The sequence below is a fragment of the Equus przewalskii genome, chromosome 9, assembly GCF_037783145.1.
Source record: "Equus przewalskii isolate Varuska chromosome 9, EquPr2, whole genome shotgun sequence".
NCBI lineage: Eukaryota > Metazoa > Chordata > Mammalia > Perissodactyla > Equidae > Equus > Equus przewalskii.
The window spans coordinates 50,244,920-50,317,008 of NC_091839.1; the positions used below are offsets into that span (position 1 = coordinate 50,244,920).

Below are 72,089 nucleotides of genomic sequence, written 5' to 3' on the forward strand. Positions count from 1 at the left end.
ACACAGGCTTGCTGACACCTTAATTCTAGCCAAGTGAGACTTCTGACCTACAGAACTGTACATAATAAACTTGTACTGTTTTAAACCACTAAATTTGTGGTAATTTGTTACAGTAGCAATTGGAATCCAACATATTTTATAAAATAGTTGGACCTAACCCTGACAAAGCTATCATCGTATACACAAATATCAAGTTGAGGAGAAAAGATGAAAGCACGAGATTATCTTAATGCTGACATCAACTGAACCAGCTACTGAAGTTAAGAGCAAGTCAGAAAAACGTCCATGTAGTTTGCCTTAATCCAATCTGAGAATCCTCTTATAAAGTAAATTAGAGAAATGTATTTACTTTAAATCTTTAAATATTGTATTTGGTATATATTCTACTTTCCACTTTTAAACTTTGTCTCTCCATGAAAAAATAATAAAACCAAAAAGGCAAGCCCAGCCCTTAGTTTCTTTCCAAATGATTTTGCTATGAAGCAGGGCTCCTTTTGGTCAGCGATTCCGCCTTGTGGCACTACCCGGTCCGGCCGGCGCCTGGCTGGAGGGCGCTCAAGAGCCCGGCGCGGCTGGCCCGGCGGCCGGAGGAGGAGGAAGACGGGCCGGAGGAGGAAGTGGTCAGTGGCCGACGGGCGCGAGCTAGCTGGCGATGGTGCCGCTGCGGCTGCTGCTGTGGAGTGCGCGCTGGGCGATCCTCGGGTCCGCCGACTCTGCGCTCTGGGGTGAGCTCGGTGGTCCCTGGGGAAAGGAAGAGCACCTAACCTGGAACACCGGGGAAGGGATGGCATTGGGGTTGCTCGATTCTTTAGGCTTCCACTTAAGAGTCAGATCCATTACTCTTGGTACGTGGGGTTGTAACACCTATTTGCAGTTCTTGTTCCTGCAGATCCCAAACTACTGGGGTCTGGGGCTGCCCTCGGGGACGCAGGGAGAGAGGTAAACATTGCTCATGGGAGCTCGCGTGGGAAGGCTTGTATAAGGGTATTGATGCTTGACTGAGCCATGAAGGTCAATTCGGGACTCGGAAAAACGAGCCAGATGGCCAGTTCCGGCCTGGGAGAGCCACAATGAGTAGCCCAGGCTTGTGAGTTACACATGTCACCGACGAGAGAGCATGGCTCATAGCTTGACGGAGCAGTCACGTAGAATTACAACGTTAGAGCCAGAAAAGTACCGCCCCTGACTTTACAGACGGAAGCAGAAGCCAGAGAAGTGAAGGTGGTTAGTGGAAGCATTAGATCTAGAACTCAGAGCAGGTCTCAGTCCCTTCTCTTTGCTTTACGTGCTGCCTCTCCTTTAGCAACAACTTTTATTTTTGGGTGCGTGGACATGGGCCCGGGCGTAACACTCTGCACCACTTCTTCCAGTTTTTATTCCGTTTTAACTGTTGGTACATACTCTGTAGTTTAAGATGTGCTTTTCTATGCACATCTTAACCAATGCAAATTGGTTTTTCCTTTATACTACAGTCATTTCTTGAGCATCTAATCTGCCAGGCCTCTTGTGGGGATACAGCCGCTGCAGTTCGCTCAACCATTTTGGGGGGAGACAGACACAAAGGAAATAATCACCACAGACAGCCCAGTCGAGTGAGACTGCAGTGGAAAGAACTGGCTCTACCTGAGTTGCAGAAAATGTTAGAGAAAAGGTGCCTTTTTCATTTAAAAAGGTCTACCAGTAATACATGATTATATTCTCATTACATTAAAACAAACAATGAAGCACAGTGTAAGTCCCTCTTTATACACCCTCCCCATGCCGCTCTCCTCCCTGGATGTGGTTTGGTACACATCCTTCTAAACAATTTTCCATGAGTATACAGAAAGAAATGTAGACATAAAAATACTACATATATAATCTGTATGTTATATATATAATATAAATTTATATTATAAATCATATGTATATAATGTGACCTACTGTGCACACTTTACTGTAATTTTTTCTCCCTTAGGTATTCAGAGGCTTTCCATGGCAGCATTTTTAACGCTTTTAACCACTGCATACATTCCATAATATGGGTGTCTACAGTTTATTTAGACAGTCCCCTATTGATGGATATTTTGGTTTCCGATTTTTTGCTCCTATAAAAAAAGTTCTTCCATAATTATCATGGTACATGCCTCTTTGTGTGTTTGTACAAGTATTTTACTAGAATAGATACCTGGAAGTGGAATTGTTGAATCAAAGGGGTGACAAGTGACATTTAACTGGGTCTTAAAGGAGAGTAAGAATGTGCCAGGTAGAAAGGAGAGAGAAAGATATTCCTTCTAGAAGGAATGGTGTGCATAAATCATGACGGAAAGGCAGAAATAAATATTTATTCATTGTACTGTATGGATTATTTAAACCTCACAGCAACTTTAAAGGTTAAATAACATTATTCCCATTTTACAAATAAGAAACTTAAGTCCCAGAGAGTTCGAGTGATCTGCCCAGGGTTGCAGCACTAAGTGGGCAGCCAGGATTTGAACCTGGTTTATCTGACTCTGAAATTTCTGCTGTTTCAACCATAAAAATGTAGTTTGAGCACATGCATACTTTTGATCAGGCTGGAGGGTAGAGTAATTGGGGCAGCGGAGGAATGTGACGGAGGAGAAGGTTTGGTAAGTTACCGGGTAAGGTGGAATGAAGGGCATTATTTACATACTAAGGAGCTTGGACTCTACCCTGTAATGTAGGCTGAAGGGAGTACCCAGGTGAGGCTAGATTCACCAGTTGGAAAGAGCAAAATTGGAGTTTGTTCAAAGATTAGGTTCAAAAAGCCGAAAATCAGGCATAGTCTGCATGACTCATGAAAATTGCCCCAGAGAACCACACATCATCTCTCAATAAAAACAGCCAGTTTTTCTTCAGTGTGGGAACAGATCAGAGTTTCTTTGATTGAGAAGTGGCTGATTTACAAGTGCATGGAGGCCATGTTGTACAAAAAAATGCACTATTGCTTTAAATGAAAAATGAGCGAGGAGTAGAGGCTCATACACTAAGAGGCTTGGGAGAGCTGACTCATTAAGGGAACATACTTGCTTCAGGTTTTTGCTCAGGGGAAAGGCTGGAAATCTAGTCTTCACTGATGGATCACACACCGTGTTCTCTCCCTACCCCAAGAGGAGTATAACTGAATTAGAGAAGGTTAAAAGTCAGTTTGATATGAGTCCACTATGCAAGAAAACCTTAGCTATCTTTGATTCAGTTACACAGCTTACATGCTGTGATTGTGTTTCCCAATGGCTAAGTGCCACAGTCTTGAGTTTAACCTAATTTTTCAAGTTACCGTAGTGTCCCTATTGCTAACAATGTGGAACAGCAACAAGTGTGAAATTCAGCTGCTGGCCCTTTATTTTCTGGGAATTCACAAAACAGCTAGTTGAATGAGAAATAATTTGATTCCAGGTGTTTTAAGATCTAATGTTGTAGACAAAAATGCACCAACTTTCAAAATCTGAAGAGGAAGAGGAAGCCTGTATTATTTTTTAAATTTATTTATTGTGGTAAAATATGTATAACATAAAATTCACCATTTTAACCAGTTTTGAGTGTATAATTCACTGGCATTAATTATATTCACAATGTTGTGCAACCATCACCACTATCTATTTCAAAAATTCTCATCACCCCAACAGAAGCTCCGTACTCATTAAGCAATAACTCCCCATCCCGCCTCCCTCCAACCACTGGTAACCTCTACCCTACTTTCTGTTTCTGTGAATGTATCTATTCTAGACATTTCACATAAGTGGAATCATAATATATTTGTCCATTTGTGTCTGGATTATTTCACTTAGCATAATGTTTTCAGTGTTGTAATTTCATGTTGTAGTATGTGTCTGAACTTCATCCCTTTGTATGACTGAATAATATCCCATTGTATGTATATGCCACATTTTGTGTATCCATTCCTCTCTTGATGAACACTCAGGTTGTTACCACCTTTTGGCTATTGTGAATAATGCTGCTATGAGCATCGGTGTACAAGAATCTGGTTGAGTCCCTGTTTTCAATTTTTTGGGGGTACATACCATAGAGTGGAATGCCTGGGAAACCTGTATTTTTAAACTATTATAGGTACATGTTCATTTTTGCTTTCAGTGAGAAAGACAAATGAAAATATTAAAGTGTATGGTTTTTACAAGAAGATATGTTTTTTCGAACTTACTTTTGGCTTTTCTTAACTGCTTAATAAATGGAACCGCTAGGCATTTATTTTGGCCTATGGGCACTGCAAAAAATTTACTAAGACATTAAAGGCATCGTGAACCAAGAAAGTTTGGGAATGTCTGGCTTATACACAGTGTTCTCCAATAATTTTTTTAAATTTAATACTATATTTTGGACAACTTACATTAAATAATATTCCATTGTATAAATGTACCACTTGTAATATAACCATTCCCTTACTGATAAGCTTCCAGCTAATTTCCATTTTTCAATATTACAGAGACTGCTGCCAAATAATGTATTTATACATGTATACATTTGTATGTATTCATGCTAATACTCCTGTAGGATAATTCCTAAAATTGTGAGGTAAAAAAGATATACATACTTAAAAAGTTACTACTGCTAAATTTCCCTTTCAAAAGGTTTTAACATTACGCACTCCTAATAATGTGTGAGTACCAATGTTCTCATATCCTCACCAATATTATCAATCCTTTTAATATTTACAAATCTGACAAAATTCTAAAGTTTTGTTTAAATCTTGCATTTCCTTAATAAGTGGTGAGATTGGGCATTGGACGTCTTTTCACATTTTATTGGCCATTTGTATTTCTAATGTCGATTCCCTGTTCTTGTTTTGACCATTATTCTATTGAGATTTTTGTCCTTTTCCTATTTATTTGTATGAGCTCTATTTTATTGATACTCATCTTTTGTTGTTTCTATTTTACAAATATCTTCTTCCTGCCTGCCACTTGTTTTCTGATTGTTCACTGTGGTTTTCCCATATATAAATTTAGTATTTTTAATGAGGTCAAATCTTTATGACTTCTGAGTTTTTGTATTGTGTTTAGAATGGCCTTCTCATCCCCAAATTTAAATAATCTGCTCTTGTTTTCTATTATTTTAAGTTATTAACTTTTAGGTTTAAATTTAAATTTATTTACATGTAAGGAATGAGGTAATAATCTGCTTAAAGTTTCTTCCTGATGGCAAGCTGTTGCCCTACATATTTATTGAATAAAATATAATTTCCCCATTAATCTGAAATATCACTGTTACCACATACTGAATTCTCATGGATGGTATATTGTGGTCCCATAAATCTTTTCCTATACCAGTTTTACACGGTTTAAACCAATTTCACTTTATAATATATTTAATATTTTAAACAAATTTTGAAGCATTATCATAGTGGTCATTTTGTTGTGAAATACGAACATTAATAACTTGGTTTTGCTTTTATTTTTAAAATCTTTTCAGGTTTTTTTCAATTTTTAAAATATAATTTTAGACCTACAGGAAAGTTGCAAAAGCAAATGTTGTTCCCTTTATTCTTACTTACCCAACTTCCCCTAATGTCAACATCTTACATGGTATAATTATTGAAACCAGGAAATTAATATTGATATAACACTAGTAACTAATCCACAGACCTTATTTAAATTTCACCAGTTTTCCCACTGATGGCTTTTATAGTCCTACATCCAATCCAGGATCCTACATTGTATTCACTTGTCGTGTCTCTTTAGTCTGCTTCAATCTGTGACAGTTCCACAGTCTTTGTCTTTCATGACCTTGACACTTTTAAGAGTGCTGGTTATTTTAGAGATTGAGTGAGCATATCTTCTGATTAGATTCAGGGTATGCTTTTTGGCAAGAATGCTAGGGAAGTACTGTTGTGCTCAGTGCATCATATTAGAGGGTACATGTTGTCAACATATCTTATTGCTACTGAAGTGATCTTAAATGATTGGTTATTTTTTTATTTTTTGGATTCACAACAGGTAGAACTTTAATGGATGTTTAGTAAAGGCTTCTCATCTAAAGTCAGTTTTCCATCTTTTTCCAAGTGGTTCAAGCTGGCAGCACTTGCCACTCCATTGGATAGTTAGTAATTAGTAAGTATCTGGTGGGGAGATACTATTCCGTGTCTCATCATATTTTCACCCCCTAAATCTAGCAGCTACCAATAGTCCTTGCCTGCAACAGTTATTACTGGGGTGTTTCCTTAATGATAATTTTGTTTCCATCATTTCTTCTACATTTATCAATTGAAATAATGCCTTCTTCCCACTTATTTATTTACTCGATTATATCCTTACATCAGTATGGACTCGTGGATTTATTTTATTTTATGAGTTATTATCCAGTACCATATTATGTTTTCAATTATTTAATAGAGATAGAAACAGTGCCATTAAGGACTTATAAGGGCGGGGGCCAGCCTGGTGGCTCAGCGGTTAAGTGCGGCCGTTCCACTTGGGTGGCCCTGGGTCCGCCGGTTCGGATCCCAGGTGCGCACATGTGCCTGTACGCACCGCTTGTCAAGCCGTGCTGTGGTGGGCATTCCACATATAAAGCAGAGGAAGATGGGCACGGATGTTAGCTTAGGGCCTGTCTTCCTCAGCAAAAAGAGGAGGATTGGTGGCAGATGTTAGCTCAGGGCTCATCTTCCTCAAAAGAAAAAAGACTTACAAGGGTAGTTTCAGATGTAAGGTCCTTACATCTAACATGGCTTATTATCTTCTCTTGCAAGGGGAAATGAAATTAAAATTTTCTTTATATTGTAACTCGGAGTAGGGTAAGATTTACAAATTATTTGCACAATTCTGTTACCAAATGCTGAATGTATACTTACAAGCTTCCTCCAATTAAGGGGCTTGGAGAGAGTAGAATATGACACTGGCACAAAGTCAAAAAAAAAGGTCAATTATAGTTAGCTGGCTGGAACCAGGGGAAAATTTCCTTTGACCCACCTTTTCCAGATATTGATAGCGATGTCATTTTGAAGTGTTCTGGTGCCAGTAAGGAGAACGATGTTATGAGAACACGGACACACAGCAAGGGGTGAGAACACCTCTGACTAGCAAATGAGGTGGAAAAGATGGGTAGAGGAAAAAAAGCACGGAGCAGACTGAACTGGGCATCTGCAACTTAGATTTTATATAAATTTGGTGCTGCATTCCTTGCCCGGTGCTGCCGGCCTGCCCATTTGGCATTTTGAAGATGCCTAAATTATTTTATTCTTTCCAGGTGTCAAGTCAATAAAAGGAAGCTGCCACAATTTTTGTACTGCTGTTTCTGAAGATGTCACTTACGAGGAACTTAAAAACCGGTTGAATTCCAAAAGCATTATGTTAATTGATGTTAGAGAGAAATGGGAAATTCTTGAGTATGGAAAAATCCCCGGGTCTGTCAATATACCATGTAAGTGACACATGTCTTAAACTGATTCATTAAAAAAAATCTATTCAATAAAATTTACTGTATAAAGTTTAATTGAAATTCTTAACATTTCTTTCAGTGGCTGAGGTAAGTGAAGCTCTCCAGATGAACCCAAAAGCCTTCCACGAGAAGTACAACGAAGCAAAGCCGTCCAGATCGGACAGGCTAGTGTTTTCGTGTGTAGCTGGAGTGAGAAGCAAGAAGGCTCTGGACACAGCAATATCTCTGGGCTTTAGCAGGTGCGTAGATGAAGGATAAAAATGGCTTCAAGAATGTGTATCGCAATGTTTCATAGGTACTGCAGTCCCCCCTTATCCGCAGGGGATATGTTCCGAGACCCCCAGTGTATGTCTAAAACTGGATGGTACTGAGCCCTATATATACTGTTTATTTCCTATGCATACATACCTATGATAAAATTTAATTTATAAATTAGGTACAGTAAGTGATTAACAATAACTAATAGGAAAATTGAACAGTTATAACAATATACTGTAATAAAAGATATGTGAATGTGGCATCTTTCAGTGCAAAACTATTCCTGAATCTGTGTATCCATCCCTTACTTGCAATAAGCAGCTTGGTGTGGACTCGTTTCAGGGGACCCCTTGCTGAAGTCTTTGTATGGGCTCAGTGCTTCCTGGCACAACACATTACTGTCAGTTGGAACCCATCTTCTGTTCCTGTCTTCCACGCACAAATTTAGTGCCTTTTCCATCTCAACTAAGCACTTATCACACACTGTGGCCATTAACTTTTGTAGTTTGAGGTGCAACAGCAAAACTAGCATGAATTTCTCTTTCCTTCTTCACAGTTTCACAGATAGAAGATTCATTCTTACTGCAGATCTTAGCAGCCTCAGCATATGACTTTTTATTTCTCTATTAAGTCAAGAACTTTCACCTTTTCACTTAAAGGAAGTACTTTATGGCTTCTCTTTGGCCTATCCGAATTGCCAGCATCACTACTCTTGTGCTTGGGGCCATTATTAAAATAAAGGGTTACATTATTATATTAAAATTTAAAAAAGGGTTACTTGAACACAAGCACTGTGATATCATGACAGTCGATTTGATAACCTAGACGGCTACTAAGTTTCTAACAGGCAGGTAGCGTTTACAGCGTGGACACGCTGGACAAAGGGATCACTGATGACCTGGGTGGGACAGCGCAAGATTTCATCACCCTATTCAGAATGGCTCACAGTTTAAAACTTATGAATTATTTCTGCAATTTTCCATTTAATATTTTTGGATCACAGTTGACTACAGGTAGCTGAAACCACAGAAAGCAAAACTGTGGATCAGGGGGGACTATTGTATTACATTTTTATTAGTCTACTGAAAAATTTCTTCTAATTACCATGTTAGTAATGGCAGGATAGCGAGACTAAGAGCCTCTACCTTTTCATCCTACTCAAATGTAACACAATCTTTTAAATAGGCTTAAAGTCTAAATAGTATGGTGAGTAGCCATTGCATCTCTAAACCTCTACAGTTCTTATCTCTGAAGTTCCTATCAACCTTGTGTTATAAAGCAGGAGAAAATATCTATAGTACTAACTATTTGATTTATGTTTTCAGTGCTCAACACTATGCTGGAGGATGGAAGGAATGGGCAACCTATGAATGTTCAGAGAAGAAAGAAAGAAATTGAATTTTGGAATACAAGCTGGCTCCTTCCTTGTGTACATGCAGCCTATTATAGTGGAATGAGCAAAAGAATAAAAATCTAGCCCTGGCACCTAGCATTGGCTACTGGGAAGGGGATTGTGTATAAGTCGATTAATTGTTGAATCTTTTTCTCAACTGTAGATTTCTCCCTGCCTACTTCCAAAGGCTATTGAGGATTGAAATAATGTATGTGACTTGCCATGGAAATATAAGGGCTGATATTCTAATTTTTAAATAGTTTAGTATAGTTCAATAGTATTCCAAAAGACCAGGTTGCTTGTATTACCTAATCATAACGTGTGACCATTTGTATTAGGACAGCTTCTATTCATCGAAGAGCTACCAGTAGATTAACAGACTTGACCTTAAAACACCAAGAATCTGGGATCCAGAAAAGTAGGTGAAATATGAACAATGAAAATACATTAACAGCATCCAAAGACTTATGGTAGTGTTGTGACCAGAAGGGGAGTGATATAATTTGCAATTTTAAAAACTAATATGATGTATGGGGGTAGAAATCAGAACAGTGGTTGCTTCTGTGGAGGGAAGGAAATTAACTGGAAAAGGCAAGAAGTAAATTTCTAGGGTGATGGAAATGCTCTATATGTTGACTGAGGTATTAGTACATAGGTATATACATTTATCAAAATTCATTGAACACAAAAATATACATTTTTCTATAATTTATCTCAATTAAAGAACAATTAAAATAGAAAAAAAGTTAAATGTAAATGACTCCCACTAGCATGAATATATTTCCTTGTAATGTTAAGTCCTACACTTGTTAGTGCACTGATGGTAAAACAAATCTGTGCTTTCTTCCGTCTGCCTCTTCAGACCCATCTGATTTTAGTGTCACTTAACGTTAGTTGTTCGGATCATATAAGGCCTAGCAAGTAACTACAAGGACTTGATTTGTCCTAAGTGATATATTAAGCCACTGGAGAATTTGGCATAGGGACGTGATGGGATCATCTTGAACTCCCATTTCTGATAATGTCAGTCTAGTTTCTAGCAGAGCAAACTCCCTACAAGAACTAGAAAAGCTGGAAAATATACACACATATTACACACACACACACTTTTCAATGTTGGTTCATCCTCTGAGGCTTTCCTCCTCCCTGAGACCATGGCTCTTCAAATCCTTGCTGCCTGAGTAATTCTGTCATGCCTTTAAGCAGATTTTGTTTATATATTTATATAAACAAGGATTACCAGGGCAAATATACTAAGGCAGTGAGGATTTGAGGAGCTACAATCTCACAGAGATGGAAACTGTAGAGAGTGGGCCCACACCGAAGTACTAGGCCCATCAAGGAACAGCAGCCTGGGTAAGGAGCCTGGGTAAACACACCAGGCTTTTAGTTGGACCCCCTGAAAAGCTATACTCTGAGTAGAGGTGAACCAGAAATTGACCAACCCTTATAAACATATAAGACCAGCTTTGAATCAACTAAACGTCTGAATGAATTAAGGTGATCTTTCTCACACTCTGAGGGCCTACCAGAAGTACATCATTTCTTGGAGAAAGATCCCATTATCTAGCTAGAGCAGGGGTTGGCAATAGTAAATACTTGAGGTTTGTGGGCCATAAGGTCTCTGTTGCAACTACTCAACTCTACTACTGTTGCACAAACGCAGCCAGAGACAACATGTGAACAAATGAATGGTGGCTGCGTTCCAATAAAACCATTTATGGCCACTTAGGTTTAAATTTTATGTAAGTTTCATGTGTTGCAAAATATCCTTTTATTTTTCAACCATTTAAAAATATAGCAAACATTCATAGCTGAAAGGCCAGGCAAAAACAGTGGTAGGCAGGATTTGGCCCATGGGGCATGGTTTGCAGAACTCTGAGCCACAGCCACAAATTATCCCTACAGTTTTTCATATATAATGTTCAGAATTCTATAAAAAATCACTAGAAATAGCAGTAAATGGGACCTCATTACTGAAAAATAAGAGAATAAAGAAAACACAATAGAAGCAGATCCACAGATCTACATATTGGAGTTTTCAGACATAGTTTAAAATAATTTTGATTTATATATTCAATAACTTAGATGACAAAGTGGAAAAATTTATTAGAGGAATAGAAACTACCAAAACGTATCAAATAGAATTTCTAAAATTTAAAAATACAATAACCAGAGGCTGGCCTGGTGGCATGGTGGTTGGGTGTGCACGCTCTGCTTCATTGGCCCAGGGTTCACAGGTTTGGATCCCAGGCACAGACCTATACACTGCTCATCAGGCCATGCTGTGGCAGCGTCCCACAAAGACTGGCACAGATTTAGCTCAGGGCCAATCTTCCTCACCAAAACCAAAAAACAAACAAACAAAAACAATAACTGAAATTAACCTAGTAGACGGTAGATGGGTTTAAGAGCAGATTAGACACAGCTGATGAGAAGGATTAATAAAAACAAAAAAACTGAGGTGCACATATTAACATGGATAACTCACAATGTCTAGAGAAAAAAATTACAGAAACATATATGGTACGACATGCAAAATAATTCAGTTTATTTATATATGTACATATATAGTATAAGAGTACATATTTATGTACATTACACTATAAATAAATTATGAGAATAATAAATACCAAATTCAGAATGGTTTCCTTTGTGGGGCGAGAATACTGGAGGCTTTACAATAATATTAACATTTTATTTAGCATGTTTGGTGGATAAACAAACACTTATTATTTTTACCTTTTGCATATATGGGATAAGAACTTAATATCCCCACTTGCAGACACTTAAACCAGATTCTACAATTATAATACCTTTGGATTCCTGATACTTTTTTAAAGAAACAACCTTATGATAAATAATGTATCCTATTTACCCAAATATAACTTCATTTACATCTTTTTGAAGCAGCAAAGGGTTAGTAAATTAATTAGAATATTTTCTATATTAGATCAAACTTATAAAGATGATTTTGTTATTCTAAAATTTAACAAATTATCTATCTTAAATTGCATTGACTTTTACAATAAAACTCTTAAGAGTAAAACCATTACTAAGGTCTGTAACAGATGCCTCAAAATGTAAAAATATAGCATACGATTTACTACATCACTTAACAAGTGGCTGCTTTATTTCAATCATGGGAGAGTATCACTTTTACTCTGATAATTCAAGGGTAGATCAAGTTTTAGAAATGTAGAATAGCCAGATTACATTTCTAAATACTGTATGTACTATAGATTATTTTCATAATGGAATAGAAGATGTCCTAGAAAAAGTGGCAACAGAGGAGAGCCTGAATTCTGGATTAATCCGAGTGTCCCAGGTTTCGTTATTTACATGGTCCTTCTTACCTGCCTTATGATCTCAGTGAGATCCCTTGGACTCTGTGATAATGTACCCTTTTGCTAGCCAGTAAGTATATTCCATAAAAAATACTGGACAGAGGTAGGATCAGCAGCTAACCTGTGAGAAACTCGTATTATTAAAAATAAATGGAAATTGAATGTTTCTCCCACCATCCAGTAAAAATTATTTTTCAGTGTCTAAAAGGACAGCAATTTATTAATGCAAAAATGTAATGTTGTCACCACCTCTTTTCAATGCTACAAGTTTCTCCAGGAGCAAGGCTAAGGAGGGAAAAGGAAAAAGGAGAGAAATTTTAATAAATTATTATTACGGTAGAATCTAGCTGAAGAGCATCCACCTGGGGATAATAATAGTTCTGCCTCATAGTACGGTTTTGAAGATTAAATCCGATAATGCATGTCAAACATTTATATTATGCTGTTTTTATTACTGTGTGAATCAGTACCATATAATTACTTGCCTATAGGCAGTTGATATTTTGGTTGCTATTTGCACTCATTTAACATTAATGGGTAAAGAAGGCAAGTGAAACTTCCAGCTAAACTATCTGGGGGCAGGAATGGCAGTGAGATCTCTTACTTAAAACAGAAAGATAAAGTGAAACTCTGAACAACAAGATACCCGCCCCCTGACCTCACTTGTCTCCAAGAACTCTGACAGCCCAGTTCACACCACCTTAGACAGAAAGCTGGAAGATTTCTCTCTAGAAAAACTGACCTATCCCAAAGAAAAAGCTTCAGAATAGGATTGGGGGTAGGAGGGATGCCTAATGAAGTTTTGTTGCTTACTTCCCCTAATGAAGTCCACCACTGAAGAGTCCTACCCAAGCACAGAGACCTTCCAATTAGCTTTCTCTGTGCCTCTCAAATATGAAGGATCCTGAAGCAATTAAAGCAAGATTCTAACTTGAAAGACTATAACCAAACCAAACAGAAAAAAGGAACACCAAGGAGATAGTGTTAATGCAGGAAGCAAAGAAAACTTTAAAACAACCAAAAAACCTAAATTAATATCCTTAGAATGATGAAAACACATTGCACTCTCAAACAAGAACAAGGTGCTACTTAAAAGAAAAAGGAACCTCCAATACACCTTTTCACAAGAAGCTACTAGAGGATATACTCCATTAAAACAAAGGCATAAATAAGCAAAGAAAAAGAAGTATATCCTCCATATCCTGATGCCTAAACAAAAAGATGATGGACTCAAGGAATAATGTCTCCCTGTGAGTGATTTGTGGAATAAATGAATAAATACAAATGATTCTGGTGATAGATTAATAAAAACTCAAAGTAAATTGAGCAAATTACAACCAAGGCAATTACTACGTTCTGAAAGACAAAAATATTCAGAAAGGAAATGTAACCATAGTATTCTACAGAACACAACACTATCTATGCATACTTAATATATATTGAATATGAATTCAACAAAAGTTATACAATCATGAGGATGATAAGAGTAGTAGTCCAACCAGGTTGGGAGGTCATGGGAGAATAGGGGTAGATTTGTGAGAAAGTGAAATCTCCATCTTCCATAGTAGGAAGTTTGTTAGTGTCACTGAGTGGATTCTGACTCCTAGCCACCCTGTGTACAACAAAGAGAGCGGAACCCTGCCTGGTCTTTTTTTCACCATCCCATCATCTTCTGGCAAATGCTAGATCAGACGAATGCTCCATTGCTTTCATGGGTTTTCATGGGCAGTTTTTTCAGAAGTGGGTGGCCAGGTTCTTCTTCCTTGTCTGTCTTAGTCTGGAAGCTCTGTGCAAACCTGTCCACCATGGGTGACCCTGCTGGTATTTGAAATACTGGCAACATAGCTTTCATGTCACAGCAACACAGAGTATGGCAAATGACAGATGAGTAGTGTGGTTCCCTGACTGGGAACTCAGGCTTCAGCGGTGAGAGTACCAAATCTTAACCACAAAACTATCATAGTAGGAGGTTGATAGATAATATTTACAATTGAAAAAAGTTCAAAAGAAACAGTAAAGAAAAAACAAACTGGAGGGTAAGCAGAGGAGGTAGATTGGTGAAATGTTTAAGAGAATGAGCCCAGCTGCCAAGGTTTTAAGAATTAGAATCGAATCGAAGCTCTTGCTAATTACTTGACCTATGATTGCATAAGTTACTTAACTTTCTGTTCTTGGGTTTCCTCATCTCTAAAATGATTGTTCTGAGAATTAAATGCCTTCATAATGTGGAGAGCCTAGAACTTACATGTCACATAGTAAGTGCTCCATAAAAGCTAGAATTATAAGCTTGTTACTTGGAAATGTGGAAGTAACACAAAGCAGAGAAATGACTAAAAGTTGCTCTAAGGAGCAGAAATGAGAGGTAGGGAGAACAGAACACGGGTCTCACATTTTCCTTATGCCTTACAACAGCACTGTCCAATGGAATTATAATGCAAGCCATTATACAGTTTTTAATTTTCTTACATTTAAAAAGGCAAAAGAGGTGAAATTAACTTTAATAGTTTTTTAATTCTTATGTATCTAAAAAATCATTTAAAAAATGTAATTATAAACGAATTAGATATTTTACATTCTTTTGTTTTGTAAGAAGTATCTGAAATCCAACGTGTATTTGTACATTTATAGCATATCTAAATTCAGACTAGCCACATTTGGAGTGTTCAATAGCTACATGTGGCTAGTGGCTATCACTGGACAGTATGCCTATGGTAATATTTGATTTTTAAAAATAATACATATCATCAATGGCTGCTAAATCACAGAAAGAGACAATCAGCCATTATATGCCTCCTGATGGAAGACACTGTTTATAGTAGTCTATAAAAAAAAATTGAACATGAACCTGACAAAGCCTTTAGATTGAATGACCATTTATAGAAAATACAGAGGAGAAAGGAACATGTTAAATGGCATCTCAAGTAAACAGTCAGCAAAATCCATATGAGAAACTCTTAACTGGACAAGCAAACCCAAAAGAGGAATTTAAAAATGAAATAAAGGAGGAATCCATGATTAAAGGATTTATCAATGAATTACAATGTGTGGTCCTTATTTAGATCCTGACTACAATTATTTAACAATTTTTTATGCTATTTATGACATAAAATTTGAATGCTGAATATTTGATATTATGAAATTATTTTAATTCTTTTTATGTAAATAATATTTTTACAGTTTTTTTTAAAAAAGCAATTATCTTTTAGGAATACATACTGAAATAATTATGGATGAAATGATGTACCTTGAATTTCCTTCAAAATAATATGCATGTTGGGGAAAGTAGATGGGAGTTTAAATGAAATTGGCCATGAATGCTAAAGCTGAGTGACAGTACGTGGGGTTCTTTACCCTTTATTATCTATCCTTGTATATGCTGCTTTACATTTTTTACAATAAGAGGTTGAAAACAAAACTACAAGGTATATGGATTAATTTTTAAAATAGAATTTAAAAAAAATAAGCTTAAAGGAAAAATGAGCGTTAAGTTAATGACTGATACATAATCATTCCACCCTTCCGAAGCAAGCCCGACCTTAATTCCTTCAGACCTGAGGAGAGTTTTTTTCTCACTTCTTCTCCTGCCCACCTATATTTGTCATTGGTGCTGACTTTATAATCACCCTTTCCAGCTTATCTGATACTCTCCACAGGGAACAGAACTCTAAAGTCTGTTCATAAACCATGTGAAATTACCCATGTGACAAACTGTAGGAGGCTTTAATACTTATCTAAAGGAAGGAGGACTCTCAGAAAACAAGATAAGGCGGATTCAAAAAGATAAATTCAAGACACTAGTCAATAGAGCTGGAGAACTTACTTTTATTCTTGCAATTTTATACTAGGAAGTCAACATTTAATTTAATAATCCATTGTTCACAATTGATTTATAAAAAGTCTTAATCCTTAAATTGTACATCAATATCCTATGACTCCAAATTTTATTTATCACTCTCCTTCGAGTCTGAAGAAAATGATTATTAAGTTCCACAGACAGCACAGTCCCACTGACATAACATTTAGTCTTAAGTCCTACACTCATATGAGAATTAAGAATAGCCAGTATCAAACTGGCCTGAAACCTGATTGTGTTCCTGGCTCAGGATACCTGTAGTAAATTTGTAAATGCACACTAAGACACAAAAATAAACTAGGGTGTGTATGTCATATAAAAAACTTTTCACAGTAGAGTAAAAACATTAAAATGTTACCAGATTTCAACCATATTATGGTGTTTTATCCAATTTGCTTTCAAAATGTCTGATTAACTGTGAACTAAATGCAAATAACTTCATGTAAGATTTTTTCTTAAAAGTTTGCCCAGCACATCAAAATGTTATGGAATTAATATAATTTTTAAAATGTCAAAGTATGCTATACATATTGCACTTTTCTGCTAGGCTGGGCTAGTATCTTCCATGGCAAGATACCAAAGCTATTGAATAAAATACATTTTTAAATCAACAGGTACTTGATTAATTTCCCTGAAATTATCAACATCATTACCAAAATCTTCCAGGATTTTGTAAGATTTGATTCCTTAAATACAGCTTTAAAGTTTAACTTAAGGAGGGAAAAAAAAAAACCCTCATATATTTGATTTTTTATGCCCTTTTTTGGTCCTTGATTGACCAAAGAGAATTTTAAACAAATTATGCTTTATGTTTCCTGGCTTAATAAAAAGCTACAATTTCTGTTATCCAAATTAAGAAAAATCATACTAATCAAAAGCTATTAATTTTCAAATGTTTATGTACGTCTGTCCATAGGTCCCTTTAGAACCTTTCCAAACTTTTATAAACAGAATTTAATCAATTATGTATTAGAATCAAATTAGGTAAAGAAAAACTTCTTTTGCAAAAATAAAATCACTTCCCAATATGCTTGACAGAAACAAGCTATTCACTTTCATTTGTGTTCCATTGAAGGCATTACTGAAATCTGTCCAATGGTTTATTTCCAACTGGTCCACTATGGAATTCTTCGGAATGTTTTAAGATTGGCTGTAGCTAGAGTTCTGACTTCCATTTGGACCCTGCTCTCCTTCACTGTTCAAGTGGGGAAGAAAGAGATTTTACACTAATTAAAAGACTCATTTTCACACCCTGATAAGCCTACTAATCTTTAAAGTTAGTTATTCTGTGGTACAACTGTATAAAACAAAGACATTCCTGATTCTAAGACACAGATGTGGAAAAATTAAAATCCAGAAGACTAACATTTGTTTTTATGTTTTTATTCTCGTGTAACTTAATGCCCTCACACATGACAAGCATTCTGGAAGTTAGTGTTCATATACACTCAAAAAATTTAAATTGGGGTATGGGATTTCATTGTCATTACAGGTATCACTCAACATAGAGATTAGAGCTTCTTCTGAGCAAATTTCCTATGAAATTAAATCTTACATATAAAACCTTATTGCTTCTAATTATGAAAGTCAAGAAGTGTTCTTCCAAAAAAAAATTACTGTTCAAATGCATAATAAAATCATATGTAAATACAGCAAACCTTTATAAGCCAGAAAGAAATATGGTAATTTTCTGGAAAATGCTGAATATTTAAAATAACTAAAACTGAAAATACCAGTAACTGTGGCAACAGGATTATTGCCTTATCTTGTCCATCATCATCTTGCAGCTTCAGGCCCTGCCACTAGTGAAGAATCACTCAGGGAATTTCTGCAAAAAATGCATCCAAAGGCAGCTGTTTGAATGACTGCCTTAAACAGCTCCTTGAATAAGTATTAATTTTTTCCAAACGGTAACATTAACTTATCAGATCTACAAATCTATCTTAATACTATATAACAATTATTTTTCTTGATAAATGATTAAGATGGGTAGCATTTATTTCCCTTCTGACTTTTTCTCCTTACCCCAAAAGATCTGATGTACAGTGAGAACCGAGAACCACTGAACTAAATAGATCTTATTAAAAAAAGAAAAACAAAAAACATAACAACAAAAAACACCCGTTTAGCACAAATGATTCCTATTTAGCAAAATTAGGTTACTGTATGCCATGGATCTTCAGGTCACTCAAAAGTCAAAATTCTTTATTTATTTTTATAATATCAGATCAATCATCTTCTAAGTTTTTAAAAACTGCTACTGAAATTTATAAAACAGGATAATAGCCATAATGAAAAAAGATAAACTGACATGGCACTACTCCAGAACTCTTTATCCCTGAATTTCAGATGAACTCGCCTAGTTCTGTTGTTTAAGTTTATGTACAGGATATAGCCATATGTTGAGGGATACCTGTAATGGACCTGCTGTTGCATTAGAAAGAGTTACTAAATAGGTGACCAGATTAATGTATTTTTTTAAATGAGATATTCTCAATCTTTCAAGTTACAAATTAAAAAAAATTAACATGTCATGAAGTTTTAGAAGAAACTTTAAGAAACATAATCTACAGAAAAATATGGTAACGGGTATGAAATATATAATTAAATGAAATCAATCAATTAAAGTCTACAAAGTACCTGTTTGGAGGAGGTTTTGGTTTCGGCATCTTACTAAGAATAGTTGCCATCTCTTTTCTCTCATCAAAATTCTTCCACTGCTCATATAGTTTTAAAATAACCCTGATTATTTCCAAAATCTAGAAGAAAATATTTGAAAAGTTCTCAGTGGCAATGTCAAACAACATATAGAATATAAAGAACACACATCATGTACTAGGCATCCCTCAGCAAACAGTGAAAAGACAGTCTCTGTCCTTCAGGTTAGATTAGACAATCCTGATGAACGTGAGAGCAGTATTTTTACCATCCTGCTATGTTGGCTTTTCCTCCAAGCCTCTCAACCTTTAATGTGTATAGCCTGTCAGTCCTTATCCATCTCTACAGTTGGTTTCCTTCTGTTCGCCTATATTGTAACCAATACTACTAAAATAGGGAGGTACTAGGAACAGAGATCTAAATTACAAAGGAGTATGCCACTATAAAGCCAATTCCTCTGATAGCAATTGTTTCAAACAATTTAATGAGAGGTAGTGCACAAAAGACATTGTTTTGATTCTCTGTTAACTTCTCTACACGAGTTAAGGTGCTCAAACACTGGCAGCTACAAATCTGTCATATCCAGTTTCCAAATTAGCCCTTTCTTCCTCATCTGAGTAGACTTAACCTTGGACTGATTCTAATGCTATCAACATTTCAGCAGAAAAGGTAGAAAAAAGGGCAAAAACCACTTTGCCAGGATAGGCTGTGTTACAGAAGTTTACAGTAGTATTACAGTAGTCACTAGGGAGCTTTTAAAATAATCCTGGGAAGTAGGGGCTGCTTTACAACCAATCAAGCCAAAAATTTACCATTCTGTTTAAGCCTAACCCCAAAAGAGAAAATAACCTAAATAGTCAACATCAACTCTTCTCACCAAACATGTTCCTCAATTTTTTTTTTTAACAAAAATCTTCTAAGCCTGATGGACATAGTAAGATTTTAGGCTCATGATAAGTAAATATGACATTAACTTTAAAATGTTCAACTAACATTCAACTAACAGAATTTTAAAGAATACCTTCTCCATATCCACAGAAAGCTCAGCAAACCACTGTCTGGCATCTTTCTGCTGTACAACACAGGCTACATGTAGGCAAGCTGGAAAGAAAATGAGACAAAGGCCCATGTTTAACTGAAAACATAGAATGTACAAACTCAGAAATAAAGATACGATCATCAATTAAAATTTTCATGGTATTTTCCAATATTTTTTAAAAAATTATATGGATGCATATCATAGTTCCATTGACCATCCCATCAATTTAATCTGATATAGACAGAAAAAATTACTGGACTTATTAATAGGTTCTTGACATCTCCTGCTCCTCACTGTGTGCTAGTCATGGTGCAGTTGCCTTGAGAGTCAGGGTGTGTTAGAGAGGAAAAAATCCAATGAGGAAATTAGAGCAGAGAAATGACCCTGAACAGCAGTACACAGTAGAGATCAAAATGTACCCAGAAGTCAGTGTGACCAAAAAACCCCCCAAAACCCAAAAAAACACACAAAAACAACAACAGCCAATCAATACACGGATAAATTTCAATACTATGTTTTCATATTTCAGTTAAAAGCAGTGATACCTCTGCTTTTTAAAATTATTAGCACATGATCAAGTTAGGTGAGAATTGGGCAGCCTAGTACAGAGTTCAGTGTTGTAATGAAACAGTTTCGTAAAAAAAGTAATGCACTGTATATACTATAATTATATACATTATAAACTAACAAAGATAATAAAAGAGCCCAAAGACAACAATCTATGTTATAATTTTGCCTAATATAATTCCTACTGAGCAGCCTGGCTCCCCTGATCCCATGCCAGCTTGTTAAATTATATTCCCTGATCTGGTTACCCATATGACTTTGCTAAGGATGACATTCTAGGCAAACAGCGACTCAAATGTGAACTGACACACTGGTTGCCCCTGGTCAAACAAAGCTATAGAGTAGGGTGTAGGTCCAGGAGGGATTGAGAGGCCAAAGAACTGAAATTATAACAGCTTAATTAAAACACAGTGGAAGATGCCATGACAGGGGCATACATAAAGTAAACTGGAAACAAAGGAGACATCCTAAACCCAGATCGAGGTGATGTAGGGAGTTTGGGGGTGAGGAGGGTGTCACTAAAGAGGTGATATCTGAGCCAAGTCTTAAAAAAGGTGAGAGTGGGAGCAGAGAATGGTGTGTATTTAAATGGTAAAAAGCAGCTGTGGATTTTATCCAGAAATTGGGAGGAACACTGAAAGACTTTATTTGGGGGACAAATTCTGCTTTTTAAAAAGTTCTTTCTAGCTCAGGGTTTCTCAACCTTGGTACTACTGACATTGTGGGCTGGATAATTCTTAGAGACTGCCTGGTACACTGTAGGATGCTTAGCAGTACCCCTGGCTTCTACCCACTAGGTGCCAGTGGCACCCCACTCCGGTTGTGACAAGACATTGCCAAACATCTCCCGGGGAGCAAAATTATCCCTGGTTGAGAACCACCAGCCTAGCTCAAGTGTGGAGGAAAGACTGGCTCTCTGAAAAGAGGGATGCTGGAGGCCAATTAGCCAGAAAGAAGACTGCTACAGTAACCTGGATGGAAATGAGAAGATGGCTATGAGACTACTAAAGGGACAACTGAGAGGAAGGGAAGATAGGTATTGGTTACCAACTAGATGTAGGTATTGAGGGAGATAAAGAGCCTAACTGCTGGGTTTCCAAAAAAGGTAATTAATTAATGCTATTCACCAAGCTAGCAAAGACATTAAAAGGAGCATATTTTGGGGCAAAGTTCAGTCCGGCTCATGAGTCTAAGGAGCCAGAGAGATGCCAAGTGGAGCTATCTAAAAGGCAGATGGGTATAAAGAACTGCTCTGGAGCAAGATGTTGGTTAAAGAAAGAAATTTAAATGCTTCAGTACCGAAGAGATAGCAGAAGCCACAGGCCTCAGTGAGACTACCCAGGAAGAACAAAGATAGCAGGGACAGCAAAGATGTGGCACACGGCCTGCTATTCCCTCCTTCCTACCTATGCAGAGCCCAACATTCTTTCTCACTGAACCCAGATGCCACTTCAGAATCCTTCCAAATACAGTGCTTTTAGGGAGCCTCCAGTACTACAAAAGTACAGGTATAACCTATTTACCACCCTGATGTAAGAAGGCTGAGAAACATTAACATTGAAGCAATAACTGAAAAAAAAAAGAGAAACCAATGAAAATAACTGTGGACTGGTAAAAGAATTTGTGGAAAAATTAAGAGGACACAGTCATAGAAATCAATAGAAGAAAGAAAGGGAACAAACTAACAAGTGCCTAACATACGACAGGCATTATTTGGTGCTCTACAAGATATTTAATTCTTGTAACAACTCTGTATGGAGTTATTAGTAACCCCCGAATTTCACAATTAAGGAAACAAACTCAGAAGGTTAAATAATTTTCCCACAATTGTAAAGGAAGCAAAGGTTAAACCCAGGACTGACTGCAAAGACTGTGTTCTAAGCCATTACAGTACTGCATTCCACAGATAGCAGAATGGTAGCTAACTTGTTCCACAAGACATTAAGGACCACAGAGGCTCCTTTATCCAACCTCTGGGGACCTAACTGGGCTCAGGAAATGAAAGACAGGCCCAGTTAAGTTACAACTAACATTAGCAGGCTTACTTCTGAACTTTTCCCCCTAAACGAACAAAAATGTTCTATTCAGACATTGGTTAAAATTATTTTAAACAATTTAAAAAAAAAAACTTACCAAAAAAGGGGGTTGGGGGGACAATAATCCTGATTTGTGACAGTTGCAGTTCATATTATTGAAAGTTCACATGCAAGGATTAGTCTATTACTTCATGAAACATAAAAACATAAAGTACAATAGGGTGAAATTTCTTTTAGGATGACCTAAATAGGTTCATAACAAATTAACTAATAAAGGTACACCACGCTTACATACCTAAAGCTATCATGAAAGGAGGATACAGTAGGCAAAGATCCGTTCTGTAGGTATCATTCACTATCCTCCTATAGAAATGTAAATCATATTATTACTGAAAGCAGAACTATCTCATAGGGTTGTACACTTCCCCCCAGAGAGGGCCAGATTTCCCATCTTTGTACACATTTCTTTTTTATATTACTGAAGCACAGACATAAAGGAGAAAACATCAAGGGAAAAAGATGGATACATGAACGTGACAATGAATAAGCATATTTTAACGAATAAAATTACAGCTAAATATATGTTGTTTTAAAACCTCAATAAATTATAAAACAAACGTTTTTCTAACTTTTCAAAAACTAGAAAATCAGATAGGAAATTATACAATGACTATTAATATGTATGTTGAATATCACCAAAAAGTATTCTGAAGAGTTTACAGATAACATCTTAATTTTTATGTAAACAGCCTATTTTTAATAAGAATCAAATTTTAATGGAAATAGTCATCAAATAGATAATTTAAAGATCCTTATCATTTTAGCATTTATACCAATATAGTTATTAAAATTCAACAAGCAGATATTTTGCTCAACATAAAATATCTTGGGGCACTAGTTTTATTACTTTAAAAATACTAAACTTCATATTTAGTTGTCAACCTTCCTAGCTAATAACATGTTACACTATGAATAACTTCTGTTCTAATTACCATGCAAGGGGAAGCAACATGTCTTCTTGGCCCATGTCCTGCACATACTGGAGCAAAGGTCTATAAGGATGATACACTATCAAGCAACAATCCTAGAAACAGTTTAAAAAATGTGTATGTATAAAAACAGATTTATTACAACACAAAAACCTTATCATTACCCAACTGATTTATAATTGTGTATTTCAAAATGTATTTCTCTAACTCATGCTTGCTTCCCTCTTATTCTCTTAAGCAAGCAGCATGGCAGCCCTAACTCTGCTATAATAGTGAAGGCAGTGCTCTCTCTGGAATATACCTTGATAAATCGGTTGGCAGTCAGTCAGCATCCATTCCCTTAGAGACTCAAAGTGTCACATCTGCAACACACTGAAACCTCTTATTAGCCTACAAATCCGTATTTCCCAATGGAGGAGCAGAATTCTGCCAAAGACATAATCTATCTTTAAATAACACCACACACATACACAAATTGTGCAAATAATTTACAGTGGTTTAATGGCCTGACTGGTTTGCTTGTAATCCTTTTATTATAGATACTATAGAACAGAAAAATGTTCCCATCCTACGTAGGACATACAAACTATTTTACAGGTTCTGGGAGGATACAAGTGATGATGCGACTAGGTAATAGGACTTCACCATCATGTATCACTGGACGGCTCTAAGATGCACCTCCCTACAAATAATTTCTTTAATTCCTAACTTCACTAAATTTGAAAATAAGTTGTACTCTATTAATCACAAAGAAGAAATATACTTACCATTAGTTCTAAAAGATAGAATTCACATTCTAATATCTGTTAAAAAAAGATTATAAATGTCAACACGAAACCAAATTAAATGAATCTATGTAGTCCAATATATTTATAGACATTATCAAAAATTTTTACTAAAATGCTTTTAAAATCAAGAAAATAAACATAGTAGCTTATATTAGAATGAACATATGCAATAAAAAATTACTTTTTAGTATTACACAACACATGCAATTATGATTATAAAGCATTTTAATCCTTAGAAGGAAAAGCCAGCCTCATATAAGCATTCTTATTATTTTATTTAAAATATCCTGTATAAACTTCAGATTTTCCAGCATATTTTCCACTCAACTAATGCAAAAAAGCAATTATCTCCATTTAAAATGTTATTTTTGTTATCAGTAAATCAGTAAAAGGAAAGAATACTGAAAATTAAATAAAAAATTACAATTTAAGTTTCAAACATGGTTTTCACACTATTCCATTATAGTAGTTCTCAATCCCAGCTATACATTAGCATTATCTGGCAGCTTTTAGGAACCACCAATGCCTGAGCCTCAAGGCTGAAAATTCTGATTTAGCTGGTCTGGAGAGGCCCTGACATCAGTATTATTAAAAAGTTCCCAAGGTGATTTAACGGTCACACAGTGGTGATAACCACTGCTATGAAGTATTTTTTTTAAATGGTAGAAGCAAGTTCGCTTTAATTTAGAACTAAAGTCTATATTCTTGTACTATTTGAAAGTGCCATTTCTAGGAGAGTATTCAGTCTATTCTAACATAAAATGGAGCTAGTTCACAGACGGCTTTGACAAGCAGTTTTATTTTATACAATATACTTACATGGTTCATCCTATAAGGAAATTCCTTTGGAAAGGCATATGAAAATCTAGTTTTTACTGCAGAAAACAAAAAACACCTTAAACTGAGAAAACGGGAAGTAAATTAACCCAAAATTTCTTTAACACAGTATGGAATATTAGAGGTAGGGCTAAATCATTTTTAGTACAAACTTGGGAGATGCTTAGGGACCCAGCTTTTTTCGTTTTCAGGCGAGGGGAAAGAATGAGAGGCAGGAAGCCCCAGGCTCCCATCTATATTACAATTAGAGAGCTTCAATTATAGATTTAACATATTAAGAAAGGATTCTGCTACTTAAAAAATAAATAAGAAGATTGGAGAAAAATCACTGGCTTTTATCATCTCTAAAATTTTTCTAGCTCTAAAATGGCATTGTTCCATTCTTCAGTAATTTAGCTCAGAAGGCATACAGGTTGGATATGTGTTCACAAACATATATATAAATATCGGAAGGCTAATACAACCAAAAAATGTTAACAGTGGTTATCTCCGAGATTTAAGGATTTTTACTAATCTGTGCTTTCTAAACTTTTTTAATAAATACGTAATTTTGGGGGCCAGCCCCTGGCGTAGTGGCTAAGTTCACTGTGCTCCGCTTTGGCAGCCTGGGTTAGTGGGTTTGGAGCCCAAGCACAGACCTACACCATTAGTCAGCCATGCTGTGGTGGCGAGCCACCTACAAAATAGAGGAAGACTGGTAGAGACCTTAGCTCAGGGTGAATCTTCCTCAGCAACAAAAAAAAAATAGCTATTTCTTTATCAAAAGATGTTTTAATAAAAGCATGAATATACATGCACAGGTCTCTACAACTTTTTTCATCCCACACACAAACACATACATACAGTTACTACTCTTCTTAGTCACTAAAAAAGTACAAATGAAGAAACTTAAATATCAATCCTCCATCTCCTAAAAATAGTATGATTGTATACATTTAAGCACTATTTGAGAAAACTGTATTCAGGTCATATGATTCAACATTTCATTCAAGCAAATGGCTACTGACAGGTTCTAGAGGATCAGTTCTGCAATCCCTTCCAATTGTACAAAGCCCAAGTGACCTCACCAAGATTAAAAAGAATTTCATTTATTCTATGTACTGTATTTTCAAGAAGTTTTCTTTTGTAAATTGAGTATCCTAACAGCTAATTTAGATAGGTAACATCTGCCAAGATTTGAAACGTAAACCATTTAAACTTGATATTAGGAAATTTCTGCTTAATCTTTCCTTTCCTCTCTCCTTTAGTGAATTTGAAAATGTTACCTATTAAGATTTCTGAGTTTTACAAATCTTTTTGATGTACACAAGATGTAAAGTGTACAAGTAAAACAGCTACTGATTTAATGGTAACCAATCAACAAGGAACAGTTATCTGTACATAAAACAAACCTATACCCCTAACCCCTGGACCTTGCCACCTAACCTACTGAAATTAGATTTACCTGATGCTGTCAACTTCCTTCCTACTCCATGATAAAATCACTCTGTATTTTGATTTTCTATCTTCTAATTATTTTCTTCTGACTTGGAGGAAAATGCATCCTTCTCTATTGCTACCCCTACCACTGGGCATTTGCTTTCATCTATTCAATTGATAGTTCCTGTCTTTTTCTTTTTCGCACCATTAACCATTCCTCCTCCAATAAATCTGTTCCATCACTTACTAATATGCTCAAATGTCCCTTAAAAACAAAAACAAAGCCCCTACCAAGTTATATTCCTCTGCCTTTTTTAAGTAGACTTTATTTTTTAGAACAGTTTTAAATTTACAAAAAACTGAGAAGATAACACAGAGTTCCCATATACTCCTTGTTATGGATTGAATGTTGTGTCCTCCAAAATTTGTCAGTTGAACCCCATGTGATGGTGTTTGGAAGTGGGGTCTTTGGGAGTTAATTAGGTTTATATGAGGTCATGAAGGTGGAGCCCCCATGATGGGATTAGTGTCCACATAAGAGGAAGAGAAACCAGAGATCTCTCTCTCTCTCTGCCATGGGAGAACTCAATGTGAGGAGGTGGCTGTCTGCAAGCCGGGAAACAAATCATGGCCGATCAAAGCAGGCACTTTCATCTTGGACTTCCCAACCTCCAGAACTGTGAGAAATAAATGTCTGTTGCTTAAGATACCCAGTCTACGGTATTTTGTTATAGGAACTCAAGCAGACTAAGATACCCACTTACCCAGTTTCCCCTGTTATTAACATCTTATGTGAGTATGGTGCATTTGCTATAATTAATGAACCAATACAGATACATTATTATTAACTAAAGTCTATAGTTTATTTAGATCTCCTTAGCTTTTAATCTAATGTCCTCTTTCTGTTTCAGGCTCTTCCAGGATACCACATTACATTTACTTGTCATATCTCCTTAGATTCCACTTAGCTGTGACAGTTTTCCGGACATTCCTTGTTTTTAATGACTTTGATCATTTTTAGCAGTACTGGGTCAAGTATTTTATAGGTTAACCTTCTACTGGAATTTGTCTGATATTTATCTAATGATGAGACTGGGGTTTTGGGTTTTTGGAAGAAAGACCACAGAGGTAAAGCGTGACTTCATTATATCACATCAAAGATACATACTATTTTTTTTTATTGAGTTAATGATAGGTTACAATCTTGTGAAATTTCAGTTGTACATTAATGTTTGTCATTCGTGTTGTAGGTGCACCACTTCACCCTTTGTGCCCACCCCCCACCCCACCTTTCCCCTGGTATCCACTAAACTGTTCTTAGTCCATGTTTTTAAATTCCTCCTACGAGTGGAGTCATACACAGATTATCCTTCTCTAGCTGGCTTATTTCACTTAACATAATTCCCTCAAGGTCCATCCATGTTATTGCAAATGGAATGATTTTGTTCTGTTTTGCAGCTGAGTAGTATTCCATTGTATATATGTACCACATCTTCTTTATCCATTCGTCTGTTGATGGGCACTTAGGTTGCTTCCATGTCTTGGCTATTGTAAATAATGCTGCAATGAACATTGGGGTGCATAGGACTTTTGGGATTGCTGACTTCAAGCTCTTTGGATAAATACCCAGTAGTGGGATGGCTGGATCGTATGGTAGTTCTATTTTTAATTTTTTGAGGAATCTCCATACTGTTTTCCATAGTGGCTGCACCAGTTTGCATTCCCACCAGCAGTGTATGAGGGTTCCTTTTTCTCCACAACCTCTCCAACATTTGCTACTATTAGTTTTAGATATTTTTGTCATTCTAATGGGTGTAAAGTGATATCTTAGTGTAGTTTTGATTTGCATTTCCCTGATGATCAGCGATGATGAGCAAAAGACACATACTATTAACATGACTTATCACTGTTGATATTGACCTCAATTACCTGGCTGAGGTAGTGTTCGTCAGGTTTCTGCACTGTAAAGCTATTCCCGCCCCCCTTTCATAATGTACACATTAAAAGGAAGTCACTATGCACAGCTTACACCTAAGGGCAACTTATGCTTCCCCTACTTAAGGGTGAAGTTAGCTACATAAATTATTTTAAATTCTTCTGCATGGAGATTTGTGTCTTCTCTCTCACTTTTTTATTCCATCATTTATTTACATCAGTATGGACTCATGGATATTTATTTTATCCTTTGGGTTATAATCCAATACTTTTTTAACTTCGTTGCTAAAACTCTTCCAACTTTGGCCATTGAGAGCTCTTTCAGTTGGCTCCCATGTCCGTCTGACATATCCCCATCACCACGTGAGCACTTCCTTCCTTATTGGCTCCAGGTCCACCTTGTATATTTCCTGCCTCAGTCCTAGCATCAGCCATTTCTCCAAGAAACTCTAGTTCCTTTGACTACAGAATGCTATTAGAAACAAAGATTAAATTTAATTCTTCTCAGAACCCACTTATTCTCCTCTTCTGGTACTACCTTCACCCCCTCAATGCCCAGGCATGAAACTTCAAAAATCATTTGTGACTCTTCTTAAATCCTTTCTTTTCAAAGGTCCTGTTGATCCTATCATTCAAATGTAGCTTATTTGTTCTCCCTGCAGGCTGCCAAAACATTACTTTAAGCCTTCATTAGTGCTCACCTGGATTAAGTCAAGAACTTCAAAAGAACTCAGCTTTTATTTCTCACAGCACCCTGTGGTGACAGCACTCACTACAGTTTGTAGTTTACATAAAACCATTTCCGAGGGTGTTTTTTTTGGTTGTTTTTAAATCGTGGTAAAAATACACATTACATAAAATTTGCCATCTTTAACCATTTTTAAGTATACAGTTCAGTAGTCTGAAGTACATTCACACTGTTGTGCAACCATCACCACAGTCCATCTCCAGAACTCTTCTCATCTGGCAAAACTGAAACTCTATACCCATTAAACAGTAACTCCCCATTTCCCCCTCCCTCTAGCCCCTAGCAGCCACCATTCTGCTTTCTATCTCTATTAATTTGATTACACTAGGTACCTCATATAAGTGGCTCATACAGTATTTATCTTTTCATGACTGGCTTATTTCATTTACCGTAACATCCTCAAGGTTCATCCATGTTGTAACACGTGAAAAATGTCAGAATTTCTCTGTCTACTTCAACTCACTCTCCTCCAATTCATCTTCCATAATTCTGCCAGATTCACCTTCCTAATGCACAATTCTGGCATCGTGCTAATGCTGAAAAATAAAGCTTTCAAAGGTACCACCACTGTCAACAGAACGAATGGCAGATTCCTCACTGAAGGCCCTCTATTATCCAGCTTCAGCCAGGGAGGGCTTCTTCCCACTGTTTCCTTACCCACCATTCACTGAGTGTAAATCCTTCGCTTTCCCTATTTTTAACCAAACTATTCAATGTTCCTAGACTGTCTTTCCTCTGCACTTCCCCAGGTTCAAATTCTATCTTTCTTCACCAAATTCTATTTAAGCCTTTCTAGACTCACCTGACAAATAATCTTTTCCCACTCAAAATATTCACTGCATTCTCTGTAACTCTCTGATACAACTTATTTTCTTCTGTGTTCATATTTGCATATGCATGTCTTATTTTCTTGTCTTTAAATTCCTGTGTTTATCTTTGTACCCACCACTGCACCCAGTAGGGTGTTCTCCAGTGATAATGATGCTGTTGTTGATGATGATGATAGCTGCCACTAAAATTTAGAATATTATGGACTGAAACGTGTGTGTGTCCCCCAACCCCCAACCCCCCCCCCCCTCGGCTAATTCATATGCTAAAGCCCTAACCCACAATGTTACTGTATTTAGAACCAGGGCCTTTAAAGAAGTAATTAAGATTAAACGAGGTCATAAGGGTAGGGCCCTAATTCTATAGGACAGGTGTCCTTATAAGGGGAAGAGACACTAGGGGTATCCACGTATAGGGAAGGGGCCATGTGAGGATACAGCATGAAGGCAACCATCTGCAAGCCAGGGAGAGAGGATTCAGGAGAAACTAATTTGCTGACACCTTGATCTTGGACTTTCAGCTTCCAAAACTGAGAAAATTAATTTCTGTTGTTTAAACGACCCAGTCTCTGGCATTTTGTCACAGCAGCCCTAGCAAACTAACACACTGAGCAAACACTGTTGTAAGAGCTTTATCAATTTTAACTCATTTGATCCTCACAACTGCCTTATGACATATATTATTAATAGCCTCATCTTGCAGATGAGGAAACTGAGTCATAGAGGTTATATTTTGCTCAACATAGGAAGCACTGGAGCTGAAATCTGAAACCTAAGCTGTCTGGGCCTATATAATACACTATACAATTTATGAAATAACTTTAAACCTCTGCATGAAAGATATAAATAAACAAACCTTAGTAATAGGTTATTTTACATTTTTTTTTTAAAGATTGGTACCTGAGCTAACAACTGTTGCCAATACTTTTTTTTTCTGCTTTTTTCTCCCCAAATCCCCCCAATATATAGTTGTATATTTTTTTAGTTGTGGGTCCTTCTAGTTGTGGGATGTGGGATGCCACCTCAACACGGCCTGATGAGCGGTGCCCTGTCTGCGACCAGGATCCGAACTGGTGAAACCCTGGGCCTCCAAAGCAAAGCGTGCGAACTTAACCACTTGGCCACAGAGCCGGCCCCCTATTTTACATTTAAAAATACACACCTTCTAAAAAATTTGGAAAACAGACTAACGTAAGAAGAAAACAGGGCACCTACAACCTACTACTCAGAGATGAGCACTGCTAAAGTTCTGGTAGATTTCCTTCCAGTCTTTTTTCAATTTTTTAAGAATTCGATTTTTCAGAGGGCAATTCAATACTTTACTAATGTGATACATTTGGTATACTAAAGTCCATGGCAAAACTGATTACTAATCTTCTATCCTTAAAAGAGTAAGATATGACATGGAAAAGATTGAATTAGATTATTACACTCTTCTCAGAAAGGGAAATGATCCCAAAATATGAAAATCAGTCATGCTTACAGACTTAAAACGTCTCTTCTGTGTAAAATCACAGAAGTAAAAAAATTAATCTGAATTATCTTCTGTTAGCTGATGGCTTTTTGCTTAACCTATGAAGATGGAGCACAGCATAATGTTAATACCTGTGTACAGTATTTTATAACTGTTACTTTACAATGTTATTTCCTTTAATGTCATGACTCACAGGCAGCTAAACTCCATTTTTCAGATAAAGAACTAAGGCCAAAAGGTAAAGCAACTTGCTCAAGGTTATGAAAGTGCTGCTTAAAGATAGAACTGGGGCTAAGAATCAGCCCTACTAACTAGTCAGCATTTTTTTCTACACCGTGTTTTTCAGTATTGAGGGAAAATACATAATTCCCATCAGACATACATTACAGTTGCTAAAGAAACAGCTTACTCCACCCTCAAGAATTACACAATGTCTAGCCATTGGGAAGCAATAAATTCTAATAAAATACGGAAATGAATTTTTTTCTTTACCCTTATTATAAAATTAAGAGTCTCTGAGTTGTTTTTGGATCAACAGTTACTATCCATTTTCAACATTAAAAACCATGCCTTAGAGAGAATACTTTCAGTGGTTTAAACAAATTTTTTATTTTAACTTTATTTTTCACCATAATACACTAGCCATAAAGGTGTCCTCAGGAGATTTAATAAACCCAGCTAATCTCTCAGAGGTCTCAAAAACTGAAAAACATCTATGTCCTATGGAGCTTTCTTTAGAAGTACAACCTTAAAGCAGGATATACTTTTTTGCACTTACATACAGAAGTAGCAGCAGAAATCAATCTTGTATTTGAGACTACTCCAAATTCCTAGAGAAAGAAAAGTAGATGCGATCAGGTACGTATTAGCCCAACGAACCTAAGGGGATCTGAGGTCTATTCAAAATAGAGTATTTCCTATGTTCCCCCCATGTTTATAGTCTGTCCATCTCCACCTACTTGAGGTATGAAGTACTGAAATCTCTAAATACATTACCTGTCCCTAAAATTACTACAATTTAAGACAAATGTCTAAATAATTTTATAATTTAATATCAAAAGATACCAAATTAGAAACCAAGCCCTAAAGGAACAGTGCCAGTTTTCTGTACTCAAATTAGTTTCCAAGAAGATTTTTAGATTCTATACTTACTTGCAAGAATAAATATTAAGTATGCTTCCTATTCAGTTGAATCTGGACTGACAAACAGGTACGCCATGCCATTTAGTAATAAAACAATTGACTCATTGAAGAAGATAAACTTTAATATCACCAAAAGAACTCAAAAGACCATTTAAACAATTAGTATTCTTTTCAGAACAGAGAGACAAAATGATACAGTATAAGACTTCCAATGTCTGTTCCCATTTCCTCTTCGAACTTAATATACCATCATTATAAAGACAACTAAAATTTATCAGGTGATGTGCATGTACTGTCTCATTTAATTTGATTAACCTCATACAATTCCTAAAACCTTCATGCCATTTTAAAACAGAAAAATCAAGAATTGGTTCCTTATCCAACAAAAGAAACTAAAGTAAATCTAGTATATTCAAATACCTTCAACCTACATCCCTATCCCGTTTGTGGGGGGCAAGTATATGTGTATATATATTTATATTTAAACCTCAAACCATAATAACTGAAACTAAAAATTAAACGCCTGAGACATCTTAAATGCCATTTCTATACAATTCCCACACAACTGGACAAACACAGAAAGAGTTGGTCATAGTTAGAGATAAAAATAAATAAGGCTATAACTAAATATGAAAGAATACACTTTTTTCCCAGGAATAATTCTTTATCCAAAATTCTTTTTTTTTGAGAAAGATTAGCCCTGAGCTAACATCTGCTGCTAATCCTCCTCTTTTTGCTGAGGAAGACTGGCCCTGAGCTAACATCCGTGCCCATCTTCCTCTACTTTATATGTGGGACGCCTACCACAACATGGCTTGCTGAGTGGTGCCATGTCCACACCAGGGATCCGAACCAGTGAACCCTGGGTCACCAAAGCAGAACATGCGAACTTAACCGATGCGCGACCAGGTCGGCCCCTATCCAAAATTCTTAAAGTGAAAACTTTCACTCAGTAAATTACAAAACAGGGTTCTACTCAGTAAATCATATAACAAAAGACATTTAACAAACAAGACAAATTAAAAGCCCAAGTTAATATCAAGAGTAGAAGACTACAAAGATTTTGTTTTGGTTTCCCATACTGGTTGTGCTTAAGATACATAAAATTACATGATAATATTTGGGAAAACCCACTCCAATATATAGGCCTTTTATAAACACTTTCTCTTCCATTAAAGAACTTAACAACAATGACAGAGCTGGATCTGCCTCCTTAAACTACCACTTAAAATTAGAAAACCTTAAACCTCTAGAAAGCTTTTCTTAATATTATTCTACTACAGTCAACTCTCGTTTTAGGTAACAGTTGGGAAAGATGTCGTGGATAATCCTAAACAACGGCTAAAACAAAACTGTATCAAAACATGTAACAAATGGAATGTAAACTTACTAGGTTAAGAATACGTTCAATATTCAAGAATATAATTACTATTCTAAAGACATCATCCAAAAATTGAAACATAACATAAAGGTTTCATAACACTAAAGATTACATTGATTAGTTATGGAAACCAGCCAGCATCTGCTATAATTGTCTGAATTTTAACTGAGCTCTCTCAAAAATACTGAAAAGGTAAATAAGCTTAGGAGAGATTTGGTCTCAGCTGCAAGTTCCCATCTCTCTTCTCTCTCCCTCACCTAATTTTTCTTCCCTCACTACCCAAAATAGTTCTTTTCAGAACCTATGTAGCCATAGCCAGCCCTAATCCCTGCCTTCCCCCTTGCTTTCCCTACGGCTTGGTAGGAAAGCCAATCATCAGGAGGCAGGGAGGGACGACAACAGGACATAGAAAGCATATGGAGGAGAAGAGCGACATTCTCAGGTTATAGTAGACAAGCCATGGTACTTATAGAAGACTACTTAGTACCAAACAATAAACGTCTTAGAAGCAGCAGAGCAAAGCAGTTGAGAACATGGGATTAGAAGCTAGACCTGGGGTTCAAATACTGGCTCTGCCACTTACCAGCTCTATGATCTTAGGCAAGTTTCTTAATTTCTCTGTGCCTTAGTTTCCTCCTTTATAAAATGTGAATACTGAGCCAGCCCTGATAGCCTAGTGCTTAGTTTGGCGTGCTCTGCTTTGGTGGCCAGGGTTCGGTTCCCAGGCATGGAATCATACCACTTGTTTGTCAGTAGCCATGCTGTGGCTGCGGTTCACATCTAAGAACTAGAAGGACTTACAACTAGAATATACAACTATGTACTGGGGCTTTGGGGAGGGAAAAAAAAAGAGAGAGGAAGATTAGCAACAGATGTTAGCTCAGGGTAAATCTTTCCCAGCAAAAAAAAAAAGAGAATGTTCCTACTGTATATCCCATAGTTTGTTATGAGGATTAAGTCAGTTCTTCTTGTAAAAGGACTAAGAATAGCTCTTGGTACTCAATAAGTGCTAGATAAGTGTTTGCTAAATGAATATATAAAATAAAGATATGCATATATTTGATTTTGTATAAATTTCAATATTTTGCACAAATCATCATCTGTTATTATTTTTACACAGGTAATGTCAAAACTGGGGCAGATTAACCAATGTGCATTGACTATACTTTGATGAAGAACAGAAAATTATTTCATACCTCCACTTTGGATGCCAAAAACACACATGTAGGAGCCATTAATACAGGATCTATACTTTTCAGAGAATATCTAAAATATGATAAAACAAAGGTAAATGTCATTCATATAGAAACACATGGAACAAAACATGATAACTATGGCAAACACATGATTCATTTATACTAAAATTCATCAACATCAGGTAAGAATTTCAAACAGGTATAACATAGTCCCAAAATAAAACAGCCCTACCTGGCATAGAATCTCTTGAAATAGACTGTAGCAGTGGCAATAACTTGTTGTCTTAATTTAAGATGTTCACCTAATGCTTGGATAACTAAAAGGAAAATAATAAAGTTTTTAAATATATCTTCTGGTATCATTATAATATTAACACTCAACAATAACTTCCATGTGGTTAAATCATGACTATATTCATTTTTAACAAAGAGAAAAACTTACACATGCTGTAAAGCTCTACTTGGATCACAGTGGTCCAGTAAGAGAATTTGCAAATTTGTTAAAAAATATATAGGTTCACATAAACAACAACAAAGAGAAATTGCCCTATAGCAAAAATTATTCTTGCATTAAGGAGGCTGAATGATAGGTATTTCCCCTGTATCTTATAAGTATTTTCAATGCTTTTCATACTATCTTTAGAATGAGTAAGAATAAAAAGAAAATATCAGACACCTATCAAACTTGTTATAATCATTGCTTTATAAAGTTTATTTTAAAAATCCATAGGAATCCTCAAAGCAAGAGAGTGAACCGAGGGTTAGAAAGATCATGTGACAAAGCTCCATGTGGCACAGCAAGGATCTGCTGACTCTAAATCCCCTTCCCTCCAAAGCAAACCTGTAAGACAGGACTGACCAATGCAGGATGTCAACCCAAAGAATCATTTTTCCTCAAAGCCTTTGCTTTAACCGATCTTAAACTGGGTTTAATAATGCATTACAAAGGCTTGAGGAGATAATTAACGCTTTAAAGTTGCCTTGAGTGTCTCTGACATAAGATTCCCCAAATATTTTATTTAGATCACTAAAACAGAAAGATAAATGATATAAGTTGTAAAAAGAATACATGTGTAAGTGAAAATATTAAGTAGGGACTAAAAGAGTTCATCACAAATCAGTACAAAAAAATTTTAATTCAGAGGTAAGCAACCATAACATTTCAATTAAAAAAAAAGGTTTACCATTTGTAAAAAATATTTGTAATTTCCAATATTCTTCTTCTGAGAGAAACTTTAAGTCCTTTTGGCGTTCCTTTAACAGATCTTGTTTATCCAAAATCCATTGCAAACTAGAAGAAGCAAAGATTTTAAGACATGCTATAGAAAATCAACTAACAAAGTAACAGAAAACATCCTAAGATTGAACAGATTAACATCCTCAAAAGTAAAAATTACAAGAAGTAACCCTGAAAGACAGTATTTTTCACATTTCATGAAACTCTGACAGAGACTGATCTCACTAATAAATGTAAATATGCGCTGAAAAAGATTCTGCTCTAATCTTTTCTCTTCCTTCTCAGTCTCTCCCTTTCTCACTTACTAGTGTATACTATATTTCATTGATTCTAAGACTCTAATATCATGATGCATCTTACAGAGAACTGATTGGTGGTTACCAGAGGGAAAGGGGAGTGGGGAACAGCGGGGTCGGGGGTAGCCAGGGAAAGGGGCACATGTGTATGGTGATGGATGGAAACTAGACTTTTGGTAGTGAACATGATGCAGTCTATATAAAGGCTGAAATATAATAATGTACACCTGAAATTTACAATGTTATAAATCAATGTGACCTCAATAAAATAATTTTTTTATTTGTTTAATGTTCAATTTATGAAGCTCATGAATCTAATACCCAAAACTGAAAACCAATTTTTCTTGGGGCCTTTAAACATTGACTACAAATTTATTAACCATATCGTTTTAAACAATTTAAACTAACTCCATTTATATATTTGAATGATCCCTTTCAACACTTCAAAACCTTAATTTATAAACATATAAAACAAAAATTACAGAACTTACTTCTACAGTTTCACTTAAATCTACTCTAAAGCATCAATATCATGGGTTTAATGCCTTTCTTATTTCTGTAATTGTTTTTCTGTGCTTGCTTTGATATACCCTCGGGGTTTTAGTATTACTATTTTTATTCCTTTCCTTGCGTCACAAAATTCTTAGCAGATCCCAAAGAAAAGATTACCTTATCAGAACAGCCTAGATCGATGTGACCTCAATAAAATAATTTTTTAAAAAAATTTAACAATTGTTGCCAATCCTTTTTTTCCTTCTTCTCTCCAAAGTCCCCCAGTACATAGTTGTATATTCTAGTTGTGAGTGCCTCTGGTTGTGCTATGTGGGACACCACCTTAGCATGGCCTGACGAGCAGTGCTATGTCTGTGCCCAGGATCCGAACCAGCAAAACTCTGGGCCACCGAAGCAGAATAAGGGAACTTAAGCACTCTGCCATGGGGGCAGCGGGGGCGGGGGGGGGGGGGGGAGGCCTGCCTTAGCAATTTAGTTGACAGTATGTTTACTCTTTCTTGGTTATATATAAAATAACAGTGAAATTATTTGGCACAAATTGATGGTACCTTAGATTTGATGAAGCATATCTTTTCCCAGTTGTTCATAACTGGAGCATTTAATTTCCCTACTTCATAAATTCCAATCATGTTAAAAGCTGTTTCAGAATTTCTAACACTGCCTCCTCCTCCTACCTAGTCTCGTCTATTTTTAACCAGAGATATGAAATTGACATGACCCCAAAAAACTATTCTGCGCCATGCTTTTGTCACTCACTATGTACTGGAAGTCTTTTTATGTCAACAAACTTTTTATTCAGCATCTTTTTAAATTGCTGCACAGCATTATGAATGGATCATTATTTATTTGTTAATCCCTACTGAGAGGCATGTAGGTTATCATTTTTTCACCATTACAAGTAATGCTTTAATGAATATTTTTGCATTCATTCTTGTATATTTGAGTAATAACATATTTGGAATAATTTCCTAGAAGTGGAACTGATGGATCAGTTTTGCTGATAACTTTGATATACACTGTCAGTTTGTCTTCCATAAAAGTCAAACCACTTTCCATTCCTATTAACAGTACATGAATGTATCTTAAAATATTTAACTTTATGGGTTACTGCCAATCTTTTATATACTTTACAACTTAAAGGCAAAGTAGTATCTGTGTGTGTTTCTATTGTGTTTTTAATTCTGAGGTTAAACATTTTTCCATGCCTTCATTGGCCAAATACAGTTCTTCTTTAGTACACTATAATTCTAATATGACCATTTTTCTAATGGGATGGTCATCTTTTAATAAGAGATTCTTCTGATCTAAAATTTGTATCTATGGATTATAAATCATTTCTCTGTCAAATATACTGCAAACATTTCCCAAGTTTAGCATGATCTCTCAATATTTAATTTGTAATACGGAAATCTGAATCACTTATTTACTCAAATCTACGCTTATTTTACTTTGATTTTATGCTTGTCACACATGGGAAGGCCTTCCCTGACACAAAATGATAAAAAAAAAACCATCCCCTTGTTTTCTAATACCTACGCTTCAAGCTTTGTTTTTTCAATTTGATCCATCTGGAACTTATTTTGGTACAGGATGTAAAGCAGGGATCCAGCTAAATTTTTTGTCAAATGGTTATCCAAATGTTGCCCAAGTATTTCCTGATGGATAATTCTATCATTATATTTGGATCTTCTTTATAATTTAACTTTTTTTCTTATTCCTATGCCATGATATTTTAAAACATATAAAATTAAGTAATTAAAATCTGGTATGGAAAATACCCACTTGCTACTATTCTTCAGAAAATTTCTGGTTCTTCTGTTACAATTATTATTCTAAGACCTAAACTTTAGAATCATTACGTCAAGTCCCAAAACAAGAAATCCATTCAAAATTTTGTTGGGATTGCATTAAATTTAAAGATCAGGGGCCGGCCCCATGGTGTAGTGGTTAAGCCCAGCAAACTCGACCTCAGCAGCCCAGGTTTGCAGGTTCATATCTCGGGCAGGGAGCTACACCACTAGTCAAACCATGTTGTGGCAGAGACTCACATACAAAATAGAGGAAGACTGGCACAGATGTTAGCTCAGGGACAATCTTTCTCAAACAAAAAAGAAAAAAAAAATTTAAAGATCAATATAGGAAGAAATACTACCTTTACAATACCAGAATTCAAACTTCATTTATTAAAGTCTATCTTCCACTACAGAATTTAAAATTTTCTTCCATTAGTTTCCATACATTTCTTAAGTTTATTCTTATTATTTCCTATTGCAATTGTAAATTATATTTTTCTATCAATCATTTAAAAGAAAGCTTTCTATTTCTACATTTTGTAACTGGTCACCTTTTTACACCTTTATTACCTCTACTAATTTTTCAATTAACTGAATTTTCTAGTTAATTTAATCTCCACATATTGATAATTTTGTCATTCTTTTTATATCTCATTCTCCTATCAATTGCACTGAGCAGCATAGTCAGAACAATGTTAAAGAGGCACCCTAATTTTCCTAATGTTTCACCAGCAAATACTTCTTGTTGATGCTTTGATTTGTTTTTATTATGTCAAGGAAGTATCCTATTTCTGTTTTAGTAAGAGCTTTAGTCAACAGATGTTGAATTTTATTAGATGTCTTTTTGGTGTCTTCATTGTTTATTAATAGATTTCCCAATATTGACTATACTTCTACAATAAAACTACCGTCACTTTTTATACTTTTAATATAATGCTGGACTCCATTTGGTAATACTTTATGATGTTTGCATCAATATTCAAAAGCAAGACTGTTTTTAGTGCTACCTCCGCTAGATTTTATCAGCTTTATCATGGCTTCATAAAGCAAACTGGAAAGCTTTCTTTCCCTCTGTGTGAACTGGAACAATTTAAATAGTAGATTCGCTTGGAAAGTGGGAAAAAATTTACCCATGAAATAACATGGGCTTAGAGCATTTTTTAAGGAGTAGCTCTATGGTAACTTTCTTAATTTGTTCTGGCTTTCAAATTTATTACCATGGAAATAACCCAAAGGTACATCTGGGTTTATTTACTTTTCTCATTCCAAATTTTGTATTTTTGTATCACTCTTTTTTACCTTGATTCAACTAGCAGTAGTTTCATCTACTGTCTGCTTTTCCCCTCCAAAGAATCAGCTCTTTATAACTTCTATTTTTTTCCTTTTAATACATTAATATCAGTGTTATTTTATTGTCGCTCTTTCTGTTTTTCTTAGGGTTATTTCACTGTTTCCTTTTTAATATTCTTAAGTAGAATATTTGATTTATTTTTATTCTTTCTCATTTATTTAAGATGTTAATTTTCTTATAAATTTGGCTTTGGCTACAATTCCATAGATATGGATATATACTGACCTCGTTATGTTATTTCCTAGATATTATATAACTGTATTTTCAGTTACCTCTTTGATACAATAAAGCATCCAGAATTGGTTTCGTAGTTTTTATTTTTGTTACCTGTTCATTAATTCACTCAACCAACGCCCTTCTAGTTTTACTCCATCATGGTCAAAGAATGAGTTGTGTTCTACTTCAACTTTATCTGGAAAATATTGTGACTCACTCTGTTCCAGAATTATTATTAATTTCATCTCTACAGTCATTTTATGTTTTTAAAAAGATAAATTTCATGTAGTATGGAGCATAAACCAAGAAGACACAAATACTGCATTTCAAGTATAAGATCACACTGATTGTAGGATTCATTTCATGTGCTACTAAGAAAAAAACTGCCACACTGACTTCAGAAATGTTAAAATGTGCAACTTAAAGCCATGAAATACAGCATGTTTCATGTCAATTTTCTCCTTTCACCAAAATCACTTAAAACAATATCTTTCATAATCTTTTTGTTTTGCTTTTCCAGAATTGATTGTCTTGTCTTTCATACTTGTTACCTTTGACAGAGCATGGATTCCATGATCCTCAAGGGATCTGAGTGGGGCAAAGTGGTCCCTACCTCCAGGACTATTTGAATTGGGTGGCAAGGCGAGTTTCAAAAAAAACATTTAGTATTATAATAACTTTATACTAGAAAAGTGAAAAAACCATTGTTTTTATAAAGTGGATCCTGCCTCCCTTTTGATAAGCCTTTTCATTAAGCCTGTAGTAAATGAAAGCATAATGAGAACGCTTATCAAAAGGCGGGCAGGATTTTTCTTTTACAAAGTTGAAAACAGCTATAACTTCTGACAATGAACAGCTAGCTACCTGTTAATTCTCTCAGCTTCTTTCAAAGTTTATCAGCATATCTCTTATCCACTACCTAAAGTGTATTTTAATCTTGCCTGAGCAAATATTTCAGAGTGAACACAGTGTAAAACAAAAATATGACCAGAAAGCTTCCATAGCATTTCCTCTCCACAGAATCACTTTATAGTAAAAGGCAAACCTGCTTTTCTAAAAATAGGTTTCCAAGCCCACTGGGTTTTTTTTTTTTCGTGCAACGGGCTACAAAAAAGATGAACAGAAATTCATCTTCACAGAACCAAAATTTAAGTTAGCTACTAATGCTCTCACTGGAAATTATTTACACTAAAGTATCATCTTCATCGGATTGTTCATCTTTCACCTGTCCAGTGGAAAGCCTAGGCAAAGTTCAACTAGTGCTTGCTTAAACAAATATATTTAGGGGAAAATGTTTTTAATATCACTCTAGCTCTTCCATGGTCACTGACAAAAACAAAAGCTTATTCATGAAAAACGTTCAAGAAATCGGCAAAGTCACCGGAAAATACTCTTTTAAGATAAAACATAAGGCAGAGACTAACAAAATGGATACACTCGGAGAGCACCTGCCCTATACCTTACCAACATAAAACCCCATCTAGGCATAAGGTAGTGGCAGACAGCGGTCAGTGAGCAGAAACAAGCCTGACTCCCTCCTCTCCTCGGAATAACATCAAATCCACTCAACATACAGGGTGAATGACAAAGGACTACGACGCCGATCCAGACGAGACCCCAGGCAAAAGAGAACCACAACTGTCCCGAAGAGCCAGCCTCACAGTCCGGAGCTGTGGCACCCTTCCCATACCTGTGCCCATCCCATCCCTCCACCCTCCTCCAGGCCTAGCTAATCCGAAGTTAAACTCCCGAACCTTCCTTCCTCGCAGACGGAGCCCTCTGCCCTGACACTTCCCGCTCACGGATCCTTCCCCCATAAACTCGGCCGGGGGGCTGAGAGGGAAACTGCCAGAGAAAAGCGCATCCCGCTTCCGGCCGCCGCCGCCTCCCGAGAGACCCCGCGGCGCTCGGACAGGGGCCGGGATCCAGGCCAAGGGGAGTCGCAGGCCCCGTCCTCACCGCCCCGCAAAGAGCCAGCCCCGGGCGACAAGACGGAAGATCACACTTACTAATGGGAGCTCTGCCAAAAGTTCCCTGCCATGGAACACAGCCTGCCCTGATAAAAAAGCACCAGCCGGCGGAGTGGCCCGCGGAGCGACCATAGACCCAGCCCGCCCGGTAACCGCGCTCCTCGATCTGATCTGCTCGGCTCCGCTCCGCCGCGGCGACGGTAAGAGGAAGAGGATGGCACCGTATTCTCCTTGACGCCGGCCGGCAACACTCTACTGCGTAAACCCGTTCCTACGGAGAAAAGTTCCGCCCTCCCCGCGCCCTCCCCGCCTCCCGCGGTAGGAAAGGAAGCCGGAGGGGCGGAGACAGCTTGTGGGCGCACTGAGCTAGGAGACGAGAACTGGTGCTCCCGAAAACTCGCCGCGGTCGGGAGGCTCTCGCGAGAGCTACGCGCAGATGGCGACCTAGAGCCCGCCAGCTTCGGGCCCCTGTGGGCAGGACTGTTTCGTGGAGTGGGGATGAAATGGGAGAAGCAGCTTTATTCGTGGTTTTGTTATTCCATCTTTCAGGCCTCCACAGCAGTACTATGGCATTGAATTAAAGTACAAGGTTTTCTGACTTCAGTTCTTTCTCCTGCAATTGGAAAGAAAAATAAAGATTATTTTGGCCTCAAGGACCTACCAAAACCTACCGGCACCAACGGAATACGTTCTGAATGGGATTCTTTTGGAGTGAAGCGTAAACTTTTAGAGCAGCAGGGTTTTCTTTTAAGGCCAGAGAACCATCAGTTTTGCAAAACAGCTAGAAACATTTTCTTTATTACATGTATATGTATGTGTATACATACACACGCATATATGTTCGCGTAAATGTACTAAATAGGAACATACAGCCAAAATGCAATAGTTTAATTTTACGACGTGAAATAATCTGTATTTCCTCTTTCTGTTATCATTGTGACATTGCATTTATTGTAAAACTTCTAATTATTTTTCTAAGTAATTGGACACAGTTGAAAGTTGTTCATAGGAGATCAGTGTTCTGAAGTAGCTTAAGACCGTATTTTTCACACTGTGGGTGGAGACCAATTAGAGTCTGGTGAAACTGAGTATGATAAGCATTTTCCTAAATGAAATAAAATATCAGGTATGTCAGGAATAGCAAGGGTATTATTTAAAAATTTTATTTAGTTGTATATGCATACATATACTAGGTCAAGATGTGAAATGAATCTCGGTATCTTAACGTAAAAGTATTCTATGTCACATATCACTCCCAAAAAGTCCCATAAAGTCTGATGTGAATTAGACTGCTCTCCTTGGTGCTTGTCCTCCAGATCTTCAAGGATCTAGTATGTTTCCATGTTTCAACTACTCCGTCTTCGTTCTTTGCCTCCAGGCTTAAAATCTTTTTAGAGAGAGTGCAGAGGACTCTTGTTGGCTCTTACTCAGTGTTAAGAGACTTGGACCAGAAAGAACACAGTCACTTCCTCTCAGGACCCACTGACCAGAACAGGCACATGCCTCTAACTTAACTGCGAGGGAGGCTGAGAAATGTAGGAAGCACGTAGCATACTTGACAAATACTACTGACTCTACTCTGCAGATCACAGTCAAAAAAGTTTGAAAGACAGTAGCTTAAGAAACACGAGGCCACAGGCTACTTAACAGAGGTTCAGAATTTCTTCATCTCAGAGGTTTTTTGTCAGCCTGACACCATCCAGAAGATAACAAATTAGTGTCATTAAATGTTTTGTTGTTTGTGCTCCTATTACACTTTGTTTCTACCACGAGACTGGCGTTGTGTTTCATACCTAATTCTGCACTCTTCTTCCCACAAAACTGTGAGTCCCTTCATCTTTGTAACTCCATTAGTTCAGGGCACAACATGTGTTAGGCACAGCAGATAGGGTATTTGAACCTGAACCATATAATTGAGGTGGGAGTGGTACTTAAAGAAAAAGACTATAACACTATGGACACAAAATTGGATTGAAAATTATTTAGAATGCAAAAAGAAATCACAAAAAAATTATTAGATCCTTGAAGATTTAGGTCCCTTTTTTCTGTGAGCTCTTTTAGGCAATTTACCAGAAATGCTTCATAGAAATGCTTCCTGTCTGCAACCTGGTTTCTGCTTCCCACCCAGAACTCCAAATACCCAGCAGCTCCCAGTGCTTCCAGTGGCCATGCAAGTCAGGGGCCTGAGCTTAGGCTTCATTAGTTTCAGGGTAAATCATCTCTGAGGGTACCCTATTAATGTAGGTTGAATTGAATTGATTTGAACCAGAATGAACTTTGGTTAAGGATACCTCTGGTGGAACAGAGTAATTTTAAAAAGCTGTTAAAATGCCTAGATATCCCAGCTTACCTGGATGCAAAAGATGATAAGCCATGTAGATTTGCTTCTTTTTGATGATAGTTTTTTGAACTTTTCTGTATAATATTAGGCGTATTATTTCTCAGTCCTCACTGCTCGCATAGTTTAAATTTACTGAAATCAGTCAATCTTGTCTCTTCTAATTTTTTCTTTACCTATTTTTCAATAAATTCCTGATGCTAATGTTGATTCTCCGGTGACAAGAAAGCATTGATCTTTTTTCTTACAATGCTTTCTCCGGCTGCATGAATACTATTTCTCAGAAACTAGAGGGCAAAGTTTAGTGGTTCTATCAAGCTTATTTAGCTAGTTAGTGGCAAGAGCAGCTGGAATCCAGTTCTGATTCCCAGTGCACTTTTCACCCAACTATGTAGTTTCAATAAAACTATAATGACTAAACTACTGTAAAGACATTATCCCAGGTTTGTAATTGAAGTTTTTCCTCCCAAACACTATTATTGGAGATCTTCTCACTTTTGATTAAATTGTTATTGTAATTTGCTTTGGTGCCAATAGTCTTTATTGTAAAAAAGTCTTCTCCTCTATCTAGTCATTCACTGTGCCTCCCTTTATTTTAATCAGTGGATACCTGTACTTGTTGAAGATGGCTAAACCTCTAACTTACAGTAAAACATACTAGTTAAGAACTCAGTCTCTAAACTAGACTAATCGGGTTCAAGTAATAGCTCTACCACTTACAGTTGTGTAACTGATACCGAGGAATGAGCTTGCTCTGCTCGCCGAGAAGTAAGCCAGGTAATCACAACGAATTAGAGATCGAGAAAGGAAGTTTAATTAGATTAACTGGCTAATCGGAAGATGGATGACTAATATCTCACAAACTCTTCTTCAAAAATTACAGAATCTTGAGGCAGTTATATCGGGAAAATGGGCAGTAAGGAGGGAGTCCAGGGATGTTGGTCTCCAGGAGTGACGGGCTCCAGGCATCACATTGTTCCATTCTTCTGTCACCCGTGATGGATACCTTGTAGATGTGTTTCCCATTTGTGGTCCGTCTCTTCCTGGAGAGAAACTCATAGAACACAGTTTTCACTTATCTATCGGGGAGTACATACATAAGCAGAGGCCATAAATCAGGAGAGCATGGGAATTTTTTTTAGAGTGTATGCAGAGTAGCAGTAGTCACATAGAGGAGGGGCTGGGGCCATTTAGCATAACAAGATGGCCTCACTTATGCTCACTTACATAACTGTCTTAATCAGCTCAGATTACTGTAACAGAATACCATAACCTGGGTGGCTTAAACAATAGACATTTATTTCTCACAGTTCTGGAGGCTGGGAAGTCCAACATCTAGGTGCCAGCAGATGCTGCTCCTAATAAGAACTATCTTCTTGGCTTGCAGATGGCCACCTTCCAGCTGAGTCCTCACATGGAAGAGAGAGAGAATAAGGACACTTATCCCAGTATGGGGGCTCCACCTTCATGACCTCATCTGAAACTAATTAATTCCCAAAGGCCCCACCTGCACATTCCATCACAATGGAGATTAGGGCTTCAACATATGAATTTGGAGGAAGTACATAGGTTCAGTCTATAACAGTAACGTTGGTCAAACTCCTTAGCCACTCTGAACCTCAGTTTCTTCATCTGTAAAAGGAGAATAATCATACTCCCTAAGTTATAGTGTTCTGGTGAGGTTTAAATGAACCTTAAATGAAATTAGAATACTGCTTGGTACACAGTAAGAGCTCAGTAACTCTTACCTTATACTTTTTTTTGCTTTCTGCTTTTATTATTTAAAACAAGTTTAGGGGCTGGCCCAGTGGCGCAGCAGTTAAGTGTGCATGTGCTGCTTTGGCGGCCCAGGATTTGCCGGTTTGGATCCCAGGTGCAGACTTGGCTTGCCATGCTGTGGCAGGCATCCCACATATAAAATAGAGGAAGATGGGCATGAATGTTAGCTCAGGGCCAGTCTTCCTCAGCAAAAAGAGGAGGATTGGCAGCAGTTAGCTCAGGGCTAATCTTCTCCCCCCCCCCAAAAAACGTTTAGATGCTACAATCTGGACTATAAACAAGTCTGTTCTGAGAGATAAGGAAAATAGTGCTATCTTGATACAAAGAAAGATGTACACTATCACTTAACACTAGCCCTTGACACTTGAATGCATTTGTCCTCCATAGGGAACAATAATCCAATGCGTTGATTTACAATGTGCTGGTTTACTTATGCCATGAGGCATTTGTTCTGCCCTGTACACTCCTGGATTTGGAATCCCCAAACAGTTTGCGGGATTCCGGAATTCACTTTCTGGTTTCAGTTAGTCTGGAATGGCCTTTGAGAGAACACAATGTATCCGTAAGAAATCTTAGAGCCGGAGCCCAGTATTCTTATTGTCAGAAGACTCCCAGGACCAAGAAATGGCCCATTTCCAGAAAGATTCCCCAGAACATAAAATGTCCAAATAAGTTCAATCAAGGTGATCCAGCTGGGGAATCCTGTCTGGATTGTGATTATAACAAAAAGTTGACACCAAGTTATTCTATTATTTTACTTTAAAAAAGAAGGTATTTAAGGAAGGGAAACTTATGGACTATATAAAAGGAGATGAGAAAGATCAAATTTGTCACGGTGTCTGTATGAGTTCCCTATTGCTGCTATAACAAATTGCCATAAACCTAGTGGCTTAAAACAACACAAGCTCATTATCTTACAGTTCCAGAGATCAGAAGGCCTAAATTGGTGGGTCTCACTGGGCTAAAATCAAGGTGTCCGCAGGACTGTGTTCCGTTCTAAAGGCTTTATTTTATTTTTTTTGGCGACAAGGATTCATCCTAAGCTAACATCCATTGCCAATCCTCGTTTTTTTTTTTTTTTGCTTGAGGAAAATTAGCCCTGAGCTAACATCTGTGCCAGTCTTCCTCTACTTTGCACGTGGAATGCTGCCACAGCATGGCTGATGAGTGGAGTAGGTCCTCGCCTGGGATCCGAGCCTGTGAACCAAGGTCGCCAAAGCAGAGCATGCGGAATTTTAACCACTTGGCCATGGGGCTGGCCCCTCAAAAGGCTTTAAAGGAGAATCTGGGTTTTTTTGGCCTTTGCCAACTTCTGGAGGTTGCCCACATTCCTTAGCTCATGGCTCCTTTTCATTTTCAAAGCCAGCAATAACCAATTAACTTTCACAGAGCATCACTCTGACGCTGACTCTTCTGCCTCCCTTTTCCACAAACTACCCTTGTGATTACTACATTGGGCCCATCTGGATTAGCTAGGGTACTCTCTTTATTTTAAATTCAACTGATTAGCAACCTTCATTCCATCTGCAACCTTAATTCCTCTTTGCCATGTAAAGAGGATGTGGACGTCTTTGAGGGGGAGGCATTATTCTGAGTTCCACAGTGCTTTCAGCTTTTTCAGTGGCTCTGGCCCACAGACTTAAGTATCTAGCCTCTACAGCAGGCATGTTCTTAGAATAGAATTAGATGCATCAGAGTATTATAGCTTGATAGCACTAACTCTAACTGATCTAATTATACGCTTACCAAGCAATCTTCCAATAATAATTTGGCTTTCCACTGATTTTCCTGTAGAAATATAGTTCTCTGAGCATTGAACAAAAGTATCTGGTCAATTTGGCAATTATTGTTATCCTTATAAATCAGTAAATTTATATTAGTTTTTCAATATATTAGTTTCTGTGTGCTTGATTTATGTGTGCCTGCACGTAAGAAATGATCTAGACTTGGTAAACTGGCAGGTCAGGTTTCTGAGTCTGCAGGAATAAAGGCCAGATCCCCAGACCCTGTGGAAGTCCATCTGTCTCAGTGATCTTCCCAAATGACTGAAATCTGACTTTAATATACTTTTCTCTTCAAATCAAAACTCAAAACAGATCTCACCATTTGGCTATGCTCTCCTAACTTATTCCATTACATCTTTTATCTTTGGAACATTGGCAAATTCCCTTCCTTCTTTTTATTTATTCTTATTTCACATATGTGTATTTTAATTAGACTCTTTCGGTTGCTAAAGTTACTTCCACAAATTTATGCTTCACTGTAAAAAGAAACGTGCATTGACACTAGAATTTTAATTAGAAAACTGTCCAGAATTGAGGCCCACTTCTCTCTGTGTGTTTTCTCTGTTCCCAATTGGCCCATACTATCTCCCCATTCTGTATCTACTTCATAGTATCAACTCATTGTAACTTTAGTTGGCATGCTCTTCAGCTTTTCTCTACATGATGAACTTTCAGCTTCACTTCCACTTTGCTTCATCATCTACTTATTTCTTTTATTTTGCTTATTTTCTTATATAGATAGAAGTCAGATACAAAAAATATTTTTCTGGGGCTCTGTGTAGTAGCGGCAACACTGATTAGAATTAGTATGATTGGCTTGGAGTGGTGATCCTTACCCTTGATTATACTTTAAAGTTACTTGGGGTGCTTCTAAAACATTCTATTTCTCAAAGTCTACCCCTAGACCAAATGTCTTCTGTAGAACAAATACACATATACATGTATTTATACGCCTGTGTGCTTGTTTTGTTTTGTTTTGTTTTGTTTTTGAGGACGATTAGCCCTGAGCTAACTACTGTCAATCCTCCTCTTTTTGCTGAGGAAGACTGGCCCTGAGCTAACATCCATGCCCATCTTCCTCTACTTTATATGTGGGACGCCTACCACAGTATGGCTTTTGCCAAGTGGTGCCATGTCCGCACTTGGGATACGAAGTGGCAAACCCCGGGCTGCTGAGAAGTGAAACATGTGCACTTAACCACTGTGCCACCGGGCCGGCCCCTGTGTGCTTTATTTATGAGCAAGGAGAAAGATACGGACATTACAATGGTAATGGGGTTAGTGGGATAGAACAGGGCCACTACTAGAGTGTGGGATCTTGGGCAAGATTTTTTGTGGAATCTCTTTCTGTATAAACATTCAGATTAAAAAATGCACTCCACTGGAAATTGTAAGACTAAAGACAAAAAGAACTGTATATGAAAATTATAGTCTGCTTTGTAAGTTTGTTTCTTAGAGGAGTATAGATTAACAATTCTGAAACTGCTTTACATTTGTGCTGAGGTTGAGCAAATAAGTGAATAGATAGTAAATAATGGGAGCCAGTTTCTCATTGTTAGAGAAAGAGGGTACAAATCATCAAGGAAGGAAAGATAGAATGAACTCTATGGTAATAGGTTAGAGTCAGAGATTACAGAATTAACTGGGTTAATATATATACACAGATAGATATAGAAATAATTATAGATATGTTTCTACATATATATTAGTAATAGAAGCAATAGCACCCCAATTGCCATGAGCACACTCACACTCAAATCTTGGTTTCCAAATATCATTCTCCAATAAAAGGAACCCAGGATCTTTGGAGAAATGGCTAATTCAAAGACTAGGCAGGGAAAATACAAGATTATCCTGACTCATGCTACCAGTAAGGAAGAAAGGAAGTGCTCAAAAAACGGAAGAATGGGAATATGTCTAAAGGACACAGGAGTCAACCTGAAAGAGACCCCAATGGCCTGAGCTGTGAACAACAACACAACAAAATAATGTAGTGTTATAACCCAAATAATAAAATTTCTGAATCCATACTGAAGCAAATATATGATTTAGTAAATAAATGGGTGAAAAGAGATAAATCTTCCTTACTGAAGAATTCCAAATAATACATGTAAATATTCCTCCCCTCCATAAGATGGAAAGTAATCCCTCTCCCTTTGAGTTTGGGCTGAACTTAGTGGCTTGCTTCCAAAGAAGGGATTATGGGAAGGGAAAAATAGAAACTTTATAGGGGAGACACCCAGCAAACATTACCTTAACTAAGTGATCAAGCTTAATAACAGCGATAACAGTGATAAGTCATGTTGATAGAATATATTTCCGACATGATGTGATGAGAAGAACATTTTACCTATGTGGTCTTCCTCCAAAGGCCCATAACCCCATAACTAGTCGTGAGAAAAAACATCAGACAAACCCAAATTGAGGGATGTTCTACAGAACACCTGAACAGTACTCTTCAAAATGGTCAAGCTTATCAAAAACAGGGAAAGACTGAGAAACTGTTACAGACCAGAGAGAGCTAAGGAGTCTTGATGACTAAATGTAATGTGGTGTCCTGGGTGGGATCCTGGAACAGGAAAAGGACATTAGTGGGAAAAACTGATGAAGCCCAAATAAAGTGTGGAATCCAGTTACTAGTAGTATACCAATATTAACCTCTTAATTTTGACAAACGTACCATAGCTATATAAGATACTAATACTAGGGAGAACTGGGTGAAGGATATACAGGAACTTTCTCTACCATCTTTGCAACTTCTCTGTAAGTTTAAATTGTTTTGAAATAAAAAGTTTACTGTAAATATATATACTCCAACTTATGGGGCCCCTGAGGCGTGAGCTGGAGTAGCATCTCACTTAACTGAGTCTAGGGGCAGTACTGGTTCAAATTTGCCTCGTGTGTGGTTGATTTAGGCATGGGCATGTGACAGTTCTGGCCAAGCAACAGAGGCAAAGTCCACTGAGAGCTTCTGGGCAAGGTCCTCCTTGGTCTTAAACTGAAGCATTTGGAGGAAAGAAAAACAGTCTCTCTTCTGCTCCTGCTGATTGTTGCGTCCGTAAGTCAGAGGTTGTTAACTGGGGGTGATTTTGCCCTCCACAGAACATTTGGCAATGTCTGGAGACATTTTCGCTTGTCACAACTGTGGGGAAGGTGCTAAGGGCATCTGTCGCATCGAAGCCAGAGACGTTTCCAAACATCCTACAATGCACACAGCATAGCTCCCCCTAACAATGAATTATCCAGCTCCAAGTGCCAATAGTGCCAAGGTTGAGAAACTGCTGTATGTGATTAACGTGGTGCGGCAGGTGTGTTACGATTATGAGAGCAAGGAGATCAGGCTGAGGATGACAGAACTGAAGGACAGGAAAAAAAGTGGTTCATGGTGACAATATGGTGGAACCACTGAATTAACCGGCTCTTGGGCACCTGCCTCTGGACTTCTTGTTAGGTGGAGATAATAAGTCCCTTTATTGTTTAAACAGCTTTCAGTTGCCATTTCTGATACCCGTAGACAAAAGCATCCTAATTGACACAGAAGGAGAGAGAACGAGTAGGACAAAAAAATGTGATGGGGCTGTAAGAACTGGGTAGGAGGAAATGGCCATTCTGGTACCAACTTTCTCTGAAATCCTACTTCCTCTGGGAAGCCCCCGAAATTAGTTCCAGTTGTTGGGATGCTCAACTGGACACTTCCATCACATTAAATTGCACTGATTTTATTTGCCATGCCCAGAAATTAGGATAAAACTTATTCGTAAGTGATTTGAAATCAGGAAGCATATGTTATACTTTTTATATATTCTTTGAGGAAATAGCTCCAAAACTTTTCAGTTCAAAGACACTTAAAATACTAAAAAGGAAAAGTAGCATGATAACTTTAAATCTATAACTTAGAAAAATTTTTGGAACTGAACTTGGAAAATAATTTTTATGCTAATTAGTAAAACAGTGGGTAAATAGGAATAGAGAAAAATGGAGAAAGAAAAACATTGTATTTTTCTTTTCTTTTTTTCTCTCTTTCTGATGTGATAGGAGGGGAAAAATCAAGGAATACATAGCATAGTGAAAAGCGTTAGATGGTTTTATGGGAACCATTTATTTAAGAAGAGATGCGTGGTAGCAACACTGGAGGCAAGAGAATCGGGCATCTATGGCCAGTAGGAGCAGTGCTCTGGATAAACTGATTTACAAGTTTTCTTTAGACCAGCCCTGGTGCCCTAGTGGTTAAATTTGGTGTGCTCCACTTTGGCAGCCCAGATTTGGTTCCTGGGTGCAGACCTATACCACTCTGTCAGTGGCCATGCTGTGGTGGCTCACATACAAAAAGAGGAAGATTGGAAGTGGATGTTAGCTCAGAGCAAATCTTCTTCAGCAAAAAAGTAAATAAATAGAAGTTTTCTGTAATTTGAAAGCCATGGTTCAGTCAAGTTGTAAAAGAAAACACTTGAATTTGGTGACCTAATGCTCTGTCTCCTAACAAATTGTAAATTTAATAATGATTAGAAACACTTCAATATGAGTTAGTCTTTTTAATTCATATTTTTGAATATAGAATTCCTTATTTCACCACTGGGTAATCAATTCTTGATATTCTCTGTATTCAGCTACCTGAATTCAGCTACCTGAAATGTTATCACAGTTAATAATAGTTACAGGTATATATTTTATTTAGTCCTATTAACAAGCCTTTTAAGTAGGTATTATTATTATGCTCTTTTTATGGATGAGAAAACTTATGCTGAAATGTTAAGTAATGAGCCCAGGTCTACATATGTAGTATGGTGGGGCCAGGATGCAATACCAGTCTGTGCTCCTGGAGTGTGTATGACTTCTGTTTCATACTGAAGTGCCAAGAAGGAACAAACGAGCTATGTGTCAACATTGAACATATTAAGGACCAGCAAATATCACACTCCCACAGCCCCTTACATAATATTGAGTACTTAGTTACTAGTGGTTCTTCGATAAATGCTTATTAATTAAATTTTTTAAATGTCCTTGCTGAAATATAACTATACTGTAACAATGGTGGGCAGAGCACAGAGCTAAGCATCAGACCCAGATGCTAACCAACAAGGACTCTTATTAACTAACCAGGGGCCTTGGACAACTTACTTTACCTGAGGCTCAGTTTTAAAATCAGAATAACAATGCCTGCTGAGCCTCCTTCCCAGTGTTGGGACTTACATGGAGAAGTTCTTTGGAAAATGTGATTTGTTGAACAATTGAAAGCCTTTACAGTCTCAAACTCTAAGTTCAAAGAAGCCTATTGGATATGGAAACAGGAAACCCCTCCTTTGCAAAAACCAGCTCAACCTCTACTGCACAGACTTGACTATGGTGTGAGCCTAGCTCAACATCCCACCTGTGTCTGGCTAACAACTCAGGATTCCCTCATTGCATCCTACTTCTCTGAACTTTTTTTTTTAACTTTTTCATTTGATTCCATCACCCCTCCACCCAAACTAATCCCTTTCCAAAGTCATTTTCTGGAGCTGAAGAGAAGATAGTAGGCTGCCCAGAGTTAACACTGTCAGGGGCATTCTGTTCAAAGAACACAGGAAAGTTATATCCGTTTTTCTCACCCCAGGCTGTATTAACCATATTTTTAATTTTCTGTATATTACGTTTCGACATCTTAAAAACTCTTTCTGGCTGGAAGGGGAGAGACTTCCTATTCCAGGGCTAGCCAATTCTTCGAGATTGCAAAGGGCCCAGCCTGCAGCATATCTTTGACATGCAAACCAACCAAGCCAGAGCCACACTCCTCCATCAGCCCACACACCCCAGGAGTATTCCTCTGCCTCAATCATCCCAGGATCAGGTTCCAGGCAACTAGGGACCATTCCCACAGCCCCAAATCCAAGGAACTTATTCAAACTAACAAACCCTACACTGTTCACCCTGCCCAGATTTACTCGTCTCACAGAAACTCTAATAAACACTCTGGCCTAGACATATTGCTTGCTCCTGCCTTTGCTTCTTGACTAAAACCTGGTGTCCCTCTTGTGGCCCTGTGTAGCAAGCTGTGCCTCTTGTTTCTTGGGGGAACTGTGAGTAACATTAAACTTTTCTTTCAGTGGCGTTGACCTCTCCGTGTTGTCACTCAGTCACATTTATAAATTAAGACCTAGGCACAGAACACAGGCCCAGCAGGTCTTTTCAAAGCCAGAAGCTAAAGTAGTTTAAGAGGAAGTGGAGTAGCTAGAACTATTACCAAGACTTCTAATCCTCCGTGAAGGTGTCAGAATGTATTTATTTAATGATTCTAATTCCTTCAATTGGCAGTCCTCCATCTAAGTTAAAACAGTCAAGAGTTCATGTGACTAAAACTCACAACGTTTCTTTATGAGAAAGGAACATGGGACACAGTGTTAGCCCCATGATTCTTTTTGTTTGTTTTTAATCATTGGGCTGTCTGCATGCTCACTTCTCCTCATGCTGCTTTTTTCACCTTACTTATTCAGCCTTTGTCTTCTTTGGATGTTCTTCCTTGACACTAGAATGGAAGATTATGTTTAGACCTTAAAGACAGACGTCTTTCTCTAGTGTCCAGAATATACCCAATGTCTCAGTCCATTTGAGCTGCTGTAACAAAATACCATAAAATGGTGGCTTAATAACAAACATTTATTTCTCACAGTTGTGGAGGCTGGGAAGTCCAAGATCAAGATCTCCTGTAGTTTTTTTTTTTTCAAAGATTGGCACCTCAGCTAACAACTGTTGCCAATCTTTTTTTTTTCCTGCTTTTTTTCCCCAAATCCCCCCAGTACATAGTTGTGGTATGTGGGACACCGCCTCAGCACAGCCTGACGAGTGGTGCCATGTCCGGGCCTAGGATATGAACCAGTGAAACCCTGGGCCGCCAAAGCAGAGCCCACGAACTTAACCACTTGGCCTAGGGGCCCGTCCCTCCTGTAGTTTTGGTGTCTGGCGAGAACCCATTTTCTGGTTCACAGACAGGGTTTGTCTTTTCCCTGTACCCTCATAGGCCAGGGAGGAAAGTATCTCTTCCGGGTCTCTTTTACAAAAGCACTAATCCCATTCATGAGGACTCCAACCTCAAGGCCTAGGCACTTCCTGAAAGCCCCACCTCCTAATACCATCACACTGGGCAATAGGTTTCAACACATGAATTTGGCAGGACACAAACATTCAGACCACAGCACGGAATACCATGAGAAAGCAGGGGATACTTCCTTATGCCCACAGAACACAGAGCTGATCACTGCAGGACATCCCTCCCATCATCCTTGACCTTATTCCTCTTTCCCTGGAGACCTGCGGAAGTGGGAGGGAATGGTTCTAGATCTATCTGCCCGGCCCTGCTTTCTCTTCCTGTTCTTTCGGAGGTGGCCAATGAGAAGGTGGCCCAGAGGTGGTATCTTCTTTTCTACAACTGCTCTTGATACCTGCTTCTTTTTTCATTCATTCAACCAACTGGAAATGTAAGCTTGCTGAGGCCAGTTGCCTCGTCTTTGTTGTTCACAGCTGTATGGGTGTCTGGCACATAGTGGGCGCTCAACAAATACTTCGATGAATGAATCATTATTTTACTGAGCGCTGCTGTGAGCTGGGTACCGCTCTAGGAGCTGAGAATAGGGAGGTAACGACTACACTGAGCTTTCTTTGGAGGCGGACACTGGAGAACTAAAACTGACGCACTCTGCTCTGCCCAACAGGGGGAACTCGGGGCTAAGACCAGCGCGAGGCGGCTCTGGGTGGCGTGCGCGTCTGTAGGGTCTCTCCTGGTCTGGTTCATGCTCCTCTGGCTCCCGCGGCGCGGACCGATCTGCAGCGCCAGCAACAGACCTGGGAGCAGCTTAAACGCCAGATGATTCCTCCGACGGAGGCGCCCCGGGCGTTGGGCTCTGGCTCCCAGACGCCTCCCGGTACCCCGGGCTCAGCAGCACACACCTGTCGACCGCGTCGGCCCAGCTGCGGCTCAGGCCTGCAGGACTCCAGGGAGCGATGCGCTCCTCGTCCCCAGGCTGTGGACCAGAACAGCAGCGGGGCCTCAAAAAAACCTATAATTCTTCCCCACGACCCCACCCACTCCGCTCTGCTAACGGGGCGTGGACTCGGGTTCGAGTTCCAGGCAAAATGCGTGGAGAGCAGCCTCGAGGGCATTTGAGGCGCAGCACGGCTCTGCCTTTCTTCCCCCGCGTGCTAGAGCGTCCTCCACTAGGTGCCCTCACCTCCATCAGAGCAGGGTCGAATCGCCGCTGTAGGGCTTCTTCCGCAAGCCTCAGGTTTAGTTGGGGCCAGAGAAACCCGTCATGCCCAGGGACCAGTCTCACGGGAGGAATTCCAGAGAAAGCTGGAAATTCCTCTCGTCTCTTAAACCCTAAACGGCTGCAAGAGACCCGGAGAAGGGAGCGCGGCTGCCACGTTGGGGCTGGCTGGGGAAGCAAGTTAGCAGCAGAGGCAGCCGGTGTGTGAGCCTCTCTCCCCTCCCAGACGCAGCCTTTGCCAGCCTGCCCGGCCGCCTCGGACGCCCGGGGAACGTACTAACCATCTTTTACTTAAGCAAAGAGCCCTGAAGCCCTGTTACCTCTCCCTGACGTCCCCAAACACTGGCAGCCCAGCCGTTGTTGTGTGGCGAGTACGGCAGTGGAGGTGGGAGCGAGGACTAGCAGGGGAAGAGTTAATTTCCCACGAGGAATATCGCATCTGTACCCTCCTGTCACTTGCGTTTTATTTAAGGATAATGTTAGACTTCACCAGATAGTTCAACTGACAATTTCAGCATTTTCACTTACAAAATTTTCTAAGAGAAAAAAAAGTCCTTTCTCTCAATAAGCATGCTGTCTTGTTTGTGTTTCATAATATACAGAATCATATTGTCCACTATGTACACAGGAAGCAATCGCTACCTTTTACAATCACAGTCATCAATTTCCTGTATTTTCCCTTAGGATATGAATACTTAAATTGACTACAGTTTTATTCAGCTGTAGTTGTAACTCTTTAAGTAGAATTGATTTTACACATTCAAACCTTTGGGAAAAAAAGGAAGTAATCATGATAAAAATCATCTTTAGAGTCTTCCAGATCTTCCTCGAGGCAGTGACTGCCGTGCACCAAGTCCTTGACCTTGGTCCATTTTTTCCCAACCATCAAAATCTGGGCCTGACCCCAGACCTGAGCCTGGGACCATGCAAGTGAATTGAACAATTTTTTTCCTGAGCGCCACCGAGCCTTTCTTTCTAACAGTCACCAAGCTCTTCAGACCTTTTGACAAGTCTATGTAACAGCTACCTTGCCGTGCTCCTGGCAACGTGGGGGAAGATCATTTGGAAGAGCCTGCGAGGGCCTAGAATGATGCTTGTCAAGCACGAGCAGAGCTGTGCCAATAATAAGTGCTCATTACGTGTCTACGGAATGCGTGAATGAGGCGTGAATTCATACAGGGGGCTCACACCGAGAGGCCGGTTACTCAAGCTTTTACAGACGCAAGTGAGCTCCTGATTCTCTTTTGTTACCATTTACGTCTTTATTAGTAAAAACATTTAATGAAATTATTTTAAAAGGCTTCCTGCCTTGGGAGTCGGACGCCAGCCTGAAACAGTCACGGTGGCACCTGTCCAGCTCTGATTTCGGCACCCCTGTCCACCTTGCCCCCTGCTTTTCCCGAGCTGTGCGGGCCACGGGACCCCAAGACCCGGCTCGCTGCGCTTTGCCTCCGGCAGTAAGCGGCGCCCGGGGCAGGGAAGCGGGCGGGTCCGCAGACGAACCACCCAGCTCCACCCGGTCCCCCTGGGCAGCTCCGGGACCCCACCCCGAGGCGCGCGCCCACGCGCACTTCAGAGAGGGTTGCAGTCGCCGCGAGCGGCTTTCCAGGAGTGTGTGGTCCCAGGGCCACGGCGACGCAAGCTGACCTCCAAGAAAGCGTTAGGGGAGACGTCCCCAGGGAAGAGGCCCAGGGCCGCCGCGGAGCTCCGGGCGAACCTTTCCTCTCTGCCTCCGCACGGAAAGAGCCTGCCGGGCCGGCGGGTCCAACACTCGCACCCCGTCCTTTCCAAGCCGGGGAGGAGGCCGAAGCGCTCCTCCTCCCTGGGGCGCCGGAGGGAGCAGCAGAGGCTTGTCTGCGCCTGAGTTCGGCTGTCGGGCAGAGCATCTTGGCTCACCGCTGCGGGCATCCCTGGCCCAGCGTGGCGCCTCCCCAGTCCCCAGCCGGGGATCAGGGTGTCTCTCTTCGGCGGCAACGGTGGGCCTCGGCCGGATCTGCAAACATCCCCGGCGTTCCTCCCTCTGCCTGGGCTTGCTCTGCATCTGCGTTTCTGCCGATGACCGAGGTCAGACAATTTTGTAAGAGGCCCCGAAGAACCAAAAGGGGGAACCGATGTAGTCTCACTCTTCTTTCCTTTCTCTCTCCTGTGTTTGTCAAAGGGCGCCTAGTGTGGAGCTTTCTGCACCTGAGCATCACTGTGATGGAATGAAGAAAGTCTTATGCACTGAGCAATCACTTCTTGTCGGAGATGACCCATTTAATCATTGGAAAACCAGTCTAATTGCATTGCTCCAGAAAGAGGAATCGTTTTGAGATCCCAGCATTGATTGTAACATTTAGCATTTCAAGAGTGTAAAACCGATTGTTCGCATCGATTTTCTAAAAAAGGAGGTAGAGTTGTAACGTGGTTACAAACTTCTAACGAGTTTTTAAAAGACCATGCAATGCTGAACATTAGTTGGTAAATTAGTAGGAAGTACAGGAAGGAAAACGTGGTTAGAAAAATTAATTTAAAACGCCTACTGGAAATTGGTCCCCCTTTCTTTATCCTCTCCTAGCAGTTTTCTTCCTCCTATTTCAATCCCCAATTTGCAGGAGAGAGAAGCAAAGCAAAATACCCACATCTCACATTTAGGTTACAGAAGTTATTGTCAAATTATTCAAATAAACACCCAACATTTCTTTATTCTTTGATGTGGAGGTCTAACTGCCTAGGTGTAAAAAGTTGGGCAGAAAATTTCCACGACCTTTGAATAGTTGAAGCACTGGTTCTTTTCGATGTCTATATCCAGCCTCAACCTTCCTTGATCTCCTCAGATGGAACAATCCTACCCAGCGAAGTAGAAAGAACAGTCTGATTCGGAATGTATTTTGGAAGGAATAAGTTTATGATGCTGAGAGCAAAAGATCTTCTTGCCTCTTCCATCTATCACCATGTTTATACCAATATCTTTTCTTAAAATATGTATGTCTGCTTGCCAGATCTCAATATTCTTACTCTTGAATTTAGTTGGTAATATGAAAAAGGGACATACTCTTTATTTTAACTTTCTTCCATGGTTACTGCCTTGGGTGCCAAGAATGAAAAGCCGTAGGTTAGAGCTTTGAGTAAATCACAACCATCCTTAGTTCACAAATTCTTTCTAACTTGGAAGAGGGTGTAACTTTCTTCCTGAGACTAAACAGTATTGACTTCTCTTTTTCTTATGTTATCTCCCTGGCCTTCCAGTCTACTAAGAGGAAGTCTTGAAAATTCCTTCTCCATTACATAGAGAGTATGAAAGAAGTAGGAATGATTTCAGTGGTCAACACACATACTGAATTTGCTTTATTTTCCGTGTAAATATTATGTAGAGTCTAGTTAGTTCTCCACCATCATCGTTATCATCTAAAATAGTCAACGTTAGAATTTTGAGGATAACGCTATCCAGCATTTAAACAATATCAATAATTTTAAAAATTGCTTCATTGGATGTCTGGGCAATTTAGTCTTGACTGAGTACCTATGGATTCTTTAAAATGGACTAAAATTCAAGAAAATTAGCCTCTGTCTTCAATATCCTCATAATTAAAGAAACATTTTGTTGCTTTTTATAACTTTTAAATATTTCAGTTGCTCTCAAGTGAAATGTTTAAATTGTCTTGTCCTTAAACACACCAAAATCTTGGGGATTTACCCACTTGTTGTTTCTGTAGAGGGACATTATTGGAAATAATAAACTGCCCCGAATTTATGCCTGCTATTTGACAGTGACTTTGTGGATGTTCCCCTCATTTTTGGGTATAATTTATGTGCTATAATGAGAGGAAGTAGCTCTCTTTTGTTGGACTGTAAAATATTAAGGCCAAGGAAGCTCAAATGTGACTAGAGTAGAGGAATAAAAGAATAGTACAAGAACCTATGACTCAGATGGTCACCTGTTCAGGTACCAGTAATATCCGATTAAGATGTCCTGGAGCCAGCCCTGGTGGCCCAGTGGTTAAGTTTCATGCACGCTGCTTTGGTGGCCCTGGGCCTGATTCCCTGGCTCAGACCTACACCACTCATCCATCAGTGGCCATGCTGTGGCAGCTGCTCATATACAAAAAAAGAGGATAATTGGTGACAGATGTTGGCTCAGAGCAAATCTTCCTCAACAATAACAGCAACAAAGGATGTCCTGCAGGATTTATTTTAATTCAGGAGCCTGGAAAAGTGCTATTTATTTTATTTGAGTTATATCTTACCTATATATATTTGGATTTTTAAAAAGTATCTTAAGATTGGTACCTGAAGCATCTAGATGTCCCTTCAGTTCTGAGATACTTGGCTTCATGAGATGCAATACAAATGGCTTTTAGGAGTTGCCTGGTAACTGGGATATGGTGGTATTTGGTAGGGCTGTATGAAAGGACGGGAATTCAGCCAGGCTTGGGAGAAAAAATAATGGTTTCCCCAAGGAGGTGATCAATTCAAACTAGACTATAAACTCATTTGATTTCAGACCCCAGAATCAAAACTCTTTAGATGAATGCATCTAAAAACTCATTTAGACCTTGGTTCACCCAAATTAACAAGGGTCCCAGTGCTGTTTGCAGGAAAGCTGGGGGCCATGCTGGGGATGACCTATGCAGGTCAGCCTTCCTGCCTGCACTGGAGGAGTGCTAGGGACAGAGTCAATCCCTTTGACTTCCAAGAGGAGACACAAGAGGACCAAGATGAAAAGGAGACATTGCTTCTCTCACCTCCTCCCTTTTAAATTACTCTAGAGGAAGCATGGTGAGGTGGAAAGGGCAGGCTTCACCTCTTGCTGGTTGGATGGCTTTGGGCAAGTGTGGCTACCTTCTATGCCTCAGGTTCCTTTTATAAAATAAAGTGGTTTGGACTGGATGATCATTAAGGCCTTCAGTTTCATGATTTGATGAGAGATGAGGAGGAATAGCCTTAAGGATTAAATTGTTGAGCCTGTCTCCCAATATGCTAGAAATTTTCAGCTATGTGCTGTTATAAATCATCCTGATTTAACTCTCAAGTAACTCAGCAGTTGTCCCCTCCTCTCTCTTGCACCATCAATATGTTCCTCTTTTGTGAATCATTACCATCATCATATAAGCCTGCAGTAATATCTACCAACCTTTAAAAACTCCTTGATTCCATATCCTCCTCCAGTTACTACCCTATTTCTCTGATTCCCTTTATAGCAAAACTCATTTTAAAAAGTAGCTTATGGTCACTGTGCCTACTACCTCTTCTTCCATTCTCTTTTGAACCTACTCTTTTGTGTGTGTGTGTGTGAGGAAGATTGGCTCTGAGCTAACATCTGTTGCCAGTCTTCCTCTTTTTGCTTGAGGAAGATTGTCGCTGAGCTAACATCTGTACCAGTCTTCTTCTATTTTATTTGGGATGCTGCCACTGCGTGGCTTGAGGCGGGGTGCTAGGTCACTGAAACTGCGAACCCCAGGCTACCACAGTGGAGCACATGAACTTAACCACAATGCCACTGGGCCAGCCCTGAACCCACTCTTATCAGATTTTTACCCCCATCACTCCAATGGAAACTTCTCCTGCCAAAGTCAGCATTGACTGCCATGTTGCCACATCTAATGGCCGGCTCCTTAAATCCTCATCTTACTTGACTTTTTGGCAGCATTTGACACCATCATTCCTTTTTTCTAGAAACTTCACTTGACTTCCAAGACACTACCCCTTTAGTTCTCCTTCTGGTTCACTGGTTGCTCCTTCTGTCTTCTTTGCTGGCTCATACTCACTTCTCTGACTTCTAAAAGTTGAAGTGCCCCAGGGCTTACTGCTTGGATTTTTCATCTTTATATGCACTCAGTCCTTTAACAATCTCATCCATTAGCATAACTTTAAATATATACTTTGTGCTGATGACTTCCCAATTTATATCTCTAGCCTGACTGTGCCTTTAAATTTTAAATTTATGCATTCCTACTTAACTTCTTCTCCACTTGAATGTCTAATAGACATCTCAAATTTAATATGAACTCCTGTTTCTTCCAAAATTTGCTTCTCTTTCAGTCTTTTACATCTTAGTAAATGACAAATCCATACTAACAATTTGCTTATGCCCAAAACCTAGGAGTCATCCTTGATTCCTCTTTCTTTCACATTCCAACCCAATCCATCAGGAACTCTTGGTGGCTCTGCCTTAGAAACATCTTTAGAAATTTGCCTCTTATCACCACCACCGTTTCTTTCCTGGTCCAAGCTACCATTGTCTCTCTCCTGGATGTTGTTAAGTCTCCTAATTAGTCTCTACTTCCAGCTTTGTCCCCATTAGCTTTTTGTCCATATTGCAGCAGCGTGATCCTTTTAAAGTAAAATTCCAATCATCTCACACCTCTGTTCAAAAACCTATAGTGATTCTCCATATCACCAAAGTAGAATACACAGTCCTTAACATGACTCAAAGGCCCTACGTGAATAGGCCTCATTATTTCCTCTCTAATCTCATCTCCTACTACTCTTTTCCTTACATGCTCTGTTCCAGTCACACAGGCCTTCTTGCTATACCTTGAATTTACTAGGCACACTTCTACCTCAGGGCCTTTGTATCACCCCCAGGTATCTTACATAGCTTTCTCCTCCATTCCTTTGAGTCTCAAATGTTACCTTATCAGAGAGACCTTTTCTAGCCATTCCATATAAAATGGCTTCTTACTTCATCAGTCTCTCACCATTTATCTTGCTTTATTCTTCTTCATAGCACTTATATCTGCAGATATTATTTATTTATCTAAAAGTAGAACTTCTCTAAGCATCGTTAATTCAGTGGCTCAGAATGGCTTAATGACAACAAGTCTCTGGCCTCCTTGGCATGTTGGTTTCTGTTCTCAGGTTTGTTCTCTCATGATTGATTGACGCTATTCTAGGAAATCTCATCCTCATGCAACATTCAAAGACAGCAATAATGGGGACGCTCTCCTTTTGGATACCACTGTTTAGGATCAGGATAAACCTTTCCCAAGTATCTCCAGAAAACTTGGCCTCATGTCTGTTAGGCCAGAATTGTCCCGTATGCCCATTCCCAAATCAAGCACAAGCAAGAGGAAAGAACTGCCAGGATTGATATAAGCTAAGCAAGACTCACTTCCTGGGACTTGGAGGGCCTTAGAATTCCCTAAAGCACTTGACCACTTTTTATACACAAATAAAATCAGGATCTGTTAGCAAGAAAGAAGTGAGGACAATGGCTGTTGGATAGACATATTAATAGTGTTTTACATACTTGCGATCAATCAAAACCCCCATTTTCTTGGCCATGTCTTGTCTTAATAGGTTGCTCTCTCACATTTCTAGACAGCTGATATTTCATTCAAGGCCATTCCTCCCTGTACTTAATTGTACAGTATTTACTTATAAGAAGTATGCCTATTATCTGTTGTTAAATATCTAACGACCTTGAAACTTAGTGGCATAGAACAACTATTTGCTCATGATTCTGCAATTTGGGCTGGGCTTACCTGGATGGATCTTTTGCTGGTGTCACCTAGGCTCATTCAAGTAGCTATAATCATTTAATAGGCAGCTGGAGGCTGGGTTTCTCTCTTCGTGTGATCTTTTACCCTTAAGGAGACTAGGTCAGGCTTCTTCACATGGTAATCAACAGTGTATCAAAAGGGCAAGCCCCAATGTGCAAATACTTATCAAGTCTGCTCACGTCACATTTGCTGATATCCCACTGAGCAGAGCAAGTCATATGGCCAAGCCCAGAGTCTTTGTGAGAGGACTCTATACAAGAGTATAGACACCAGGTGGTTTGAGTCACTGGAGACAATTATGTAACAGTTTACCACAGGAGATTAACCACTAAAGAGAACAGAAAAATCACTGGAAGAATAGTGAAAATCAAAGAGCCATCTTTTTGGAGCATGAAACTGGACCACTATCCTAGACCACACAAAAAAATAAACTCAAAATGGATTAAAGACCTAAATTAAGACCTGAAACCGTAAAACTACTAGAAGAAAACATAGGCAGTAAGCTCTTTGACGTTGGTCATAACGATGCTTTTTTTCAATCTGTCTCCTCAGGCAAAGGCAACAAAAGCAAAAATAAATAAATGGGACTACATCAAACTTAAATGATTTTGAGCAATGAAGGAAATCATTAACAAAATGAAAAGGCAACCTACTGAATGAGAGAAGATATTTGCAAATGATATATCTAATAATGGGTTAATATCCAAAATATATTAAGAACTCGTACAACCCAATATCGAAAAAACAAAGAATCTGATCAAAGAATAGGCAGAAGATTTGAATAGATATTTTCCAAAGAAGACATACAGATGGCTAACAGGCACATAAAAAGATGCTCAACATCACTAATCATCAGGGAAATGGAAATCGAAACCACAGTCAGATATCACCTCATACCTGTTAGAATGGCTATTATCAAAAAGATAAGAAATAGCAAGTATTGGCGAGGATATGGAGAAAAGGGAAGCCTTGTGCACTGTTAGAGGGAATGTAAATTGGTGAAGCCACTATGGAGAACAATATGGAGGTCCCTCAAAAAAATAAAAATAGAGCTACCATATGATCTAGCAATTCCACTTCTGGGTATTTATCCAAAGAAAACACTAATTTGAAAAGATACATGCACACCTTGTTCATTGCAGCATTATTTACAATAGCCAAGATACGAAAGCAACCTAAGTGACTATCAACAGATGAATGCATAAAGAAGATGTGGTATATATGTACAATGGAATATTAGCCATAAAAAGATTAAAATCTTGTCATTTGTGACAACATAGATGGATCTAGACGGTACTATGCTAAGTTAAATAAATCAGACAGAGAAAGACAAATACCATATAATTTCACTTACATGTGGAATCTAAAAAATAAAAAACAACAAACAAAACAAAACAGAAACTCAGGGGCCGGCCCCATGGCCAAGTGGTTAAGTTCGCGCTCTCCACTTCTGTGGCCCAGGGTTTCACAGGTTCAAATCCCTAGCAGCGACATGGCATGGCTCATCAAGCCATGCTGAGACAGTGTCCCATGTAGGACAACCAGAGGCACTTAAAACTGGAATATACCACTATGTACTGGGGTTGGGGGGCTTTGGGGAGAAGAGGGAGAGGGAGAGGCAGAAGAAAGAAGATTGGCAACAGATGTTAGCTCAGGTGCCAATCTTTAAAAAAACAAAAAAACCCTAGAAACTCATAGATACAAAGAACAAATGGGTGGTCACCAGAGGGGAGGGCGATGGGTGAAATAGGCAAAGGGGCTTAAGAGGTACAAACTCTAGTTATAAAATAAGTAAGTCACAGGGATGTAATGTACAGCACAGGGAATATAGTCAATAATATGGTAATAACTTTGTATGGTGACAGATGGTTACTAGACTTGTCATGGTGATCATGTCATAATGTATAAAAATCACTAAGTTGTACACCTGAAACTAATATAATATTGTATATCAACTATACTTCAATAAAACAAACAAAAACAAATGAAGAACCATTCTTTTGGGAATACTACACAACTTTTCTAAGCTATGACTGAGTGAAAAGTATAAATGAGAGCACCAAGTCTGCAGAATAATACTTTTGTATGTATGATTTATTGTATACTTTTAAAAGTAATTAAAAGTTAATTATCTGAAAGTAAATTCAGGTATGGATGAAGGCAACAGAACCAGGTACAGGATAAAAATGAAGCATCTTCCCAGATATTTTTCATGTACAAAAGCAACTGAGCTTTGTCCTGATTTATTCTCTGGCTATTGGTTTTATTTTACCCAGCATCATCGGGTTATGAAAACAAAAGTCAAGTCGTTATTAAAACAAGAACCAGAAAATTGTCTTCAGTTTATCAACTTCATTAATTACTTGGCTACATATCCTAAAAAGACATATCCTTTCTGCTCTTGTATAATAATGAGGGAGTAACTTCTGATTGCTGATCTTTTGTTAAACCACTGTTTTTATGGCTAGTTGACACTGAAATATCTAAGTCATCACAGAAGAGAAAATATTTTGCTAAATTAAATTTTTCCTTATGAAGTATTAAATCCAGATGTCGTCCCATCAGAATCCATCTCTCCCCGTGTTTGCAATCATACTAATCAGCAAGTCACTCCGTCTTTCTCTGTTGTTCAGCTGTAAAGAATCCTTTCTAACAGCTTCTCTCCCTCTCCTCACTTCTCTTCCTTTACCTCTCTCCTACCCCTTTGTCATCTACTTCTCTCTCCCTGCTTCTCTTTTTTATTATTCCTCTTTCTCAAATCAACTCAAGTCTTCACATGACTCAAAATGAAGCAGCTGAAATTAGATAAAGTCCTCTGTTGTCACCACCAGAGCTAAAACTAAGGACTACATGCTTATGGCCTTTGGTTTGATCTTGAAACCAGTAAAAGTACCTCTTTCATCTTCAGTGATGGGAACCTGCTTTTTCTCCCTGCACTTAACACAGTTTTGCATTTGTTGCTTTTAGCTGAGAAGCCTAAAATACATCACATAGCTGTTTGGTATCAGGAATGAATAAATTCATCAATTCTGAAAAACTGAAGCTAGATACTATGTGAATAGTTTAATATATTTTACTAAGCAGCTACTAAAATATTCTTAAACCTTGGGTCAACTGACAATGTCTATAATTTATTCCACAGACCACAAATCCATGAATGCACAGCACTGCTATACTGGATTCAAAGGATGTATTTAATTAAAAAAATTAAATGGCAGTTTTCAGGAGAATGGTTCCTGTTTTAATAATAACTTGAAATTTTGCTTTTAGTCTCCAAGTATTTTGAGTAAAATGAAATCAATAGTATCTCAATTGATAAGGTTTGTATATTTATAAACCTCGTGAATATAACAATCAACATAAATTACAAGGAAATCCAAAAAGTCAATTTATTGATAACACACACCCAAAAGAACCAACCAACATCTTCCATTTGTCAGTAGTACCTCTTAGGAATTGCTTTCAGTTGCAAGGAATAAGACCCTCTCCTCTCCTCCTCCTCTCCACATACCCAAAGCAGTAGTTTAAAGACATTAGTGTTTATTTTCACCTAAAAGAAGTCCAGACATAAGTAATCTGGGGTTGATGTGGTAGGTCCATTAAGTCGTCTGGGGTCCTGCTTCCTTCTATGTTCTGCTGGTGCATCCTCAGCACCTGGCTTCCATACACAGAGTCATTTCATAGACCAAGAAGGCTTCTGTAGCTCCAGCCATCTGCATTCCAGCATGAAGAAAGACAAAAGGGGCTGAGTTTTCTTCTTTGTCTCAGACAACACTCTGCTTACCTCACATCAACCAGAACTTATGTAACCACATCCAGCTACAAATAGGCTGGGAGACACAGTCTTTGTTCCAGAAGCAATGGAACCAACTGAAGTGTAGTCACCGTTCTGTTAGAAGATGGGGAGAATGGATGCTTGGGAGGCAAATAGAAGACTTTGCTGCAGTGACTAAGACAATGTAGTGAAGTTGTGTCATGCTTTTTTTCTTTTTGCCACCAGAATTGATGAAGACTCTTAGATTCTTCAGATGGCTCCATCCTTCCCCTGTTTGTAAGAAAAAAGCTCACTTTCTCAGACTTCTTTTTGCATCTAGGGCATAGGAATGAAGTTTGGGATCTTTAGGATCTAAGTCAGACACTACCACCCAGGACCTTGATTTGAAAGTAAGTAATGTGAAAAAGCCGATGTCTGTGCACAATCCATTTTTGTGAGAGTAGCAGCAGAGTTATCAAACTTTCTGAGGCACAGTGGCAGCTGTGCTCCGAGTTGGCAGTGCAGTTTGTGGACTGTGGTGTCTCCAGTGCATCCATCCTGTGGTCTAATTTGGGCAGTTTTCCTGGTGGTGTAGCCTCCAAGTCAGACTTTCTGGCTTAGACCATAGATTCATACTTAGAATCAGAACCACCTAATATCCTTTTGTGCTTTAACCATGGAGAGGGTTTTTGATGTTTCTACCTGGATTAGTTTGCTAGGGTGGCTGTAACAAAGTACCACAAACTGGGTGGCTTAAACAACAGAAATTGACTGTCCTACATTTCCGGAGGCCAGAAGTCCAAAATCAAAGTGTTGGCAGAGTTGGTTTCCTCTGAACAAACTGGATGTGAGGGAAGGATCTGTTCCAGGCCTCACTCTTTGGCTTGTAGATGGCCTTCTTCATGTTCATATGATGCTCTCCCCACATTCACGTCTGTGTCCGGATTTCCCCTTCTTATCGGGACACCAGTAATATTGGGTTAGGGCCCACTCTAATGACCTCGTTTTAACTGGATTACTTCTGTGAGGTCCCTATCTCTAAATAAGGTCATGTTCTGAGTTACTAGGGGTCCGGATTTCCACATACGAATTTGGAGGGACACAACTCAACCCATAACAAGACATAAGAACCCTCACTGATGCAGGTATGTCTTGGGACATTGAGTGAGGGGCACAGTACCCCCAAACTTGGCAGTAATACAGAAGACTCTCGTCCTCTCCACTGCCTTCCCTCCTTCCTGTTGATCTCAAAAACAGAACTGCGAGGCTTCAAAGGTCAAGGATGAATGTAAATAACTTCACTGATTCTTCTTTAAAGGAAGATATTAGTGAAAATTAAATTAATTTACGCCATTTAGTGTTGACTTAAGCACAGACATTTGGTGGTTTCTGTTCCAACTGAGAAGAGGAGAAAGTTCCATTCAACGCCATGGGATTAGCATTTCTGATTGTGACAGCTTTGGACCTGTGTCTGTGGGTTCCTGAGGCCTGGTGGGGCACCACTGTAGCTGTGAGGATTCCAGATGGCCATTTAGATCACAGAGCCTGCAGCTCAGCACATTTTCTCTGGCTCATCCCTGGTGTAGCTTCTTAAAAGATCACAGAAACAAAGAACCTATTTTTTTTAACGGATTTCAATGGAATATTGGCAATGTATACACATCCTCTGCCTGCCTCAGATCTCTCTGCTCTACTGGATTTAAAAAATGTTATTTTTAAATCACATTTTATACTGGAAAATTTCCTTCACAATCAAAAGTAGACGGAATAGTGTAATGAACCCCATGTTTCCATCACTCAAATTCAGCAATTATCAATTTATGGCCAATTTTGTTCCATCTATACCCATTGGTTCTCAACTGGGGGCAATTTTGTTTGCCAGAGACATTTGAAAATGTCTGGTGTCATAATTAGTGGACGGATTCTATTGGCATCTAGTGGGTAGAGACCAGGGATGCTGCTAAATATCCTACATGCATAGGACAGCCCCCACAACAGAGAATTAGCCAGTCCAAAATGTCAATAGCCCTGAGGTTGAAGAATTCTGATGTATGCCTGTACTCCCTGCCTCCTCACCTTAGGAATATTTGAAGCAAATCCTAGACATCATATTTAATCTGTAAATATTTCAGGGTATATCTCTGAAAAATAAGGATTAAAAAACATTAAACATACTACAATTATTCCACTTAAAATTAATATTAATTCCTAGTATCATTAAACATGTAGTCAGTTCTAGAGTTATCAAGTTGGGATCTGCAATGTTTTTTATGGCTTAGTCTTGAAAATCACACACTGTCACTTCTGCCTTATTCTATTCCTTACTAACAAGTCACTAAATCTGACTAACATTCAAGGCTCTACCTTTGGAGGGGAGGATCGTCTAAGAATTTGTGGACATATTTTAAAACCACCACATCCTTTAAGTCTCTTTAAATCTTTTGATTTTCCGTTCCTTTCCTTTTTCCTCTTGCAATCTATTCATTGAAAATTAAAAATGGTCATTTGTCCAGTAGAGGGTTCCACAGTCTGTTTTTCTGAGTGTTGCCCATGGATCTGTTTATCAAGTTCGTCTGTGCTATTTTCTACTTTCAGGGCAATCAGATTCAGGTTTAATTTTGTTTGCTTGCTTGCTTGTTTTGACAAGACTATTTCCCAGACACTGTTGCATTCTTCCATTCAGAGGCACATAATATGTAGTTAGCTTGTTCTTTGTGATGCGATCATTGCCTGCATCCATGATGTCACTAAGGGTTGCAAAACAATAATATTTGAATTCTCGAACTCCTTCTTCAGTTTTTGGGAATACGTCTCTAAAGTGAGGCTTCCCCTCATCAATTATTTGTTGCTCTGAGGTATACATGACTGTGTCTTATGTGACTGCTTGACTCAGTGTTCTCTGGTGTCAGAAGTCCTGCTCCATTTAATTTATCCTGTAAAATTTCCACCCTAACAGTATAGTACCTTATCATAGGGCTCAGTGAATGATAAGCATAAGTGTCATTATAAACATGTTAATAACTAACATTTCTGAGCACATCCTATGTCCCAAGTGCTATGCCAAGCACTTTCCATCGACATCTCATAATCTCAACAACTCTATGAAATGTCTTATTACTCATATTTTACAGATAAAGAAACTGAAGAGTAGAAGGATTACCCTTGTCCAAGCTCACATGGCTATAAGTGTCCAAGGCAGGATTTTAGTCCAGGCAGTCTGACTCTAGAACCCACTCTCTCAAGCACCAGGACATCCCATGACAACTTAATGATCCTCATAGAGAAGAGGAGGTATGTGGAGTCGTTAAACCTTCTGAAGGCAGTGTAGTCAAGTGAAATAGCCTGGGCTTTTAACTCGGAAGGATGTGGGAAGAATTCTGTATCTATTATTTATTGTGTGACCCTAAGCAAGCTTCTTAACCTCTCTGAACTTTTCTCATTGGAAAAAATAAATAATAAAATCTACCTCATAGTGTTATGATGCTTAAACCAAACAACCTGTTTTGTGCTGGGCATTTAAAAATTATAAAAAATGTATGTATGATAAAAAGAAAAATCACCCAATTAGAAATTGGACAAAGGATTCGAATAAACATTTCTCCAAAGAAGATATACAAATGGCAAAAAACACATGAAAGGATGCTTGAGCACTAGTCACTTAGTCACTAGGGAAATGAAAATCAAAACTACAGTGAGATACCACTTCACTCCTGCTAGGATGGGCATAATTAAAAAAGACGGATAATAAGAAGTGTTGGAGGATATGGAGAAATTAGAAGCCTTATATATTGCTGGTGGGAATGTAAAATGGTGCAGCCACTTTAGAAAACAGTTTGACAGTTATTCAAAAAGTTAAACATAGAGTTATTTAATAACTCAGCTATTCCACTCATAGGTATATATCCAAAAGAAATTAAAACATATAAACACACAAAAACTTGTATGTAAATGTTCATAGTGGCATTATATATAATAGCAAAGAAGCAGAAACAACCCAAAGGCCTATCAACTAATGAATGAATAATGAATACATGAAAAGGTGATATATCTATACAAT

General features: G+C 38.3%; 2 protein-coding genes across 3 annotated transcripts; one reads left to right on the forward strand and one right to left on the reverse strand.

The window, feature by feature from the left end:
* Positions 1 to 543: 543 nt before the first annotated feature.
* LOC103550513 (thiosulfate sulfurtransferase like domain containing 3) lies at positions 544 to 11,680 on the forward strand. The gene is made up of 4 exons (XM_008519421.2): positions 544 to 725; positions 7,201 to 7,374; positions 7,472 to 7,631; positions 8,976 to 11,680. The coding sequence occupies exons 1-4, from the start codon at positions 653 to 655 to the stop codon at positions 9,046 to 9,048; spliced, it is 480 nt and encodes a 159-aa protein (XP_008517643.1). The 5' UTR covers positions 544 to 652; the 3' UTR covers positions 9,049 to 11,680.
* Positions 11,681 to 16,192: 4,512 nt separating this feature from the next.
* On the reverse strand, positions 16,193 to 43,049 carry CCNC (cyclin C). 2 transcript variants are annotated; one of them, XM_070556745.1, is made up of 13 exons: positions 42,696 to 43,023; positions 36,465 to 36,571; positions 35,513 to 35,597; positions 35,281 to 35,350; positions 32,339 to 32,390; positions 25,140 to 25,195; positions 24,300 to 24,335; positions 23,536 to 23,627; positions 22,839 to 22,906; positions 19,923 to 20,002; positions 18,884 to 19,002; positions 17,977 to 18,071; positions 16,193 to 17,438 (listed from the first exon to the last, which is right to left on the reverse strand). In XM_070556745.1, exons 1-12 carry the CDS (start codon positions 42,725 to 42,727, stop codon positions 18,020 to 18,022), a joined length of 849 nt encoding a protein of 282 aa, XP_070412846.1. In that variant the 5' UTR covers positions 42,728 to 43,023; the 3' UTR covers positions 16,193 to 17,438; positions 17,977 to 18,019. The 2 variants fall into 2 exon arrangements, with proteins under 2 accessions (XP_070412846.1, XP_008517644.2); XM_008519422.2 differs by lacking the exon at positions 17,977 to 18,071 and having other exon boundaries at positions 42,696 to 43,049.
* Positions 43,050 to 72,089: the final 29,040 nt, after the last annotated feature.

What these genes read in the sequence shown, in the direction of transcription:
- LOC103550513 (XM_008519421.2), top strand. Translation starts at nt 653, where the DNA reads ATGGTGCCGCTGCGGCTGCTGCTGTGGAGTGCGCGCTGGGCGATCCTC. An exon ending in CGGGTCTGTCAATATACCAT is followed by an intron (nt 7,375 to 7,471) that starts GTAAGTGACACA and finishes CATTTCTTTCAG; the next exon opens with TGGCTGAGGTAAGTGAAGCT. An exon ending in ATATCTCTGGGCTTTAGCAG is followed by an intron (nt 7,632 to 8,975) that starts GTGCGTAGATGA and finishes TTATGTTTTCAG; the next exon opens with TGCTCAACACTATGCTGGAG.
- CCNC (XM_008519422.2), bottom strand. Translation starts at nt 42,727, where the DNA reads ATGGCAGGGAACTTTTGGCAGAGCTCCCATTA. An exon ending in TTTTGGCATCCAAAGTGGAG is followed by an intron (nt 32,391 to 35,280) that starts GTATGAAATAAT and finishes TTCTTTCTCTAG; the next exon opens with GAATTTGGAGTAGTCTCAAA. An exon ending in TTCTGCTGCTACTTCTGTAT is followed by an intron (nt 25,196 to 32,338) that starts GTAAGTGCAAAA and finishes TGTTTTCTGCAG; the next exon opens with TAAAAACTAGATTTTCATAT.